The sequence below is a fragment of the Vicia villosa genome, unplaced genomic scaffold (genome assembly GCF_029867415.1).
Source record: "Vicia villosa cultivar HV-30 ecotype Madison, WI unplaced genomic scaffold, Vvil1.0 ctg.000487F_1_1, whole genome shotgun sequence".
NCBI classification, from domain to species: Eukaryota; Viridiplantae; Streptophyta; class Magnoliopsida; order Fabales; family Fabaceae; genus Vicia; species Vicia villosa.
In genome coordinates this window covers 22,332-94,420 of record NW_026705236.1, presented here as the reverse complement: position 1 = coordinate 94,420, position 72,089 = coordinate 22,332, and the positions used below count along the sequence as shown (strand labels likewise).

The window sequence follows — 72,089 nt, the reverse complement described above, 5'->3', positions numbered from 1 at the left end:
ACCAGTCCACCTCATCATTGCCTCAACATTAATGTCAACAGTCCTTCCTGCAGCCATTGTCCTAAGACATCCAACGACCAAACAGACAAAACAGTATCGATCGTGTCAGATACACAAATCTAATACAACGGGATAAAAGACATTAATAACCTTGACCAACTGGTCAACCAGGCTCTGATACCACTAATGTAACACCCCTTTTATACCCCAAAATAAATAAGCATATAATCAGAGAATAAGCATGCATATAATTCAAAAGGGCGTCACATCGACTTTTTCAAAAACTAAAAGCTTTTAAAAAAACCGACAACATTTATTTACAATATATGATACACCTGGTCATTTCAAATAACACATAAACATTTAATTATAATTCCTACAGAATATGCATTTACAGCGGAAAATACAAAAATACTCATGTATTTCATAAAATGATTCATGTCCCATACCATGATCATATCTCAATAATCATCTCAACATAAAATAAATCATATTCGGAATATTTGGCTTGAAAGCCTCTCAAACAACAAGTAGCCAAATAACAAGTTCTCAAGTCATAAACATAATACATAACCAAATCGAAACATGAGTTCAACATGACTAATCTACCCAGTGTTACATGACCAGAGCATCGACTCACAACCTAATCTCTAACAAACACGGAAGAATCTCCGGCTAGATCACACACGAGCTACTAAACTCCAGAACCTGCATGTCGCCAAACGAGGGCAACATTAAAACAGAAGGGTGAGAATACGAATCATTATGAAGAAAGTATAATAAGATACAATGGTTAAATTAACAATTCAAGTAATTAATCACACTATGTATAACCATGTAGATAATAATAATCGATCGATATTTCACATGTTATCAAGTATACAACAAGTATAAAGAGTATAATATTTCAATTCCAATATTATATTCTCAATTACGCACACAACCATAATTATCACATATTCACACATTTAATCAAATATGCATTCAAACATCACTCATATCAATTATCAAGCTCATACACACATCACAACTACATCAACTTCACATAATCAATTATCGCATAATTCTAATGTGACTCAATGCAAGATATGTGACGCTATGCATGTGGTACCGCAATGTGAACCCAATGTTTCACCGCTTTCCGATTCAATATCTAGAATCCAAGCCACGCTTCCGATCCGGACAAGACCAAAGCCCACCAAAATGTAAACATATAGTTTACCGCTTCCGATTCACTCTAGAATCTAAGCCTCGCTTTTGTTTCAAAGCAAACCACCTTTGTTTCAAGGCACACCATGATATGAATGCATGTACAATGTTAATCAAACATATGCAATTAAGATCATCTCTACCATCTTAATATTTAGCATATCACAATAATTCACTCTATGAATTATCCACAATATTGTACACAACATTCTCAACACATACATATCATTCACATATAAGAGGCCAATTAATCGATTATGATTCACACAATCCAATTAACACTAGTAATCATACCATCTCATGTTAATTCTCATTTTTGCCAATTATACATGAACACACACTTTCAACATCAAGCAATTAATCATTAATTTAATACTAACCAACTAACCACAGAGAATCAATACTAGCACAACATCATGGCATATACATATATTATTCTCAACATACATATTCAAGCCAAAACGCAATTACGGACGAATCCTCAAAATACCGTAATTTACCGACAAACCGAATAATTGATCCAACTTCAAGTATATTCCAATCAATTAAACTCATTGCAATTAATTTAACTATTAATTAAATCGACCAATTAATAATTACACTATATTAGTTCCAAGTTTCTAATTCATTTTCTATTCCAAAACCAATATTTAATATAAAAGATATTCAAATCTACACTATTTCGGTCGGTTCGTAATATCACATTTTCAACAAAATGACATCGCCACGTTAATCTACTAATTAAACTTAGCTACCACGTAAATTTTCATTAAATTCCGGACAACTAAATATACCGCTTAATTCGGCCATTTCGATCAAACGGGACTATTTTGTATTTTATTATAACTTTACTATTATTACCAATTCAAGTGATTCTATCTTCTATTAATCAACTACTGGTTATTATAATTATTAGACATCATTTATATTATCCTCATTATATATTTATATATATATTATATGTATGTACTCTAAGTTTTCAAGAAGAAGAATATAATGGAACACCAAGAAAATAAGGTCGTAGGACATACTCTGCTAGTTGGAAAAAGAAAAACAGTAAATCTTAAATAGGATATCTTATTTCCATCACCTATCCCATTATATATATATATATATATATATATATATATACCTTAGTGATATAGTGATAGCATAGAAATGAGAAACAAAACAAGCACATGGAACAAAGTGCACATGATATGAACAGAAATGAAACAAATACATCACACAATTGGAATAGCTGGAAAAACGAAAATGAAAATACAATGGGCTAGCATATGGTTCCGACGTTATTCCACAAGGCTTCCGTGCGGCGCCTCCCAATTGCACCGAAAGACACCTCATACCAACTCCACCTTCTTATCTTCTTATTTTCTGTTTACTAAATCTATTTCATCTATTTCTTGTTCTAATTAACAATAACAACAGTGTGAACACAATTTCATGGCATACAACCCAGCTTGATACAGATTCAAGATAACATAGATAGATTCAATCAACAAAATTAAACCTAATCATGTTAATCTACCCATTGACCCAATCATACAAACCCATAATAATAAGGATTCTCCCCCTTACCTCTTCAATGTCTCCTCCAAACCCTAGCTCCCCTTTGTTCTTCCCCTTTCTCTTTTCCCTTTTTTTCTTCTTCTTGTCTTTCTCTGCCTCTCTCTATCCGAAAATGAAAAGGAAAATGAAAAGGAAAATGAAAGAAAATGTGGCACTCCCTCATTCTAACTCTTACTATCATACCTAATGGGCCTAAATATAACACTCTCTATATACTCCTAACATTAATAAATAAGCCCAATATAATATATACTATTTATTATTTCTATTTTAGTTACTAAATTAAATAACACCAATAATTAAATAGACACAAATATACACCAAGTTAATTAATATATATATATATATATATATATATATATATATATATATCAATTAACACACCAAATTAATTAATATAATAAATTATTATACTATCTAACAATCAATTAATTAATTAACACACCAAACAAGACAAATAAAATAGTAAAATAAATACTGATAAAATCCTCTAATAACTCAATGTCTCATATTTCCGGTCAAATCTTAATTACTCGGAAAATTCCCAAAACGCTAAATATTAACTCATTAATATTTTAAATACTAAAAATATTAAAAATTTTGATTAAATATCGACCCGCTATCCCGAACCGATATCGACTAAATCGTCCCAAAACGCGAAAATCTCAATAAATGTCAGAAATGACTAAATTAAGAAAATAATTATTAAAAACACCAAATAATATAATTAATAAAAATATTAATAAAAATCGGGATGTTACACCCTTAACGTGCGATTATTTGAGTTTTAATGTTGCAGGAAAAAACAGAGAAAATTCGCAGGAAATTTGGCATCAAAAGTCGCAGGTAACGTCGCAGGTAAAGGGAAGAAGAAGATGAACAGTATTTAAGACTTCTTGACCGTGCGTTGTACCGTTCTTATTGGATGGTCAAAATTCCCAACTTCTTTTCCTGCATTTGATTGGTAGCACGCGCCTGTGGTGGGACCCAGGTCTAACCCTTTTGACTTTTCCATTACTCTGGTTTTTTTTCATATATAATATTTCTCATCATCTGGGTTCGATCCCAAGCATAGACCATGCTTTTTTCTTTGTAATTATTGGCTTGCAAATTCAGTGTTGATCTCTCACACGCAGTCACCATGCACCCTCAAAGACTAATGGTTGGATCGTTGCATGGACGGATCAGACGCTTATGAAAGTGCTGCCCACCATGGACCATCAAGACCATACCACACCCAATCGCAGCTAAGTGTTTTTTTATTATTTTTATTTTCTAGTTCAATTCCATAATTCTTTTTATTTTAGTTTTTTCTCTTGTTTTTATTATTTTCTTATTAATTATTTTTCCTACAAAATTCATATTAATTAAATAAATATTTTGTTAATTATTTATTATCGAAAACCCGATTTTTCTTGCAACATTAAAAATAATTTATTTTTAAATTGGTTTTTTAAGCTAATAACTATTTTAGGGTAACAACTTAATTTTAGGCTAAATAAAATTAGTTTATGCCTTAAACCTTGATTTCATCATGATCACTAATCACTGTTATTGGTAGGGGTTGTCCATTAACCTTAGTCTAGGTTTTTTTACGCATTAACTTCTGTCCCTTTCAGGGTTTGTTTTGCCTTACCCTTTTTTTTGCCTCAATTATTACTGTTTGCCACGTTATAATTGTTGAGAACTTCAAATGCACTAACGCATTTCTCTTCTTCATGCCTAGTTTTCAGGGTTACCTCAAGATCCTCCGATTACGCGCCATATCGGATCGAAAGCTAAGTGCTAATCAAGATGATCAGAGTCAATCGAAGGTTCAAGGAGGATCAAGGTTGAAGATGTGTAAATCAATTTTCTGCCTTTATTTTTCTGTTACCCTATGAGGGTTTTATTGTAATAGATTAGGTTTATCTTTCCTCCTTTTAATTTCCCCCATCCCCGCAGGTGTTTATTGTAATAGCGTTGGATTTTAACTGTTTTATTTTCTGCCCTGGTTAGTAATTTAGGGAGTGCAAGCCTGCTAAATAACTTAGATCACTAATTATAAGATAAATATCATCGAAGTTAACCACGTGATTGTGCACCCACACACCTTTAGGGTAATCCCTTTTGTTGCCTTTGTTGCATGTTGCCTTGTTGCCTCTAATTGTACTAAATAGTCAAGTCCCTCGATTCTGAGGATACCTAAAGCAAGGTTGCCTTAAAGAATAAATATCATCTAGTCCCTCGAAGTTGCCTCGGTAAAAGATGATTGTCCCAATTGCTAAGGTATCCTCGCATGATGCCTTAAAAAGACTATTCTACCCTTCCCTTAGACTACCTGCCCTCTTTATGGAAAGGGACAATCTTATGGCGAACGATATCTCGATGACCCTTCAACATCCAATTGAAAGACTTCCTGCCCTCGCATGGTATGGATAGACCCTTTCGCCCGAAAAGCTAAAAGAACAATCTTTCAAAACTTAGGGTAGTTGCTACTAATTGCTTGCTCTAAATTCAAAATCTTTTTCCCACTCTCTTCAAAATCAAAATTCAAAAAGACTACGCTTATTTACAAGCTAAAGTTCTTCTTCAAAAATCTTTTCAAACATTTCAAACAATTCAAAAGTGAGCTAAGCAATTAAGAGCTCATGGATAACCATGGATGCAAAGGGTGCTTTACACCTTCCCTTTGTATAACTTACCCCCCGAACTCAAAATCTTTTAAAAAGGTCTTTTCCTGTTCTTTTAGCCTTTCTTTAAATTGGATAAAATAAAAGTCGGTGGCGACTCATGCTATCCGCAACATTTCGATAAAGTCAGTTCACCGTATTACATAATCCAAACCGGCCCATGTACACCCCTAACTTCTTCATCCCTTGGCCAATTTTTTTGTTCCAAAGCTTATTTTGAAGAGAAAATCAAGATCCGAAACTTTGTCAGGGTGACAATTTTCTCAAAAAGTGAATGGTTTTTAAGTTATAAGCTCATAAAAATTCTTCCAAACACTTTTTCTAAGTCATTTTAACCAAATTTCTTATCAACTTCAAGTCCACTTTTCATGGTGATCCAAGATGAATCAGTCCAAAACTTGAACATGAAAGTTGAAGTACATCATCTAAGATTTCCAAAAAGTCCTAGAACACTCTTTGATTTTACTTGAGCAAGAAGTTATGGATTTTTTAATAAAGCTTCATAAACTAGTTTTCAAGCATAACTAGTTTTGCATTTCACCAATTTTTCACAAGTTCTTCTTCAATTTAGCACATGTTTATGCATTGTCACCAACCAAGAATCAAGTGGAATATTTGGAATCATTTCAAGAGGACACCAAAGTACCAAAATTTTTACTTGCCATGTGAAAATGTAATCATTACAAATGGGAAATTATGAAAATGGTGATTCATCAACAAATATCTTCAAATGCCAAGTTGATCACTCACAAAATCAGAAACCAACTTGTAATTAGGGGAATGAGAAGTTAGAGGATTGAATCCTAACTAAGCCAAAAAAATCATCATTGCAAAATAGAATATTCTTCATAACTTACACACTAAGTTATTCAATCTCCAAGCTCATTTGTTCTCAACACTACCTCATGACCTTTGCCTATAAATAGAGAGCTCTCTCTAATTCAGAATCACACCAAAGCAACTTCAATTCTTGCTTTCTCCAATTTCTCTCCTTTCCTCATTTTTTCAAAGTTTCATGATGTGAAGAAGTGAATTCGTCAAACCCAAGCTTCTCCTTTGAAAGTGAGCATTCAAACACTTCACATACATCATGTAGAAGTGATCTAAGTTCTTGTTAGAGTTATGAAACATCATAATCATCATCTTCATCTTCAACTTGGACCTGCTGCAGTTGAGGCCGGGTAGAGCCATCCAGAAGGTTTAAGTCCAATTGAAGCATCCAAACGCATTCCATAATCATCATAGAAGCTTCCTAGATCATTATCTTACAACTGGAACATCCATATCAAAATTTCGATTTTTTCAACTTTGAAGGTTAGTGTCTCTTTTCTGAACTCTATGATTCATGCACCATAACTACTCAAACAAGTTTCCATCATCTTTCTGCATGCATATAGATCATTAACCCTCACTTAATTGAACAAAATCATAAACACATACGATTTCATATCAAATTTTCAGTTTTAGGGTTCTTAGTGTTCATGCGTAAATTTTTGAGTTACACTTGAAATAAATGGAATTAAACACCACCATCATGTTCTTTGTTGAAAATTGAATGAAATCCATGTTTACATCATTGCATTTGGTTGAGAAACGTGAGAGATAGAATTTCAAATTTTCAAAAGCGTGTGGTTGAAGATGAAGATGGAAGTTGTGCCATTTTTCGAACTCAAAAGGAATTTTGATATATTTTGAGTGGAAGGTATGTTGCTAAACGAATACATCATTTTTCCCTAGTGGCCCAGTGTCCGCTCTTAGTCTCCACTCTTGCCCAAGGTCTGGGGTTTAATCCCCCCTCAGACCTTTTGTTCATTTTATTTTTCAAACACATTTAAAACACTTGCTTTCAAATATTTTTAAACCATGTCACTTCTCTATCACCCATAGCGCGTAGCCCAGTTGGTAGAATTTTGTCTGGTATGCGTGAGGGCGTGTGTTCAACTCCTTGGAGGGCCAAAACATATTTTTTTATCACTATTTTCCTTCAATTTTTTCACAAACTTCATTTAATTAATTAATAATTCAAACTTAATTATTTTCAAATGATTTTTTGCACACTCTTCATTTATCACACATATTTCATGATTACACAAATAAATATTTACTTGATATATTTTTATTAAGTTTAAAAGTGTCCTTTTTTTAGTATATTTAATACTTTTAAAAAATGGATTTTCTTTTGATTTTTCTAAACCTAATCACTTTCAAATAATCATATGAATAAAACACCATATTTTAAGTCTCAATCAAGTATGAATAATACTTTTCATCTTGACTTAGTTGGTTTTGTTAATTAATTTGGTTTCGTTAAACTATCAATTAATTAGACGATTAGGGTTTTCTTTAAATTAAACCTCCAAAACTTTCAAAACATCTTTTCAAAATATCAAATAATTCATTGGGCCTCTGTTACAGTGTAAGTCGCGACCCTATTTTTTTGTTGTAAATAATCAAATATTTTCTTAAACAAATCATGGGCCTCTATTAGAGTGTAAACCCCAAAACTTTTTGTTCATAAATAAAATCACTTTCAATCTTTCAAATAAAAAACTCAATGACAACATTGAAGGATAGAAAAACACTTAGAAAGGGGGGGTTTGAATAAGTGTAGTCTAAAAACTTGAACGATAAAAACAATATGCACAGTTATTTTTATCCTGGTTCGTTGTTAACTAAACTACTCCAGTCCACCCCCACGGAGTGATTTACCTCACCTGAGGATTTAATCCACTAATCGCAACAGATTACAATGGTTTTCCACTTAGTCCGCGACTAAGTCTTCCAGAGTATCCTGATCACAACCTGATCACTCCAGGAACAACTGCTTAGACACAAGCTAAGACTTTCTTAGAGTATCCTGACCACCACGTGATCACTCTAATTACAACTTCTTAGACACAAGCTAAGACTTCCTAGAGTATCCTGATCAACACTTGATCACTCTAGTTACTTACAAATTAATGTAATCAAATAAGAGTTTTACAATGCTTCTTAAAAGCTATAATCACAACAGTGATATTTCTCTTAACGTTTAAGCTTAATCTCACTAATATATTACAACAGCAATGTAGTGAGCTTTGATGAAGATGAAGTTTCTGAGCTTTTAGTTTGAGCAGCGTTTCAGCAAGTTAATTGTTAGCAAATCGTCAACCTTGCTTCTCATCAGAACTTCATATTTATAGGCACTTGAGAAGATGACCGTTGAGCGCATTTAATGCTTTGCGTGTTCCGTACAGCTTTGCATTTAATGTTTCACGCTTTTGTCAACTACCTCGAGCCTTGTTCACGCTGTGTCTACTGACGTTGCCTTTAATAGCTTCCAACGTTCCTTTTGTCAGTCAGCGTAGCCTGCCACCTGTACTTTCTTCTGATCTGATGTTTGAATATAATATTTGAATATCATCAGAGTCAAACAGCTTGGTGCATAGCATCTTCTTGTCTTCTGACCTTGAAGTGCTTCTGAGCGTGATACCATGAGAACTTCAGTGCTTCTGCTTCTGACCTCAAGTTCTTCTGATGCTTCCATAGACCCGTGTTCTGATTCTGCCTTGACCATCTTCTGATGTCTTGCCAGACCATGTTCTGATGTTGCATGCTGAACCTTCTGAGACAAAGCTTCTGAGCGCTGATTTGTGCATACTCTTTATATATTTCCTGAAATGGAAATTGCAATGTATTAGAGTACCACATTATCTCACACAAAATTCATATCCTTGTTATCATCAAAACTAAGAATATTGATCAGAACAAATCTTGTTCTAACAATCTCCCCCTTTTTGATGATGACAAAAACATATATAAATGATATGAATTTGCGATCAGAAAGAGCAGACGGCTAAAGACAAATTACACAGCTATAGCATAAGCATGTGAATATGTCTCCCCCTGAGATTAACAATCTCCCCCTGAGATGAATAATCTCCCCCTGAAATAAATACTCGAAGAACTTTAATAATAAAAGACTTCCCTGATTATTTCGGTAGAGACGATCACATAAGCTTCTTGCTTCTGATAATTCATAGCTTCTGACTTCTGCTTCCATTGGATAGCTTCAGAACTTGAATTTCTTTAGATCCCTAGAACACTCACAGCTTCTGATTCCTGCTTCCATTTAGGACAGCTTCAGAACTTGAATTTCTTTGATCTTCAGAACATTCACAGCTTCTGATTCCTGCTTCCATTTAGGACAGCTTCAGAACTTGAATTTCTTTGATCTTCAGAACATTCACAGCTTCTGATTCATGCTTCCATTTAGGACAACTTCAGAACTTGAGTTTTTTGGATCTTTTAGAACATTCACAGCTTCTGATTTCTGCTTCCCTCGGATAGCTTCAGAGCTTTGAATTTCTTCTTACATCACTTCATGCTAGATTGTATTAGAACATTGTTGAATGTACCAGAGCATCTCTACATCCTGAAATGTTACCAGAGCATCTCTACATCCTGAAATGTTACAGAACAAAACTAAACGACAAAAGTCAGCATGAATGAGTTAGAACATAAGATGTGTATCAGAACACAAAATATGTATCAGAGCCATATAAGCCATATAGAATATATCAGATCCAATAGACAATGTATCAGAGCAAATAGACAATGATTTGGATCATATTCTATTATCAGAATTTCTGATCATTCTTCCTTCTGATTCTGAAGCTTCCTAGCACTCAGCTTGCTTCAAGAATCCAAGAGCTTGATTCTCTAAAGAGTTGCTTCATCATCTCATTGCTCATCTCGTTGCTTCTTATGTTGATCTTGAATCTTCGATTCCTGCAACAACACAACTTAGAAACATATGAAGCTTGCAGCTTCTGTTAGTAAATGTGGGGTTCTTTTTACTCGGTAACTGATAATATTAATCAGATCATTTATCATATATTTTCTCCCCCTTTTTGTCATAACATCAAAAAGCATAAAAGATTCAGATGTAAAGCACGAGACAAAAGGAAAGAAAAAAGATAACTTTTCATTGATTTCAACAAGAAAGATTACACAAGAGGAATGTAGGAAAACAGATGCAACAAGGAAAGAAAACTACAAAGACTTAAGAGCTACAACCCTAGCCTAAGACTCTATCCTACGCAAAGACTGCGCAAACAACTCAAGAACCCTCTGGTCTTCAGTTTGTTCAGCCATGGAAGCTTGAAAACTCTTCATGCCTGTCCAGACTAGAACCTCCACTGTAGGAGAGATCCAAGAGACCAAAGAGGAAGTGAGGGACAGTTCATAGACAGAGAGCTAATGTTGCAAACGGGCTCCAGTGACTCAAGAAGGTCTTCTTCCTTTGGATAAATGTTGATAACAGCATTGAAGAAGAGATCTGTCTTGAAAGAGACTTGGAGAGCCATCCCAAGATATGCTTCACATCCTGTAACTGATTAACCCTTCCATCCGTTCTCATTGAGTTGAAAGGATTCATGATGAACGCTAGGTTAAAGATGAATGAACTAGGGTTTATGCCAAAGAAAAACTTTGTTGGACAAGAGAGAAAAAAAAAAGGAGAAAGAGAGCCAAGACTTATTGAAAAAATGCAACGAAATGACAGAATAAATAGAGGGAAAAAGAAGAGGGAAACGTTCGAGGAATATAAAAAGAAAAGAAGGACAATAAAAGAAATGATGAATGGCATTTAATGTTATTTGACGTGAGGAGAGATAATAATGACAAAAGACGAGATTTGCACAGTTACCTAAGTAGACGTCCCCTCAACTGCACGCACGCTTGTCCAGGAATAGTGAACACGTGTTTACCATCTGGATAACCAGTTACAGCTGTTTTGCTTTTAAAGAGATTCTGAAACAACTTAGACAATGAAACGTTAGTAATAACTGAATCACAATTTCTAATTGATTTCAATCAGAACTTCTTATAAACAAAAATCCAATTTCATTTCAGAAGATACTCATACATAAGATCTTCTCATCTTCTCATTCTGGGCATAAATCCATACTGATATTCTTCAGAATGAACTTAAACCTATCTTCAGCAAGGGGTTTTGTAAAGATATCAGCCCATTGATGGTCTGTATCCACAAAGTTTAAGGATATAACACCCTTCTGAACATAGTCCCTTATGAAATGATGTTTAATCTCAATATGTTTAGCTTTTGAATGTAAAATAGGATTCTTAGATAAACATATAGCAGAAGTATTATCACAGAAAATAGGAATGTTACTCTCATATATCTGATAATCTTCCAGCTGACTTCTCATCCAGAGCATTTGTGTGCTACAACCAGCAGCAGCAACATATTCTGCTTCTGTTGTTGAGAGGGCAATAGTAGCTTGCTTCTTGCTGTACCATGAGATCAGATGACTTCCAAGAAATTGACAACTTCCAGAAGTGCTCTTTCTTTCTATTCTATCTCCAGCATAGTCAGCATCACAGAATCCTACTAAGTTGTAATCTTTAGATCTTCTGTAAACTAAACCAACATTAGTAGTACCTTTCAGATACCTTAGAATTCTCTTAACCGCTGTTAAATGAGATTCTCTTGGATCTGATTGGAATCGAGCACACAAACAAACAATAAAGAGAATGTCAGGTCTAGAAGCAGTTAGATATAGGAGAGATCCAATCATACCTCTGTACAACTTCTGATCTACCTTCTTACTTACCTCATCCTTACCCAGTACACACGTTGGATGCATAGGAGTTTTGGCTTCTTTGCTTTCAGAAAGATTAAACTTCTTCAGAAGTTCTTTCACATACTTCGTTTGATGAACATAGGTTCCATCGGAAGTTTGGTTGATTTGAATCCCAAGGAAATACTTGAGTTCTCCCATCATGCTCATTTCAAATTCAGCCTGCATAGACTCAGCAAACTCCTTTCCAAGTGTAGCATTAGATGTTCCAAGGATAATATCATCAACATATATTTGACAAATTAAAATATCCTTTTTAAATGTTTTACAAAAGAGAGTAGTCTCCACTTTTCCTCTAGTGAAACCATTTTCCAGAAGTAAAGAACTCAAACGTTCATACCAAGCTCTGGGAGCTTGTTTCAATCCGTATAATGATTTCTTTAGTTTGAAAACATGATTTGGAGACATGGAGTCTTCAAAACCAGGAGGTTGGTGAACATAAACTTCTTCATCTATATAACCATTTAAGAAGGCACTCTTAACATCCATCTAATAAAGAGTGATGTTGTGTTGAGTGGCAAAAGAAATTAATAGACGAATAGATTCTAACCTGGCCACTGGTGCAAAGGTTTCTGTGTAGTCAGTTCCTTCTTGCTGACTATAACCTTGAGCAACCAGTCTGGCTTTGTTTCTTACCACTTCTCCTTTCTCACTTAGCTTGTTTCTGAAAACCCACTTAGTACCGATGATGTTAAATCCTTTTGGTCTAGGAACCAAGTCCCATACATCATTCCTTGTAAACTGATTTAGTTCTTCTTGCATGGCAATTATCCAGTCTGGATCTTCTAGAGCTTGATCAACAGAAGTTGGCTCGATCAAAGAAACAAGACCTAATTGACATTCTGCATTGTTCTTAAGGAATGCCCTTGTTCTGATGGGATCATCTTTCTTCCCAAGGATCACATCTTCTGAGTGAGCTGAAGCAAGTCTAGGTGATCTTCTGACTGTAGGTTCTTCAGAAATTCTCAGATTCTCTAAAGATGCAGCAACTTGATCTTCTGATCCATTGCTTCTGAGACTGCCAGCTTCTGCAGCTTTGCTTCTTGATTCTACTGCTTCTGATATATCAATATCAAAATCTGCAAAATTCTCAAACTGCTTTGGTTTTTCAAGACCAAGCTTATCATCAAACCTGATATTGATTGATTCTTCAACAATCAATGTTTCAGTATTGTATACTTTGTAGCCTTTAGAGCGTTCAGAATATCCAAGAAGGAAACACTTTTGTGCTTTAGAATCAAACTTACCAAGATGATCTTTAGTATTCAGAATAAAACATACACATCCAAAAGGATGGAAATATGAAATGTTGGGCTTTCTGTTCTTCCACAATTCATAAGGAGTCTTATTTAGAATAGGTCTGATAGAGATTCTATTCTGAATATAACATGCAGTGTTAATTGCTTCTGCCCAGAAATGCTTAGCCATATTGGTTTCATTGATCATGGTTCTGGCCATTTCTTGTAGAGTCCTATTCTTTCGCTCTACAACTCCATTTTGCTGTGGAGTTCTAGGACAAGAGAAATCATGGGCAATACCATTTTCTTTGAAGAACTCCTCAAAGAATCTGTTCTCAAATTCGCCACCATGATCACTTCTGACCTTTATGATTTTACACTCTTTCTCAGATTGGATCTAAGTTCAGAATTCAAAGAACACTGAATGAGACTCATCCTTGTGTTTCAAGAACTTTACCCACGTCCAGCGGCTATAATCATCAACGATGACTAATCCATATTTCTTTCCTCTGACAGATGCTGTTTTGACTGGGCCAAACAGATCAATGTGCAAGAGTTCTAATGGCCTTGAGGTAGAAACAACATTCTTAGACTTGAATGCAGGTCTGGAGAACTTGCCCTTCTGACATGCTTCACAAAGAGCATCTGATTTGTATTTCAGATTTGGGAGTCCTCTGACTAGATTTAGTTTGTTAATCTGAGAAATCTTTCTCAAACTTGCATGACCTAATCTTTTGTGCCAGACCCATTGCTCTTCAGAAACAGACATAAGACAAGTCACCTTCTGCTTCTCAAGATCAGAAAGATCAATCTTATAAATGTTGTTCTTCCTCTTGCCTGTAAATAGGATTGAGCCATCCTTCTGACTTACAGCCTTGCAAGACTTTTGATTGAAGATTATATCATAACCATTGTCACTTAATTGACTTATGGACAATAAGTTATGCGTTAATCCTTCTACAAGAAGTACATTAGTTATGGAAGGAGAGTTACCAAGACTTATGGTTCCAGAGCCAATGATTTTGCCCTTCTGATCTCCTCCAAACTTGACTTCTCCACCTGGTTTAAGCACCAGGTCTTGGAATGTAGACCTTCTTCCCGTCATGTGTCGCGAGCACCCAGAGTCCAGGTACCATGACATTTTGCTTTCTGTCCTCTTTGCCGCCAAGGATATCTGCAATAGGAATAATCTTTTCCTTAGGTACCCACAATTTCTTGGGTCCTTTCTTGTTAGTTCTCCTCAAGTTCTGATTGAACTTGGGTTTAGCAAAATATTTAGCAGGAGGAACAGCATGATATTTCTTATTCTGAGTTCCATGATATTTCTTAGGTTGTGTCACATGCTTCTTGGTGTGTGTTATGTGAAAACTTTGTGCATGTGATGTGTGCTTAATATCATGGGAGTGGCCAAATTTAAATTGGTTATACAGAGGCTTGTATGATATTTTCATATCATCCACAGATTCAAGCTTGTATGGGATTTCACCCTCATAACCAATGCCAACTCTCTTGTTCCCAGACACAGCATATATCATAGAAGCTAGCTGACTTCTGCCAATACTTCTAGATAAGAACTTCCTGAAACTTAAATCATATTCTTTCAGAATATGATTCAGACTGGGAGTGGATTTTTCTGAATCAGAAGGAGATCCAACATTATTGGATAATTTTAAAACTTTTTCTTTTAATTCAGAATTTTCCAACTCAAGCTTCTTAGTTTCAAATTCAAATTGCTTTTTCAGCTTTTTGTATTTGATACTAAGATGAGCTTTTAATTCAAGAAGCTCTGTTAGACTGGAAACTAACTCTTCTCTAGATAGTTCAGAAAATACCTCTTCAGAATCTGATTCTGATGTAGATTCTGATCCATCATCTTCTGTCGCCATCAGCGCAAAGTTTGCCTGCTCTCCTTCAGAGTCTGATCCTGATTCTGATTCAGAATCATCCCATGTTGCCATAAGACCTTTCTTCTTATGAAACTTCTTCTTGGGATTCTCCTTCTGAAGTTTTGGACACTCGTTCTTGTAATGTCCAGGCTCATTGCACTCATAGCAGACAGCCTTCTTCTTGTCAGATCTTCTGTCACCAGAAGATTCTCCACGTTCAAATCTCTTTGAACTTCTGAAGCCTCTGAACTTCCTTTGCTTGCTCTTCCAAAGTTGGTTCACCCTTCTGGAGATCATGGACAGTTCATCTTCTTCTTCAGATTCTGATTCTTCAGGATCTTCTTCTCTAGCCTGAAAAGCGTTAGTGCATTTTTTAATATTAGATTTTAATGCAACAGACTTACCTTTCTTCTGAGGTTCATTAGCGTCAAGTTCAATCTCATGACTCCTCAGGGCACTGATCAGCTCTTCCAAAGGAACTTCATTCAGATTCTTCGCAATCTTGAATGCAGTCACCATTGGGCCCCATCTTCTGGGCAAACTTCTGATGATCTTCTTCACATGATCAGCCTTGGTGTAGCCTTTGTCGAGAACTCTCAATCCAGCAGTCAGAGTTTGAAATCTTGAAAACATCTTTTCAATGTCTTCATCATCCTCCATCTTGAAGGCTTCATACTTCTGGATTAGTGCGAGAGCTTTGGTCTCCTTGACTTGAGCATTTCCTTCATGAGTCATCTTCAAGGACTCATATATGTCATGGGTCGTTTCCCTGTTAGATATCTTCTCATACTCAGCATGAGAGATAGCATTCAGCAAAACAGTCCTGCATTTGTGATGATTCTTGAAATCTTTCTTTTGATCATCATTCATTTCGCTTCTCGTGAGCCTTACACCAGTAGCTTTAACAGGATGTTTGTAACCATCCAGCAGAAGATCCCATAGATCAGCATCTAGACCAAGAAAGTAACTTTCCAGTTTATCTTTCCAATATTCAAAGTTTTCACCATCGAATATTGGTGGTCTAGTATAACCATTGTATTGCTCAGCAGAGCCAGATGTAGATGCAGCTGGATTTGTTGGAATTTCACCAGCCATCTTTTACTGAAGCGTTTTTCTCTTCCTGAATCTTTTCTAAACACGGTTAAGTGCTTGCACCTTAGAACCGGCGCTCTGATGCCAATTGAAGGATAGAAAAACACTTAGAAAGGGGGGGTTTGAATAAGTGTAGTCTAAAAACTTGAACGATAAAAACAATATGCACAGTTATTTTTATCCTGGTTCGTTGTTAACTAAACTACTCCAGTCCACCCCCACGGAGTGATTTACCTCACCTGAGGATTTAATCCACTAATCGCAACAGATTACAATGGTTTTCCACTTAGTCCGCGACTAAGTCTTCCAGAGTATCCTGATCACAACCTGATCACTCCAGGAACAACTGCTTAGACACAAGCTAAGACTTTCTTAGAGTATCCTGACCACCACGTGATCACTCTAATTACAACTTCTTAGACACAAGCTAAGACTTCCTAGAGTATCCTGATCAACACTTGATCACTCTAGTTACTTACAAATTAATGTAATCAAATAAGAGTTTTACAATGCTTCTTAAAAGCTATAATCACAACAATGATATTTCTCTTAACGTTTAAGCTTAATCTCACTAATATATTACAACAGCAATGTAGTGAGCTTTGATGAAGATGAAGTTTCTGAGCTTTTAGTTTGAGCAGCGTTTCAGCAAGTTAATTGTTAGCAAATCGTCAACCTTGCTTCTCATCAGAACTTCATATTTATAGGCACTTGAGAAGATGACCGTTGAGCGCATTTAATGCTTTGCGTGTTCCGTACAGCTTTGCATTTAATGTTTCACGCTTTTGTCAACTACCTCGAGCCTTGTTCACGCTGTGTCTACTGACGTTGCCTTTAATAGCTTCCAACGTTCCTTTTGTCAGTCAGCGTAGCCTGCCACCTGTACTTTCTTCTGATCTGATGTTTGAATATAATATTTGAATATCATCAGAGTCAAACAGCTTGGTGCATAGCATCTTCTTGTCTTCTGACCTTGAAGTGCTTCTGAGCGTGATACCATGAGAACTTCAGTGCTTCTGCTTCTGACCTCAAGTTCTTCTGATGCTTCCATAGACCCGTGTTCTGATTCTGCCTTGACCATCTTCTGATGTCTTGCCAGACCATGTTCTGATGTTGCATGCTGAACCTTCTGAGACAAAGCTTCTGAGCGCTGATTTGTGCATACTCTTTATATATTTCCTGAAATGGAAATTGCAATGTATTAGAGTACCACATTATCTCACACAAAATTCATATCCTTGTTATCATCAAAACTAAGAATATTGATCAGAACAAATCTTGTTCTAACAATCTCCCCCTTTTTGATGATGACAAAAACATATATAAATGATATGAATTTGCGATCAGAAAGAGCAGACGGCTAAAGACAAATTACACAGCTATAGCATAAGCATGTGAATATGTCTCCCCCTGAGATTAACAATCTCCCCCTGAGATGAATAATCTCCCCCTGAAATAAATACTCGAAGAACTTTAATAATAAAAGACTTCCCTGATTATTTCGGTAGAGACGATCACATAAGCTTCTTGCTTCTGATAATTCATAGCTTCTGACTTCTGCTTCCATTGGACAGCTTCAGAACTTGAATTTCTTTAGATCCCCAGAACACTCACAGCTTCTGATTCCTGCTTCCATTTAGGACAGCTTCAGAACTTGAATTTCTTTGATCTTCAGAACATTCACAGCTTCTGATTCCTGCTTCCATTTAGGACAGCTTCAGAACTTGAATTTCTTTGATCTTCAGAACATTCACAGCTTCTGATTCATGCTTCCATTTAGGACAGCTTCAGAACTTGAGTTTTCTGGATCTTTTAGAACATTCACAGCTTCTGATTTCTGCTTCCCTCGGATAGCTTCAGAGCTTTGAATTTCTTCTTACATCACTTCATGCTAGATTGTATCAGAACATTGTTGAATGTACCAGAGCATCTCTACATCCTGAAATGTTACCAGAGCATCTCTACATCCTGAAATGTTACAGAACAAAACTAAACGACAAAAGTCAGCATGAATGAGTTAGAACATAAGATGTGTATCAGAACACAAAATATGTATCAGAGCCAGACCATGTTCTGATGTTGCATGCTGAACCTTCTGAGACAAAGCTTCTGAGCGCTGATTTGTGCATACTCTTTATATATTTCCTGAAATGGAAATTGCAATGTATTAGAGTACCACATTATCTCACACAAAATTCATATCCTTGTTATCATCAAAACTAAGAATATTGATCAGAACAAATCTTGTTCTAACAATCTCCCCCTTTTTGATGATGACAAAAACATATATAAATGATATGAATTTGCGATCAGAAAGAGCAGACGGCTAAAGACAAATTACACAGCTATAACATAAGCATGTGAATATGTCTCCCCCTGAGATTAACAATCTCCCCCTGAGATGAATAATCTTCCCCTGAAATAAATACTCGAAGAACTTTAATAATAAAAGACTTCCCTGATTATTTCGGTAGAGACGATCACATAAGCTTCTTGCTTCTGATAATTCATAGCTTCTGACTTCTGCTTCCATTGGACAGCTTCAGAACTTGAATTTCTTTAGATCCCTAGAACACTCACAGCTTCTGATTCCTGCTTCCATTTAGGACAGCTTCAGAACTTGAATTTCTTTGATCTTCAGAACATTCACAGCTTCTGATTCCTGCTTCCATTTAGGACAGCTTCAGAACTTGAATTTCTTTGATCTTCAGAACATTCACAGCTTCTGATTCATGCTTCCATTTAGGACAGCTTCAGAACTTGAGTTTTCTGGATCTTTTAGAACATTCACAGCTTCTGATTTCTGCTTCCCTCGGATAGCTTCAGAGATTTGAATTTCTTCTTACATCACTTCATGCTAGATTGTATCAGAACATTGTTGAATGTACCAGAGCATCTCTACATCCTGAAATGTTACCAGAGCATCTCTACATCCTGAAATGTTACAGAACAAAACTAAACGACAAAAGTCAGCATGAATGAGTTAGAACATAAGATGTGTATCAGAACACAAAATATGTATCAGAGCCAGACCATGTTCTGATGTCTTGCCAGACCATGTTCTGATGTTGCATGCTGAACCTTCTGAGACAAAGCTTCTGAGCGCTGATTTGTGCATACTCTTTATATATTTCCTGAAATGGAAATTGCAATGTATTAGAGTACCACATTATCTCACACAAAATTCATATCCTTGTTATCATCAAAACTAAGAATATTGATCAGAACAAATCTTGTTCTAACAAACATCTTTCAATAATTTATTGGGCTTCTCCTTGATTTGTAAGTCTCAAATCTTTCATTCATTGGACTTCTCCTTAAGCTATAAGTCCTAACATTTTTACCTTCTGTAAATAATTCATGGGCCTCAATCAGAGTGTAAGACCTAACACATTTTCATCTGTTTTAATAAACAGTATTCCTGGGCCTCAATTAGAGTGTAAGACCCGACACCTTTTTATTCTTCATTCACACACACACACACACACACACACACACACACACACACACACACACACACACACACACACACATATATATATATATATATATATATATATATATATATGACCAGGATTGAGGATTACATCCCGGTGAAGCCTCTCATACTTAGAAAATCATAGTCTTTCATCCTCAAAAGAGGAATTATTCTCGGTGAAACCTCTTAAACCCCTTAGATTAATCAATAGGGCACATCCTCCTGAAGAGGATTACTACCCGGTGAAACCTCTTACCCTTTTGCTTAGAGCCAAATCGAGAAAACCAGTATAGCTTTCTCTTGAGCTAAAATAAGGACCCTTGATTAGCCTCCACTTGAGCTCAGAATACAAGGACCCACAGGCTTCTTAGAAGTTTCCTCATCTTTCTCTTGAGCTTTTATTACAAGGACCATCAGGCTTCCTAAAAGCATAGGACATGTCTTAGTCACCTTTAGTCAATCCCTGTGAAAAATTTAAATCTTCAAATTGTACAATCACAATCATTCAAGTATTTAGGATTCTCTCCTAACCCCCTAATACTGAGTCAATTCCTCAAGAACAAGAGATATGGAAAATCTCAAATTCATCCTCATTTGAGTCAACCTTAATCTCATGCTTCGTATGAGACAGAAATATGACCCCTCAATAGATTAAGTCTCAAATAAAAAAATCAATTCAATCACACTCGGAAGTTTCTTTGCCCAACCAAAGTCAGCCTCAATCTCATGCTTTGTATGAGACAGAAATTTACAATTCCCTTCAGAGTCACCCTCAAGTCCGGGCTTAGTACAGAATAGATAAAACTCCCCCAGTCAAATAAATTCTAATGGAGTAATCCTCAATAGAGTCAATTTTCAAACTCTCTTTAAAGCCTCAATCTTGGGCCTTGTACAAGACACTCAAAATTCAAATTTCTTCCACAGAGGTGAGACATGATTCATCTCTATGGAAGAGACTTTTCCTCTTTTACACCACATTCAAAATTACAAACATTATCAAACATTTCCTATTTAGGTGATGTAAACGGCATACTCTGTTGATTCAAAATCCAGCCTGTTACTTTCAAAATTGATTGTGGTGAAATAGGCGAGATATCTCTCCGTTAAGATGACAACTTGTTTCTTTCTCTTATCAAAAATCAAACTCTTAGCTTCAATCTTGAGCTTTGAACAAGACACCAAAAATTCAATCATTTGTCTACTAGTTCCCCGAACTACAGTTGCTCTAACTTCCTCTAGGGATATGTAGGCTTGAGATTCACAAGAGTCTTTGCGAGCAAACAAAACCAAAAAAACCTATTTAGGTCTCCCATATTTTCAAACAATCATCACTCTCTCTCCTTACACAGGAGAAACTTTCCCAATAAACAGCAAGTAGCACAACTCAAATAGCACAAGCAAAAATAAATTAGAAAGGCTCGCGTAAAATATTACGGATACTTAGGGTGCTAATACCTTGCCTCTGTATAACCGACCTCCCAATCCTTCGATCTCAGATTCTCCCCACACCTACCTCAACCTAGGGTTAATTTAGATTTTTGCCCTTCCTCCCCGCAGGATAGATTAAAAGTTCCCTGTAACGCGTTCCCTTCCCCAATTAGATGGACAAACCCCTGTTTCTCCTGTAAAGCTTTTTCAGCGTGAGGGGTTCACTTTTCGCGCACCACAATGTCTATTAATGGGGAATAGGAAGATGAAAAACAAGAAGAAGGATGGACATTCACTATTATAAATATTCATAACACTTCCCTTTGGATGTCCATTGAGGATATGTCTCGTTAAAACCTTACTAGAAAAAACCCAGTGGAAAAAAATTTAGTGAAGGAAAAAGAGTACAATATCCTTTCATTTCTCCTCCTTAGTTGAACAGTCATTTCTTCGATGAAGACGAATCTTTTGTACTAGTTAATTAAAAATTCTACTTGGGAGTGACTTTATGAAAAGTCTGCAAGGTTATCACATGAACATATTTGTTGGATGCTTATATCACCATTCTTTTGAAGATCATGAGTAAAAAAGAACTTTGGGGAAATGTGTTTTGTCTGATCTCCTTTAATGTAACCATATTTTAATTGAGCGATGCATGCAGTATTATCTTCGTATATGGTCGTTGTATTAAATTTTTCAAAAGAGAAACCACAAGTATTTTGGATGTGTTGAATTAAGAATCTCAACCAAACGCATTCTCGACTTGCCTCATGTAATGTGTCGCCCTCGATTTTTTACCATACCTCTCGCAGAGAGATACGCGAACTGACTCTATTCTTTCTGCTTTTGTGTTTTTGAAAATCAGAGAGTCGCCACCGACTTTTATTTTATCCAATTAAGGAAAGGTTTATAAAAGAAACAGAAAAAGACCTTTAAGAAATTCTGGGTAAGGGGGTAGGTTATACAAAGGGAAGGTGTTAGCACCCTTTGTATCCATGGTTATCCATGGGCTCTTTAATTTGCTTAGCTCACTTGTTTTCAATCACTTTTCTATTGCCTTGAAATGCTTGTATGTGGTTTCAAATACCTTTTTAAATTGACTTTGTAATGATCCTTGTGCGGATGTATACAAAGTGTTTTTATCTTTCAAAATATGTTTTTGAAAAAAGAACGTTAACTTCATAATGATCCTCGTTTGGATATATACAAAGTATTGTCTTTTTGAAAGTTTTATTTTGAAAAACAATGATATATGAGAAATTTGTTTGTTTTGATTTGAGCAAGCAAATTAGGAGGCCTACCCTAAGTTATAAGGTCTTTTTCCTATTTCCTTTAGAAAATTCTCCTTTTATCAAATATAAACAAAAGTTCGATTTTGTACTTGAAACAGTAGAACTTGATTTTGATTTTGAAGAGAGTGAAAGAGGGATTACCCTAAGAGGTGCAAATGTGGTTGTGTTTTGATTCAGATATTTTATCTTTGAAGTTAGTGATCTAACGATTCAATTTTTATCTTTGACATACACGCAGTTTTATATATGCTGGAATTTAAAATGCGGAAATGTAAAATGCGGAAAGTAAATCTACGCTATTACATCGATTGTGCAGGAAATGTAAACTACGCTATTTACATGAATTTGACAACCTATACACTTGATCTATGAATTTAAATTGCAAGAAAATAAAAGAAATATTTTTGAATTTTTGATGATTGATTTTAATTATAATTAATGCATGATTAATTTAATTAAAATGAGGAAAAAGATGGAAATAAAATTTAAACCTAAAAATTAAGTTTAAAATATGTTCAAAATGTTTGTCAATTAATTTTAAGATAAAACTATTTTTTTTTTTGGAATTTTTGAAATTTGTTTTGAAATTATTAAGTTAATTAATACATAATTATACAAATAATTACAAATAATTAAAAATTAAATGAGAAAATTATTCTAAATATGAACAAAGTTAGCCTATAATATATAAACTATATTTAATATAAAGAACAAAAATTTTTATGATTTTTTTTTATTGGTTAAAATAATTAAAAAGCAAATATATAAATATATACTAATTAATTATGCAAAATATTTAAATTATTAAGAAAAATAAAATATTTTTATATCAGAAAATAAAATATTATTTTATCAGCTTAAAAATATTTTGTGTATTTTTTGTATTTTTAAAACTATTTAAATTAATTTTAGAAGTTAAATTAAAATAAAATAGAAAATATAAAAAGATATGAGCATGTGTGGTTGATTATGATGGATTATGGTGTGGCTGCAAATTTTGATGCGTTGGATGAAAAGTTGAGAGGATCCAAGGGCTCAGATTATGATTGCATGGTGCACGTGGATAAAGACATAACATGTGATCATGCAGACTTTGAGAGTCCAACGTGGGACCCACGTGCAGTTGACTAGCGAATGGGGTGGAGCGAAATGGCCACGCGTGCGGTCAAAATTTCCACCTCACTATTCATCATCTTCTTCCTTGGTACGTGCGGAATTTCCTGCAAACTTACCAGCGGATTTTGCTTTCAATTCTTTAACCTTTTGAATGACCTACAAAATGAAAATGAAAAAGAACAAGGGCCACCCAGATCACCTAAATGGACCCTTCTGAGCATGATGGCGTCGTTAGTTTTTTCATTTGGAGCTTGTATCATGGAGAACGAAAGCTTCACATGTTTGAAGCTCAAAAATGGTAGAGCTTCAAAACCACGTTAAAGCTTGCATGTGATCACTCAAACCTACTCTATATCATGCCATGAGTCCATGCAAGTGGTTAGTTTTCATTTTAGTCAAGCATGCATACGAAAACGAAAGCTACATGTGTATGTTCATGGAAAACATCATACGTATGTTATGACTCTCATGGGACCAAATAAAGAGTTTATTCTTACTATATATTACTTTAGGAGATGATTGGAAGTGTTTATTTGTATTGATAATGATTGGAATATGGAAAACGAAAATTTACAAAGTTATGGAATTTTTGAGAATTTTGTGAAGTTTCTTGCTATGCCCCCCTTGCTATTTTCGTGTGTCCTATTTGTAGAGAATGCTGCTTCATTTATAAGCCAAGAGGTGCTTAAAATCTAAGCTAGAAGCATTGATGAGCTTTGTTGAAACTTTGATTTTTAAATATTAAAAATCTTTGAAACTTTGACTAAGTCTTGCTCTTCTTCACTTCTCTTGCCTTGTACTTCCTTTTGCTGCAGAAAATTGAAGATTCTTTGATGAGTCATGCTTAGAAACAAAGCTATGCATTATCCTTCCATTTTCCTTTTTCAATTTAATCTTAAATGTGATAAAATTAAACCAAAAATGGAACAAAAATGATGTGGGCTTTGTCTTGGTCGTGGGAGGCCCTTTACATCATGGTAAACATGTTTGGATTATGAAAACTTGGCCCCATTTGGAAAAAATACATTTTTTATCAATGTTGGTTTCATGCATTTTCCCAAAATTTAGCCAACTTCAACAAGGTGTAAATCCCTCAATTTTTGTCATATGAAGGAGTTCTTTCACTTTTTGGAAACCTCAAAGAGTCCTATAACCAATGTCTTTGGTCTCATGTCAAAATGATTTTCCATGCTCCTTGTGTGTCCTTTTGAAAAAAGTGACTTTTTGTTGACTTTGAAAATGACCTGTAATGTCTTGATTCATATTTTTCAAATGGTGAATCTAATGACCATGGGACCAATTGCATTTGAAAGATAATTGAATTTCCTTCAAAAAAAGCTTTGGTTTGAATTTTTTGGATGAAGGATGAGAGAGTTATGACCAGTCAAAGTTCAGTTGACTTTTTAGGAGAAAACCCTAATTTTGAAACTTAGGGTTTTGTTGATTTTTGATCTTTCCTTGATGAATTATGATCATCCAATGATCAAATGATGAATCCTTTGACAAAATATGGACTTTGACAAAAAAATCATTTTTGACTGTCTGTTGACTTTTTTGGTCAAACGGGTCGTTTGTTGACTGTTTGAGCTGCTGACGGTGCGTCTGAGCGAATTGAAGTTTGAAAGTTTGTATGATGGTACTTTGAGATATATGGAGGTCCATGAAATCCATTTGAGGTCTCAAAAACTTGTTCTCCTGAAAAAAACAAGAAACCCTAGTTAGGGACTGTTGTGTAGGAGACAATTAAGCGTACCTGATTTTTGTGCAGTGTTGAGTCTCTGCTAATCATGTGATATTCAGAAGACTTCTAGAACAAAAATCTTGGAATTTTGAAATGCAAAAGTTTGATTTGATTGATGGTACAAAACACGGAGAATTGCACTGTCAGCGGTTTGACTGTCAACTGACTGTTTAGAGTGAAAATTCAACAGTCAAAGTTAATATTTTTTTTTGTTTTTGTTTTGTTTTGTTTTTTTTGTTTTTGTTTTGTTTTTTTTTTTTTTGTGTTAATGGTGAAAATTTATTTACATGAGTGGTTAGTAAAACACAGACGTAGTAAATAAATAATAAATACTGCATGCGAGCAAAATTACCGATAATGACCCTGAAAATCATTTAATGCACAGAAAAATAAATATTTAACTGGCAGAAAACACACAAAATATTATCTGGATAATTAAGCAACAATATGACAAATAATACGACATTTAATACTGACAGTATAAATATTACATACTACAACGAACAGTACAACGAGTAAACGGTACATTAAGAAATAAGAGATACGGCAAACTTTTAAGAATGACGATTAATAACCCATGCTACAAACAGTAACATGTAGATGATTGGGAGTGTCAACATCCCAGGTCCACATTTTTCAGGGCTATGCAGACAGAAGAAAGACATGATTACCACCACGACGGTGATGATCATAAGAAAACACGTCTCTATCCGCTTTGCCATTTTTGCCGGGGGAAGAAGAGAGAATGAATATGAAGTAGAAATTTGAGAGATGAGTTAGAATTTGATGTGAGATTTTATGGAAAAAATGAGAGGTATTTATAGAATGAAAAGAAGGATAGAGACGTTGGGGAATGAAGTGATTCCGTACAAAAGGAAAATTTGAGTGGAAGTGAGATTTGAAAGAAAGTGTATGATAGTGTTGAAAAAAGAGAGATGTATAGAATAAAGTTAGGATTTGATTTTGAAAGAAGAGATTTGAAAAGAAAGGAAAAGATTTTGAAAATAATGGAATATAGTACAAAAATTAGTGGGAAACAAATAATTTACTTGTTACCAGTACAGTCTGAATCCCCGGACTATGCGCCTGCAAAAGATTTAACTCTGTACCAATTGCGTCAGTACTATTTATCTGTAAATAAATATCAAATAAATAGCGTGTGTGAAGTAATAAACAGTAATTGGCGTTTGCGTAAGAATAAATTCAACAGCGAGAAAATACCGTATAAGAAAAATTCTAAAAACCAAGTATTCATAAATCAGGATATGAAAATCCAAGATTATATGAAACTCTTAATTTTTAGATTGAAGTTTTCTTGAAAAAAGATGCGGGCAAATTTTGGGGTATAGCAGTTGCCCCTATTCAATCTTCTTAAACCTGAAGAAATTGTTTGAAATCTGAAGGTAGAAGATGATTGAATATTATATATGCCCTGAAAATTTGCACTTACCTTGCCCGGAAGTGATGTTGGAATTTGTCTTTGAATGTTGTCTGAGAAATGTTATTGGCAGATTGAAACATTACCTGAGATGGGCTTTCAGATGCCATCTGGGAGATGTATTTGATGGTTTGTTCACCAGAATGAATCCATTGATTATATCTTGATGAAGGATTTGAAAACCTCTGCGTTGACTGTTTCGGAACCGTCCAAGGTTACCGCTTTAAGTCTTGGAGGATGATCGTTACGGAACTGTCCAAAGTTTTTCCGCTTTAGATTTTGAAAATTGATCGTTGTGGAACCGTCTGAGGTATCAGCTTTATATCTTCGATGGTAGATCGTTCTAGAACCGTCTGAGGTATCAACTTTAGATCTTTAATGGTAGATCGTTCTGGAACCGTCTGAGGTATCAGCTTTAGATCTTCGATGGTAGATCGTTCTGGAACCGTCTGAGGTATCAGCTTAGATCTGTGTTGGTATGTTTTGAGTTGATAGGTGATTTGTAAAGAGAGATCTCTTCAGAATGAATCTTCGGCTTGATTATATCTGAGAGGACTGCTTATCTGAATAGAGTTCAAGGGGAACATTGCATGTGATTGAGAACATCTTTGCTGAAGACATCCGTCGGCCTGAAAAAATCAAGTTAGTGATATGCAATGTTTATGATGTATGTAATGTATGAGATTCTCGAACTAAAGGAGAAATATGCATGTTATGTTGTGTATGAATATGTATGATGTATGATGTATGATGTATGATGTATGATGTGTGATGTATTGAGCATATCAAGCTTCTGATTGGGAAAATAAATCCCTGCTAGCCATCTGGAAATGAAGGCATTGTGATTGTTGATGATTTTTGTCGTCTTGTTTGAGTACCCTCGGCTGGGAACCTTTTTTGAGAACCATGGTGCTCTGTTGAAGAATTTTTGATTACCGCTCGGGGATGAAAAGTAATTTGAAAGTTCTGATTTTGATGCCCTTTAAAGTGGGAATGAGGAAGATGCATAATCCTCCGATGCACTATTTGACCAAGTCCTGGTGTGGAGATCACACCTTCTGGGGATAGCAATCTGGAACAGCCCTGCTGGGGAATAAGATTTCTCGAATCACTTTGTTGGAGAGAAAAATCTCATTGAGGAATTTGTTGAGAAATGCATTTCTGTTGGGGATTTCTCTTCTGATGCTGGTTTCAGGATGATGTCCAAATGATTGGGACATTACTTGAATGCTATTCCTGTTTTTCCTGGTAAACATCAATCATATTCAAATGCACATGTTCATTCAAAATTATCATTGGGACGTTTACGTATTCAAAACAGAAAAAGTGAAAATGTTGATTTTGAGCATAAGATGTATTGATTTTTTGAAAAAGAGCCAAGATAGGCTGATTAGTACAAGGAGACAAAAATCCTAGTAGTAGGAAATTGTCATAAAGTTTTGAAAAGTATTTATAAAGAGAAATAGCTATGTGAAAACAATCCAGTCGAGTTTCAATTCTGCTATTGCCAATCTGTCTTCGAGCATCTCATCCCTCACTTGTTGGAAGAAAGTAATTGGACTGATCGGTGTCTTTGACGTATTGAATCTTGAAGGTGAGTAGGTAAATAAACGGAACATAGTTGTACGCTTTATTCCCTAACTTTTGCCTAGGCTGCCCTTTCAGGTTTTCAGCCTACCAGGATAATTTTATTTAGCCTCTAATTTTTGCCTGGACCGCCCTTTCGGGTTTTCAATCCACCGAGACGCTCATTTTTTGCCTAAGTTGCCCTTTCAGGTTTTCAACTTAGCGAGCTTTTCTTTAAGCGAAGTACTTTTTGACTATGTCCGCATTCACAGGGTGTGGGAAATCCTCGCCATCCATGGTGGTAAGCAACATGGCTCCGCCGGAGAATATTTTCTTGATTACAAACGGTCCCTCATAAGTGGGAGTCCACTTGCCCCTGGGGTCACCTTGTGGTAGGATGATGCGTTTGACAACCAAGCCACCAGTTTGGTATGCCTGACTTTTGACTTTCTTGTTGAAGGCTTTGATCATACGCTTTTGGTACAACTGGCCATGACAAATAGCTGCGAGCCTCTTCTCATCAATTAAGTTTATCTGGTCCAATCGAGTCTGAATCCAATCGTCTTCGTCTAGATCGGCTTCTTTCATAATCCTTAGGGAAGGAATCTGAATTTCAATTGGAAGAACTGCCTCCATACCGTAGACTAAGGAGAATGGAGTTGCCCCTGTTGAAGTACGCGCAGATGTGCGATAACCATGAAGAGCAAAAGGTAACATCTCATGCCAGTCTTTGTAGGTTACTGTCATCTTTTGTATGATTTTCTTGATGTTCTTATTGGCAGCTTCCACCGCACCATTCATCTTTGGTCGATATGGAGAGGAATTATGATGTTTGATCTGGAACTGTGTGCAGAGTTCAGTAATCATTCTGTTGTTTAAATTTGTGCCATTGTCTGTGATGATCCTTTCAGGGATGCCATACCGAAAAATGAGATTGTGCTTGATAAACCGGGCCACAACATTCTTGGTGACAGAAGCAAATGAAGCTGCTTCTACCCACTTTGTGAAGTAATCAATAGCGACCAGGATAAAGCGATGTCCGTTGGAGGCAGTAGGCTTGATTTCTCCAATCATATCAATACCCCACATTGCAAAAGGCCAAGGAGCCGTCAGGACGTTTAGCGGGACTGGAGGTACATGTACTTTGTCAGCATATATCTGGCATTTGTGACAGGTTCTGGAGTGACGATGGCAGTCTGTCTCCATAGTAGACCAGTAATAACCTGCTCTTAGGATCTTTTTAGCCATTGTATGTCCACTTGAATGAGTACCAAAGGCACCATCGTGTATGTCTTCCATAATCTGTTCTGCTTCCTTCTGGTTTACACAACAAAGTAAAGTCGAGTCATGGTTGCGTTTGTATAGGGTTCCATTACTTAGGAAGAATTTGGCAGCAAATCTTCTTAGAAACTTTCTATCGTTAATGGATGCCCCTTCAGGGTACTCCTGAGCTTCGAGATACCTTTTTATTTCATGGAACCATGGTTTGTCTTCCGTTCCTTCGGCATTGATCTTATTGCAATAGGCTGGTTCGTCTTGTCTGTAAATGGTGATCATTGGCGCCTCGTTGTCCCACCTGACTTTGAACATGGATGACATGGTAGCTAAGGCATCAGCTAGTTGATTTTCTTCGCGCGGGATGTGTTCAAAAGTGATCTCTTCAAAGTAAGGAATCAAACTCAGCACATATTCTTTGTATGGAATTAGGTTCGGGTGCTTCGTGTCCCATTCCTCTTTGACTTGATAAATCACAAGCGCCGAGTCTCCGTAGACCTCCAGGAACTTGATTCTTAGATCAATTGCAGCTTTGAGACCCAGAATACATGCTTCGTACTCGGCTATATTGTTAGTGCGGTTGAAACATAATCTGGCAGTGAATGGTGTATAACTTCCTGCAGGGGAAATGATCACAGCTCCGATGCCATTGCCAAGTGCATTAGAAGCTCCATCAAAAACCATAGTCCATCGGGATCCTGGCTCGGGTCCTTCTTCCGGTCCTGGTTGTTTGTAGTCAGTGACTAGCATAATGTCTTCATCTGGGAAGTCAAAGTTTAATGCTTGATAATCATCCACTGCTTGATGAGCCAGATGATCAGCTACCACACTTCCTTTGATTGCTTTTTGCGAAGTGTACTGGATGTCATATTCTGTTAAGATCATTTGCCATCGTGCTTGTTATACCCCAAAATTTGCCCACTTCTTTTTTCAGGAAAGTTTCAATATGAAAATTAAGAGTCTCATATAAACATGGATTTTTTCAAAATATCCTGACATATGAAGAACTTGGTTTTCAGAATTTTTCTTACACAGTAACTTGGCTTACAGTGGAATTTATTCTTACGCAAACGCCAAATACTGTTCTTTACTTCACAAATACTATTTATTTATTTTACAGATAAATAGTACTAACACAGTTCATGCAGGGTTAAATCTTTTTGCAGGCGCAAAAGCAGGAAACTCACACTGTACTGGTAACAATTGTTTTTGTTTTCCCACTAACTTTTGTGCTATATTCCATTATTTTCAAAATCTTTTCAAATCTATCCTTTCAAATTCAAATCTCAACTTTATTCTATCCATCTCTCTTTTCCCAACAATACCTTACACTTTCTTTCAAATCTCACTACCACTCAAATTTCCTTTTGTACGGAATCACATCATTCCCCAACGTCTCTATCATCTTTCCATTCTATAAATACCTCTCATTCTTCCCACAAATCTCACATCAAATTCTAAATCATCTTTCAAATTCCTACCTCATAATCCATCATTTCTTCTTCCCTAGCAAAAATAGCAAAATGGATAGAAACACTGCTTCTTACAGTCGTCACCATTGCTACGGTGATCACAACTTTCTTCTGCCTGCATAGTCCTGAGGAGTGTGGACCTGCAATGGTTATGCTCCCAATCATCTACATGTTATTGTTCATAGCATGGGTCATTAATCGTCATTCTTAAAATTTGCCGTATTTCTTATTTCTTAAATGTACCGTTTATTCGTCGTACTGTTCAATATAGTATGTGATATTTGTACTGTCAGTATTAAATGTTGTACTATTTGTCATAATATTGCTTAGTTACTAAGATAATATTTTGTGTGTTTTCTGCCAGTCAAATATTCCTATTTCTGTGCATTAAATGATTTTCAGGGTTATTATCGGTAATTTTGCCCGCATACCGTAAATATTAGTTATTTATTATGTCTGTGTTTTTCTAACAAGTCATGTAAATAAACTTTCATTTTTCACATAAAACAAAAACAAAAAACAACAAAAAAAAGAAAATTAACTTTGACTGTTGATTTTTCACTCTAACTGCTGCATCAATACCTGGACAGTCAGTTGACAGCCAAACTGCTGGCAGTACAATTCTCAGTGTTTTGTACCATCAATCAAATCAATCTTTCACAATTCAAAATTCCAAGATTTTTGTTTTAGAAGTCTTCTGAATATCACGCGATTAGCAGAGACTCAACACTGCACAAAAATCAGGTACGCTTAACTGCCTCCTATACAGACAGTCCCTAATCAGGGTTTTTCTTGTTTTAACAGGAGCAACAAGTTTTGAGAGCTCAAATGGATTTCATATACATCCATACATCTCAAAGTACCATCATACAAATTTTCAAACTTCAATTCACTCAGACGCACCGTCAGCAGCTCAAACAGTCAACAGACGACCCGTTTGACCAAAAAAGTCAACTGACAGTCAAAAATGAAATTTTTTGTCAAAATCCATATTTTGTCAAAGGATTCAACATTTGATCATTGGATGATCACAATTCATCAAGGAAAGATCAAAAATCAACAAAACCCTAAGATTCAAAATTAGGGTTTTTGCCTGAAAAGTCAACTCAACTTTGACTGATCATAACTCTCTCATCCTTCATCCAAAAAATGTCAACCAAAGCTCATTTTGAAGGAAATTCAATTATCTTTCAAATGCAATTGATCCCATGGTCATTGCATTCACCATTTGAAAAATATGGCCAAAGACATTACAGGTCATTTTCAAAGTCAACAAAAAGACACTTTTTTCAAAAGGATACACAAGGAGAACCAAAAATCATTTTGACATGAAACCAAAGACATTGGTTAGAGGACTCTTTGAGGTTTCCAAAAAGTGCAAGATCTCCTTCATATGACAAAAATTGAAGGATTTACACCTTGTTGAAGTTGGCTAAATTTTGGGAAAATGCATGAAATCAACATTGCTCAAAAATGTTTTTTTTCCAAAAGATGCCAAGTTTTTGTGGTCCAAACATCTTTGCCATGTTACTATGGGCCTCCCACGACCAAGACAAAGCCCACATCTATATTATCCATTTTTGACATAATTTTATCTTATTTTAAGATTAAAATTAAAGGAAATTGCATGGATAATTGATGGCTTGATCTCCAAGTATGACACACCTCCAAAGTCTTCATTTTTCTGCAGAAAATTGATGCCCAAGGCAAGAGCATTGAATGGAGTCAAGGATTGGTCAAAAATTCAAGGTTTTTAATATTTTAAAAACCAAACTTTCAACAAAGACAACAAAGCTTCTTAGCTTGAGTTCCAAGCAACTTTGGGCTATAAAAGAAGCATCATACTTCAGCAAAAAAGGACACACGAATTAGAACAAGAGCATAGCCATCTTTATCATAAAATTCTCCAAAAAATACATACACTTTGTAATTTTCCAATTCTATATTTCAATCAATATTAATACAAACAAAGCTTTCCAATCATCTTCTCAAACAACATAGAGTAAGATTGAACTCATAATATAGTCCCATGAGAGTCGTATAGTGCACATAAAGTTCTTCATGTACATATGCCCTTTACTTTCGTTTTCTTATATGCAATCAATTTCCATGTAAACTAACCATCTTAATATGTTCATGAGGTCCTATATGAGTGATCTGGGCTTTAACATGAGAGTTCCCACGTGAGAATCACCCCATACCATTAACACGAGCTCATGAGTGTTCATACTTGAATCTCTTCGAATCCATGGCTACAGACCTCAAATTGCAAAACTAATACCACCATCGTGTTCAGGAGGTGATTTTAAGGGATCTGGGTCACTTTCATTCATTGCTAACGCTTGTTTTTTGCAGGTTCAGAAGTTATCAAAAACTGCATATTTTATCGTTCAAATAAGGGAGGTTAAAAACCCCCGCTATTTGAGTCCAAAAACCACACTTCTGGAGGTTGAAGACGACCACGCGTCCCAGCGTGGTTCGTCAGCCCCAGCTTTGACTTTTCAGCGTGCCTGCGTGGCCCTTTCCACGTTTCTCATTCGCTGGTCAACCAGCATGGGTCCCAGTCAGAGAATCTGAATTCTCCTTGAATTCAGTACATGCTCCCCACACTCATATCATGCGCCTCCAAATCTGAACCACATGATCAATCAAGCCAGCTCATCCAATGATCATAACACACAGCCTATACCATGGACCCTCAATCTTACCACACAGGATCAGTATCCTTTCATATTTTCTATTTTTATTTTATTTTTATTGCAAAATTATTTAAAAATAGTTTAAAAAATCAAAAAATTCCACAAAAATATTTTAGACTTCTAAAAATATATATTATTTTCTGAAATAAAAATATTTTATTTTTCTTCATAATTCCAATATTTTACATAATTAATTAGTTTATATTTATATATTTACTTTTTAATTATTCTAACCAATCAAAAAATCATAAAAAAAATTGTTCTTTGTGTTAAATATTGTTTATATATCATAAACTAATTTTGTACATATTTAGGATAGTTTTCTCTTTAAGTTTTAATTATTTGTGTAATTATTTAAATAATTATGTTTTAATTAACTTAAAAAATCCAAAAACAATTTCAAAAATTCCAAAAAAATTAGTTTTGCTTTAAAATTAATTAACAAACATTTTGTACATATTTTTAAACTTATTTGCTAGGTTTAATCATATTTCCATCTTTTCTTTATTTTAAATTAATTAATAATGCATTAATTATATTTAAAATAAATCACAAAAATACAAAAATATGCCTTTTATTTCTTGCAATTTAAAATTCCTAGGTAAATGTATAGGATGTCAAATTCATGTAAATAGGCTAGTTTACATTTCCCGCACAATCGATGTAATAGCGTAGATTTACTTTCTGCACTTTACATTTCCGCATTTTAATTTCCAGCACCCATATAAACTGCGTGTATGTCAAAGATAAAACTGAACCGTCAGATCACTAACTTCAAAGATAAATATCTGAATTCAATCACAATCACATTTGCACCTCCTAGGGTAACCCCTTTTCACTCTTTTCAAAATCAAAGTTACATTTCTACTGTTTCGAGTACAAAATCGAACCTTTTGTTTATATCCGACGAATGGATAGATTTTTAAAGGGAACAAGGATAAAGACCTCCTAACTCAGGGTAGACCTCCTAGGTTGCTTGCTCAAAATCAAAACAAACAAAATTCTCATACACTGTTGTTTTTTTTTTAAAACGAATTTTCCAAAAGACAATATTTTGTATACATCCAAACACGGATCATTACAAAATTAACGATCTTTTCAAAACATCTTTCGAAAGATAAACAAGCATTTGTATATATCCGCACAAGGATCATTACAAATTCTATTTGCAAAGGTATTTCAAAAACACAGGTAAAGCATTCCGAATCAATTGAAAAGTAAAGCAAATGAGCTAAGCAAACTAAAGAGCCCATGGATAACCATGGATACAAAGGGTGCTAACACCTTCCCTTTGTATAACCTACCCCCTTACCCAAAATCTCTCAAAGGTCTTTTTTCTGTTTCTTTTATAAACCTTTCCTTCATTGGATAAAATAAAAGGTCGGTGGCGACTCTGTAAACTTTTTCAAAAGTGACGCGAAAGCGTCCGATCGACAAAAAAGAGTCAGTTCACGTATCCCACCCACGGAGGGGTATGGCCCGAAAGGACGGTCCACAGCATGACTATTTGAATGATGTTGAAAACATGTACATACTTATTCGGTGATGTGGTGATGATATGAGTTGTTCATCGTGATTCGGTGTGTTTTAAGTATGTTATATGTGTTTCATTCATTCATATGCATTGATGTTGGATCCCGGTGATGTTTGGATCGTTGGTGGACATATTTCCCATTGTGTGGAAATTGTGTCGGTGGGCCGTATCTCGATGAGGCGTAGATCGGTTAGGTGGATTGATTCCACGGTTTATTGGTACCACATGCATAGTGTCAGTTGTGTCATATGCATTCTGTCATAATATGATTGTATGGATTTCTGTAGTGTGTGTTGTAATCTATTATTGTGTGAATTAATAATGGATGTGAATCTGAATATGTATAATTGGGTGAACGGTATATTATGATGCTTGTTGCTTATGAATTGCATAATATTTACTAATTGAGAATGAGACTCACCCTTACATGTTGTCATTTTCAGATTGAGGAGTAGCGGCATTAGTGCTTGGTGAGGATGACTCGTAGAGTTTATCCGTTTATGTTGGGTCGTGTCGGTCATGCTCTGATCTGTAACACTGGGGAACGATAGTTATAGAGTTTTTATGAAACTATCCATTTTATTTGGTGTTGAATTATGATTGCATTTGGTTGTATTTGATGATGTTTAGTATTCCGCTGTGATAAACATGATTATGTTTTGGTGAACCGTTTCCTAATGAAGCATGACTTTGACCATGATTGGTTTATTTATTTTGAATAATTGTGGCACCCTTGTGCATATGTTTTTACTCTGATTAATTATTAAAAATTGCCGCGGGGTTTAGAAGGGTGTTACACCTGTGGCCTAGCCTTTTTAGCTAAATAGGCTTATAAAAAAGCCTAGGCCTTTTCTATTTATGTAAAAAGCCTGGCCTGGCCTTGGCCTATGTAGGCTGGGCCGTAGGCCCCTGTTAGTCGCGGCCTGGCCTATTCCCACCCCTAATAAGAATCATAGTTGTATTGGTTCCATAAAAATAAGTGTAATTCAGCCAATTTATCGATTAAAATAGATATTAATAAATTTTTTAATTGACATATTTATTTTTTAACTAGTCATTAACATAAATTAAAAATAAATAAATAAATTTCTTTTCACTCAGTCTCTCTCTCTTATTTATAATTTTTTTTTTTGAAATCCCATTGAATTATTATAATTTATTTTGAGTTAGTGTTCTTGTTTCTTATTTTAAAGTTATTTTATAATTGCGTTATATTTTATGTAAGATTTTTATTTAATTCATTTGTTTGAATAATTTTATAAAAAAAATATTTTATAGTATAAATTTATGTGAAAAATTTAATTTAATAAATATTTTTATCATAAATTTGTATACATTACAAATTGGGTTAACATTCATAAAAGACCAATAATTCAATAATTTTATAATTTTACTAATTCTTTATAATTTGACCAAATCAATGGCCGGTGTATGTATTTATAATATAAAATACGGTGTATGTATTTATAAAAAAATAAAGTGTATGTATTAAAAAAATATTATTAAATTGAGATAAAATATTATTAAAAAAATAAAGTGTATGTATTTATAATATAAAATACGGTGTAAGTATAAAAAATAAGTGTCAATTTAATTTTTTTAATAAAATTTTATCTCAATTTAAAATCTGTGCCAAGCTAAATTTTTAGCCTATGTAAATTTATATGGTGTAGAAATTGAATGTCAACATGACATAGCTCTTTTAAGAACATTAAAAGTTTGAAACAACATATATATATATATATATATATATATATATATATATATATATATATATATATATATATATATATATATATATATATATATATATATATATATATATATATATATATATATATATATATATATATATATATATATACTATACTTTCATTCAGTAACTAGCTAGCTTCAAAACATTCATGGCATCCATTGTTCATCCATTTTCTTTAAAACCCAAATCTCCTCAACAAATCCACGACGTCTTCCTCAGCTTTAGAGGCGAGGATACTCGTAATAATTTCACGAGCCATCTATATGCCGCCTTAACCCGACATAAAATCAGAACTTACATTGACAAAGAGATTGAAAGAGGTGATGAAATATCACCCTCACTTGTCAATGCAAAATTATCAATAATTGTCTTCTCTGAAAACTATGCTTCTTCTAGATGGTGTTTGGAAGAGCTTGTGAAAATCTTGGAATGTAAGAAAAATGGTGGTCAAATTATAGTGCCTATTTTCTACCATATACACCCGGCACATGTGAGGAATCAGAGGGGTAGCTATGGAGTTGCTTTGGCAGAGCATGAAAAACGTTTGGATGTGGAGAAGGTTCAAACATGGCGGCTAGCTTTGACAGAAGCAGCCAATGTTTCTGGCTGGGATTGCTTGGGCACAAGGTAATTAATAATAAATTTTGCACTAACACCAAATACTTATTTGAATTGTTTTAATAATAATAAAGTTCATGAGTTAGAGTATGAAGATAAAAAATTGAGGGAAAATTTAAGGTGGTGGGACAGTGTTTAGTTCAAAATAGAGAAAACTTTAGAAGTCAAAAAAGGATATGGATCCATTTTATCTATATTTCTCTCAATCTTCCACAATCTTAAATTTTAACCATGATAAGAAAAGTATATTGAAATAAAATATTTTTTTAAAAAAAAAATCTTTATATACAAAATAATTGATTAAAAAAATTAGTTTTTTTTTCAATTAATAAAACATACAAAATAATTTATTTATTTTTCCGTTTAATACTATCAATAATTAAGTATATTAATTGACAAAAAATTGATTTCGTTTCAATATCTAAAAATACAAAATAATATTATTGTTCTTTAATGGTTTGTTTGGATCAGTGTTTTAAAAACCGGACCGGACCGGCCGGTCGGACCGGTCGAACCGGGAACCGGCCAGGTAACCGGTCTGGTTCAATAGTCAGATCGGGTATGTCATCAAACCGGTGGGAACCGGTGAAAACCGGGAAAACCAGTGGTTTAATTGCTTTTTTTTTTTATTTTTTTTTAAACTTTTTTTTAAACTTTTTTTTAAAACTTTTTTTAAAACTTTTTTTTTTATTTTTTTTAAACTTTTTTTTTTAACATTTCTTTTAAACTTTTTTTTAACTTTTTTTTTAATATATTTAGTAGTGTATTACTTAAATAGCATTCTCACATAGTTTTTTTCGTTAGTGACAAATTAAAAACTTTATTGTCTATTTGTTATCTTTGCTAATAAATTTTCTTAAATAGCATAAACATATTGAATTTTATTTGATTTTCTTTTTAGGAGGATCCTATTTTGAATTAAATTTGGTATATATTGGAGTTATTTTGTTATAAACTATTCAATTAGATTATGTTGTAATTAGACTTTGTTTAGATTATGTTGTAATTAGACTTTGTTTGCAATTATACTTTGTAATTTTTTACTATTTTGTTATGTGTGATACCTTTGTTTAAAATTTGAATTTAAGTTATGAAATTGTGAATTTATAATATGATATTTTTAAAAAATTTAAAAGCTAGTTATATTTTTTTAGAGACTGAATCATCCGGTTCGACCGGTTTTATACTTATATAATGACAGGTCTATTCAACCGAGTTATCCGGTTTAATCCGGTTTGGTCGTGCGGTTTGACCAGTGACCCAGTGGTAAGACCGATAAACCAGTGACCCAGTACCCTCACCGGTTCGATGACCGGTCCGGTTTTTAAAACACTGGTTTGGATGATAAAAGAAAGAAGAAGAAAAGAAAATAAGAGGAAAGAATGTTAAAGGAATGAAAGTAAATGGAAAGTGAAAAGAAAGTGAGATGATTGTTTGATTGTTTGGTTGGAATGAAAGTGATGGAAAGAAAGAGAATTTTTTTGGACTATCAATTATATTTGAGAATTTCTTTACCCACCTCCCTATCTTCTTGGTCACCTCTGTTGAAAAACCCAAAATACCCTCACTTAGGAAATGCACTTCCGAAACGCTTTTTTTTTTTTTCAAAATTTGTCTTATTTCAGAAATGCACTTCCAAAAACACGAAAAAAGGTGTTTTCGGAGATGCATTTTCGAAAACACCCCTTTTTTGAGTTTTCGGAGATGCATTTCCAAAAACACCTTTTTTTTGGGAGGGGTGTCTTCGGAGATGCGTATCCGAAATATTCCAAGACCAAATTGGTCTTGGAATATTTCGGATATACACTTCCGAAAGAATTCAATAATTATTAAAAAATTAAAATCAAGGTGAATCAATACAATTAATAGGTATAAAATCAAGGTGAATCAATAAAATGAAGGTGAATCAATAAAATCAAGGTGAATCAAAATTTCCTAAACAATTTTAAAGTTAAAAATTATTTTATTAACTTATATAAATCAAAAACATTTTAATTCCATAAGTAAATTTTGAATTATATAGAATTAAATATAAAATTTATTCATTAAATAAAATTAAAAAAAAATCTTTTTTTAATTTTTTTAAACTAAATAAAAAATTATAACTCATTTTTAATTATGAATCAGAATAGAAATATATAAATATATAATAATAATTATTAATTTTGTAAGTGAAATATATAAATATATAATATATAAATATATAATAATTAATATATAAATATATAATAATTATTATAAATTAAAACACTCATTTTTATAATTTTTATAATTATTATATAAATATATAAATATATTTATAATTAATATATAATAATTATTATATAAATATATAAATATATAATAATTTTTATAAATATATAATAATTATTATAATTATTATATAAATATATAAATATATAAATTAAAACACTCATTTTTTAATTTTTTTTGTAAATACATAATAATTATTATAAATATATAAATAAAAATTATAACTCATTTTGTAAGTGAAATTATTTTAGTTTTTTTAATTAAAATTATTTTAAATTTTAAAATATGAATCAGAATAGAAATATATAATAATTATTATTCATAACTCATAAATTATATCAAAATATATAATTATTATTATTTATTACTCATAAATTATATCAAATTTATGATATATGAATTAATTAATATCCTAAAATTAATTTTTGGGATTTTTAGATTTTTTTTTTGTTTTTTCGGAGATGCATCTCCGAATTAATCAAAATCCCAATTTTTGGGATTTTTTCGGAAATGCACTTCCGAAATCTGGAAAAATTTAGAAAAAAAAATATTTCGGAAATGCATTTTCGAAGCAGGGGTAAAGTGGGGTTTTTGCTGGGGTGACCCCTATAGGGAGGTGGGTAAAGAAATTTTCTTATATTTAGTAAATTACATGAATAGTCCATTAATAAAAACTATATTTTATATTTAGTACTATGACGTACTCACTATATTTTTGTATATTAATTGTTGATGGATAATTTTTGGTTGTATGCTCGAATCTATCACTCTATTACTTCAATTCTATTATTTGACAATATTTTATTATTAGTTATTTAAAAATACAAGCATTTTTATATTATTATAAATAAAGAGTTATTTTGATTTTTCCTAACAAATGAGGTGCTTCTCTAGGGGAGCAGATCCCCTAACTTCCTAGCTTCTAACTTTCCTTAACTTTAGTCAATTTTTATAAGAGAGAAGTGAGAAATGGATTAAAAAAGGGAGGGAAATAAGACGAGAGAGATTGTGTTGTTAGAGAGAGATAGAAAGAAAGTTAGGGTGCATTTCCCTCCACAAAGTTAGAGAATCCACACCCCTTCTCTAGTTTTTCTCTCTATTTTGAGGGGAATCACTTTTTGACATGGGTCCACAAAAATTATTCTTTCCTTCACTATTCATAAGGCATCCAAACTAAGGAAGCACAAAATTCAACAAACTTTCATCGCTTCCTTCTTTCTTTCCTTAATCTTTCTGTATGTGTAAAAGATAATGAACAATACTTATTAATTAAAATTTTATTTTTATAATATATAAAGCATTTTCAAAAATCTATTTTTCTCTAAAATACAATTAAGTATATTAATTAAATTAAAATTTTTTTAGGCTTTATATATTGAAAAAAAATCAAATTTTCAACCAATTACTGTAATTAGTTTGTTCATTGTATTTCAGAAAAAAATTACATTATTTTGTATGATTCATATATTAAAAACAAAATTTTAATCAATTAGTATACTTAATTGGTTATTCAATGTGAAGGAAATCCTCTTTCTCCTCTTCTTTTCTGCCTTGCCGAAGAAGTGCTTAGCAGAAAGATTTTAAATTTGGTGAATTTTGGCTCTCTCGATTTGATCACGGGCCCAAGGAAGGTTAGAGTGCCATCTCACATTCTCTATGCGGACAATGTTTTTATTTTCTACAAAGGCAGTATTTCTAATATCAAGGCTCTTGTTTCTATTTTCAAATATTATTCTTTAACTTCTGGATAAGTAACTAATTATTTGAAGTCTTCTATGGAAAGGCCATGTCGTCGTCTCGCCTTAATATTTTGTCGGCTCTTTCAAAGTTCAACACAGGTGTCACTCCTTTTAATTATCTTGGGGTTCCTATCTTCAAAGATAACCCGAAGGCTAAATTTCTTCAAGTGATAGTTGATAAAGTCAATCTCAAGCTTGCATCTTGGAAAGACTGTCTTTTATCTTTTGGAGGAAGAGTCGAGTTGGTTAAATCTATTATTCAAGGCATGCTTATCCATTCCATGTCAATCTATGTGTGGTCGGTTTCTCTTCTAAGAGATTTAGAGCGTGTTGCATGAACTTTACTTGGAGTGGTGACTTGTCTAAAAGTAAGTGTGTTACAGTGGCTTGGAAAAATGTAGACCTTTTTCGGAATGTGGTTTAAGGATCAGGTCTTTGGTTGCTCTTAAGGAGGCCATAAATCGTAAGCTTGGATGGGACCTTCTCAATTCCGAAGAACCTGGGGCTAATTTTCTTAGGCTTCAAGTTTTGAGAAAAAACAATTCCATTAAGCATCACATTTTCTCTTCGATTTGGTCTAGCGTCTAGAATGAGATTCAATTATTTCGTGACAACTTTACTTGGATCCTAGGTAATGGAAATTTTATTAGATTTTGGTATAATCAATAGTGTGGTGACCCTCGGATCCTGGATATGGGGAACCAGTCCATGGCTGATGATTTGCTAGTAAGCTCCTTCATCATTGATCGAAACTGGAATTTCTCGAGTTGTAATTGTAACATTCTGGTTTCTCTTAAAATCAGAATTTGTAATTGTCATATTCCTTTTGACCTTCGTCTGGATAAAAGGATTTGGAAGCATTCTAATTTGCGGGAGATATCTCTCAAATCTGTCTACTACTTTAAGCAGACTCCGGGAGTCCGGAAAGATAGGTGGCGTTGGGTTTGGTTGAAAACCATTCCGCCTTCAAAATCCTTTGTAGTTTAGAGGTTGATTCTCAATAAATTACCGACAGACGACCAATTAAAAAAGATGAATGTTTCTTTTCCTTCCAAATGCAGCTTATGTTTTGTTGCTTAAGAAACTTTTTCTCACCTTTTCTTTGATTGTAACTTTGCTGCTCATCTTTGGAGATGGTTAACCCAAGCTTTGAACATTAACACTCAGATCAAGGATTAGGAAGATGTATGGAGAATTTGCAAATAGATCCTTCTCTGATCATTGTAAGTTAATTATTAATGTTGTTGTTATTCACTTGTTCAATGTTATTTGGATTGCTCGAAATAATATCAGATTCAAAGAGAAAATTATCACCACTTCTTTTATTTCTGTTATTGTCTCGACTTGTTCTCTAGCTGGGAACAATTACAAAGCTTCATGTTTTATCAGTATTCAAGAATTTGAGATATTGAAATTCTTCAAAGTAAGCATTCAGCCTCCTTGTACTCCCCAAATTTTGGAAGTTATTTAGAATCTGCCAACATGTAACTGGATCAAATTCAACTGTGATGGAGCGTCTTTAGGTAATCTGGGTCCTTCTAATTACAGAGGTATTTCCAGAGATTATGATGGTCGATTTCTTAGAGCTTTTGGTCATTTTTTGGGCGTCTCGAATTCTCTCATTGTTGAATTCTCTGGTGCTATGTCAGCAATTGAGTTTGCTTATGAGAAGGGTTGGTATAATCTTTGGTTTGAAACAAATTCTATAGTTGTGATTCAAACTTTCAAGCCTCCTTTCAAAGTGTCTTGGCAGATTCAATCCAAATGGGTTAATTGTGTAAATATCATTTCTAATATTTCTTTTGTAGCTTCTAACATCTAAAGAGAAGGGAATAGTTGCGTTGATTCTCTTGCTATCATAGGTCTTACGGCGAAAAAATCTATTTATATTAATTCGATATCTATATTCTTGAGGGCAGATTTTGTAAAGAATAGGCTTGATTTGCCTTTCTTTAGGTTCGTTTCTTCTAGAGGATTTTGGTATAGTCTCATCTTTATTTTATACTAATTTTATTTTTAATATATATTATCTTATTCAAAAAAAAATGTGAAGCATTCCTTATTCAATGGGAGATCTAACATTGTTCATTTTTTTCATCAATTGAACTGCTTAAGCTAAGAGTTGACTATGAAGCCTTTTAAGATACCATGAATTTGTTCTGCCGCACCTTTATCTTCACAACAAGACATCAACACCCCTAAAACGATTCCAAAAACTACAGCCATAAAAATCTTGTGGTGCTCCTAAATATCTCAAATTTTGTTTTTAGTTTCTCAAAATATTTTCTTCAAAAAATGATCCTTCTAAAATTTTTCATCCACACTTTTGGTTCCTCCTACAACTTAGCGACGATTTTTACAACTTAGCCAAAGAATTAACAACATTTTTAATGACATTTTATTATTGTTACTAAATTAGTGATAGTTTTAACGACAATTTTAATATTATAGACCAAATTCAAGACATAATAACGATTTTGTTATATTCTATCATAAAATATATAAACAATAAAGTAGAATATTTATTCAATTTCATCCTATTTCACGCATTCTATTTTTATGTTCATTCTAAAATATTCAAAAAATAGCCTAACATATGTTTAGACTAACCTAAATATATTATGAAAATAGATAAATATAAAAATATACCGATTTGTTGAAAGAAAGAAAAAAGTGGTTTAACTAAGGTTACGCTTTGTTTGGTAAAATTAGCAGGCAGCTAATGGGTGGTAGCTTATAACTGGTAGTTGGTAGATGATAGTTTATAGCTGATGACTCATAGCTGATAAGCTAACATGGATGTTTGGTAAATTATCTGTTTCATTAGGTGATAGTTACAAAATGATATAAAAGATCATTTTAATTAATAAGGATAATAATATTTTGTTTAAATAATAAATGTATAAATGAAAAAAAATCACAAGCTAAAAGCTACAAGCTCAAAATCTACTTCAAATAGCTTTTGAAAAAAAAGCTAAAAACTAGTAAAAAAAATTATAAGCTAAAAGCTAAAACAACGTTATCAAACAGAGCTTTTTCATTAATGTGAGCTGAAAAAGCTGAAAGCTAAAAGCTAAAAGCGAAAATCTCTTTTTTGGGTCTTACCAAACAGACCCTACGTCTCATTTGCAAAAGATAAGCCCTTATTGAGAGTGAATATGATAAACAACATCTGATAGTGATAGAATATATAGGCTTAAATATGCTTTTCATTATTTATCTTTTACTAAATTTTCTTTTTCATTTAAATTTTTCTTAAATGTTTAACACTAAATCCTTCTATTATCTAAATGTAGATATCAAAGTCTTAAGTTTTAGGTTTTAAATATATAGAAGAACTAATGTTGAAACATTTACAAAAATAAAAGGCTAAAATGAATACAAGAATAAAAAAAATAAGATTGAGGAGTATGAGTGTTGCATATAAACTATCCGTAAGCTTAATTCCCAAGTAATATGGGATTATTTTGGTCAGTTCAGAACCGTTGACAATGTTTTGGTTGGCCTTAAGTCAATGTCATTGTGGTTACGAGGTATTGTCCACATTTGGCGTGAAAACTTTTACAATTTTTGTTAGGTGTGAATATGGCAATAGAAAATAGTCTAGAGAGGGTTGAATAGACTTAAAAACAAAATTCAACCGGTTCTTCAAATAAAAACAACAAGAAGTTTTTTAGTGTTTGCACGCAGAAGTTTGTAGAGTGAAAATGTGAAATTATACACAATGGACAATTATTAGGTAGCAACCCAAATCACTTTACAAACAGTGTAATGATTAGATAAGGAAACACAACATATGCATTTGAATCAATTGAATAAGTCATGAGATGTAGTTACGCAATTTATCAATAAGTCAAATTCTAAAAGCACGACGTTTCTCAGATTTTAATCACCACTAAAACCCTTAATAGTTTTCCAATTCCAACAAAACCTAAGCTTTTCAAATTAAATTGTTATTACCAAAATATAAACCTAAGCGTGCATGTTCTACGAAATGAAAATTTAAGAGTAAGAGAGAGCGATGACACGGTGATTTAAAGTGTTTCGACTCTTTCTTCCTCACGCTAGTCTACATGCACTGTTGAAAGTACTTGCGTAATTCCATTAGTTTTGAGAAACATACAAAGAGTTCCGAAATAATGCTGAAGACAGTAAAACTTTGACTACGGATCTTCACTTGTATATATGGCCAACTGTCAAACCTTTCTGCGAAATCTTCACTTGATTAACGCTTCCAATCTTCCAATATCACAAATCTTGCTCCAAGCCTTCGTATGTAGCAATCAACCCCTTGATCCTACCAATTCCTTGAGCGGTGAAATTGTTCGAAGATGTAAAAAGAACTCTACCTTATCTATAGCCTTCCACATAGTCACCACTAAGGTAGATCTGGAGAGAATACCTTCTTCTTTTTACTGGAATTTGTTAGCACTTGTGAAAACAAGCCCAATCTTGCAAGAACCTAGAAATAGTTAACAAATCTCCAAGAACGATTATTTTCAAGACAACATCTCTCCAAATCAATTAACATCCACTCATGATTATGATGTGAAAAATAAATGAGGTTGAAGATGAGAGATTTATGATGCAAGAGTTTCAAAAAGGTGGTTTGATTTTTACAGAAAATTCACAAACATATATGAACATTTTCACAAATGATTATGACTACTTTTCATGAAAAGGTTTACTAAATGCTTATATATGTGCTTGAGATGAAGCACTCAAAATATTGAAAAAATGTTTGTTAGATTCGAATCAAGGTCAAGGCCTATAATGAGTCAAATGAGCAAGTGAATGGAATAAAAGAAATTCATAATTTTTTTGACCCATTTGTAGTTGGTTCGAATCAAGTGCAATATGTGATTCAAATCATAGGCAAGGTGATTCAAATCATGTGCAATATTTGATTCGAATCAATTGCTCTAGAGACTTTTGAAAAACCAAAAAAGTTGCATGATTCGAATCATGTGCAAAGCGTGATTCGAATCATGTGCAAGGCATGATTCGAATCATTGACTCTAGAAACTTTTGAAAAATTAGAAAACTTGCACGATTCGAATTATGTGTAAACCCTGATTCGACTCAGATGGTTTTCAAAATATTTTGGAAGTCTTTGTTTGAATTGATTTGAATCAAAACACATGTGCAAATGAATGATTTGAATCAAAGACTTCAAAATCTGATTTTTCCATGTTTTAAAGCTTTTCTTTGCACGTATTTTGAAAAGAGTACGCAGGGCTTTTATTCCACAAACTCATACACTTGAATAATAACATTTTGATCAAGTTCGAACATAACCAAAAGGTTTATGCATGCTAAAAGATATAAATAATGTGTAAGCAATCTATGAGGGAGACTCAACAAACATAAAATACAAAAGTGATAAAACAAGCAATTAAAACATAACTGTGTCGGGATTTTCCCCCTGCATATGATAAGGATGTGCAACAACATCTCCCCAAAGGATATGCAGCTACAATTTTGTCCTTTGGAAAAGGCACCGTATAGGATTGAGGAGTGTGAATGTTGTATATAAACTACTCTTCGTCTCGATTACCAAGTAATGTAAAATTATTTTGGCCAACCTAAAAAATTATTTAAACGTAGAATATTATATTAAGTTGATAATATTTTTAACTTTGAATATTTCAGGTGTAATAGATAAATTGTGATTGAGGAGCGAGATAGTGACATAATATAATATAATATAATATAATATAAATTAGAGTTTAATTGAAGTTTCTAAATGGCAATACATTTTAAGGTGTGAACAATATATCCTATGTAGTGCTCACAGACCTTATCGAAACTCAAAAATTCCCTTCGTAGTATATGGAGATTGAAATCTAAATGCACTCATTTTAAAACAAAATTACTACAATAGACAAACACTCCATCTTTGCCAAAAAAACAAACTAGATTTCAATCTACGAATATACCCATATTAAAATTTTGATTTCTATCTTTGGATAAACCCCACACATTGTAATAGAGTAGAAGTTGTGAGAAAGATTGAAAAATCTTAGAACAAGAATAAACATTGGTGAGTTGTGTTTCATTCATTCAGATTTGATAAAATGAAAGAGAAGGAAGAGGTAAAGGTATGAGCACAAATACTTAAATGAAGACGTTTAAATTTCAATCTCCGTAAGGTCAAATCAAAATTTGAAATCCGAACTTTTTTAAAATTTTGTTACCCGTTGGTTCTGAGATGGTTTTGGGTGGTGTGTTGAGGTTCTTTCAAATTTCAAAAGTCAATTTTTTTTTTTAAAAATTTGACTTGGCTTGATTTAGGGTGGTGTTTGTTTTGTATTTGGTGTGTCCAAGGATTGAAATCCGAATTCTAAAGTAAATTTTAAAATTTTGTTAGAGTCTGTAAGAAAGACATTTAGTGTAATGAGTAACCCCTTACATTTTTCTCCTGTTTACATATCATGCTCATGATGTAAAAAATACATCCAATATAGATTTCCAATTAGGGTTTGCTCCAATAGTTCTGTAGTGTTATATTTAAGTGTCCTAAACAAGGGTTCCCTCACCCAATAATGGTGTCACCTAGTAGATATCATCAAGGCCCGCCCTTGGCACTAATGACGTGTATAATGTCATTATTCAAAGGAGAGGGAGCCCATCATTATCCCTTGAAGATCAGGCGTTCTACAACTTTTATTGATCATGAGGGAGAGGTTGTTGCCCCTAAGGGTTACCAAAACCCTTGACCCAAAAAGGGCTATATAAATACCAATCCCAAAAGGGGAGAAGAACATATCTCAACTCATACATATCACACCCTACATACACTTATACCTAAGCACACCATTCTCATTTAGAGCTTCTCACCTCACTTGAGAAGTTCCTCTAAACCACCATAAAACACCATCATACAGGGCTTTTGGCTATCCTGGGTAAGTCATAACCGTAATACAACGTGAAATACCAACTAAGGCCTTTGAGTGTCCATGCCCTTTGCAGGGGCAACACACATACACACATGAACTTTTTTACCATTACAATGGCGCTCATTATGGGACTCTAGTAAAACTAACTTTTGTCACACCTTCTTCATTACCATCAACCTACTTGCTGTTACCTTTCATTGCTACACCTAGCCACTTTCAGCCATGGTTAAAATGAGAGCTCCAACCCCTATTCTAGAAGGTACCATTGATAATAGTGATATCGACACCCTAGCGGAGATGCGTGTCACCAAAGACAAATTAAGTCTCCATAACCAGACACTGGAAGACAATATCCACAACACTAGACAATGCTAAGAGGAGTCCCATCCCTTGAAGGATATGTAATTGTTGGATCCCGAGCCACTCTCAGACAAGATATAGGGGCGCCTATCCCCGAGAGAATCAAGCCTCCCTCATTGGCCAAGTCTGTTGGGGGTACGATCCCTACAAGCACGTCGCCTCCATCAATACACCGATGGAAATCTTAGGAGTGTCTGACTTCCTGAAGTGCAAGATGCTATTTGGCACTTTCAAGGCACCTCCCTTCGATGGTATATAGGTTTACTTCGTGCCTCAATCTCCAACTATCAAGAGCTGGTAAAGAAGCTTGTGCACCAGTTTGCTACAAGCTGTCATAGGAAAATGTCCACCAATAACTTGTTTAACATATGTTAGACTTAGAGGTGGAAAACTAGCATGCTTGCCCAATATAGACTTGTCCCACAAAAGCCCGCAAAAAACAGGGGAGGGGGCATAATTGAGGATGCGAGCCTAAAACCTTGGCTCGCCTCGCACTAAAAGTGAGGACGAGGCGGGGCAAACTTTTAGGAGCTACTCTTTTTAGGCCTAAAAATACAAAAATTTATGTAAGTGCATGTGCCTGCAAAAGCCTACAAAAAAACGGGGGCGGGCAGAATGGAAATATCAGAGAGTGCGGGCTTAAGACCTTGGCGCCCTCCGTATTAAAGTGGAGGCAAAATGGGTAATCTCAATGGGTCGGATCCATTTTTCCACTCCTAACCAGGGTCCATCAGAGTCGTTGAGGAACTGTCCTGCCCAATTTAATGAAGCCACCAACAGGGTCATTCCACAAAACTAAGAGATGTTTGTGGAGAGATCCAAAACTGACTCAAGGTGGGACACTTTAATGAGTCTCTCGCCCAGAAGTCAGCGCTCTCGTTGGCGAAAGTGTTCACCAGAGTATAACTCTACATAAATGGTGAGGAAAGCAACACTGAAAAGAAGGCGCACGATGTCAAAGAGCGTGTTCCCAATGTTAAGGGTTCACATTAGTAGAGGAAGATAAATTATACCTCTTCCATAAAGGACAAGACCATGATTAAGAGGGTAGGCAAGGCGACGAAGAACTTCATGCCTCTGAACAAACACTATGAGCAGGTCTGGCACGAGGTTCTTCACCTGCACAACAGCCCTACATCATCCTCACCAAAGGAGGATGTAATTGGTCCTAAACCAGGAAGATGGTGCAAGTTCTATAGAATCAAGGGACACCACACTGAAAATTGCTACCATCTCAAAAAAGGAATCAAGAGACTAATACAGGAAGGACACCTCAAGAAATATGTGAAGGGAGACTCATCCCATGCTTCATAAAAATATAACTTGTGATAGAGAGATGATGTAGCAAGCCCCAAGTCCAACAAAACAAAAGAAGTATCGTAAGGTTATGGTAGTAAATTTGTACGCCACATCTCAACACCATAGTAAGAGGTTTAGCTGGGGGCGGGGAAATTAGATCTGCCCATAAAAGGTACACCTCCTAGATCTTGAGTATAGAAGACCTCCTTGAAGTTCAGACTAGAGGTGAATCCCAAGCGTCAAAATTCACGATCGCCTTCTCCAAGAAAGATTCAGCCTCATAATGATGACCCTATGGTCATCACTGTCAAATGCAACAAATAGGAGATTAGAAGAGTTCTTGTTGACCAAGGGAGTTCTACAGACATCCTGTAATATGCAGTGTTTGAAACACTTCATATCGACCTAAAAGACTTGAAGCCTTTCAAAGGATCATTGGTTATATTCTCTAGAGAATATGTACAAGTAAAGGGATACATCACCTTAAAGATCACCTTTGGAGAAAAGGATCAAGAAAAAGAAATAAAGGTTAGATATTAGGTTATTAATGCCACCTCTTCCTATAATTTGATTATATGGCAATCACCTTTTAACCACCTGGGAATCGTGTAATGCCCCAAACTGCTTTCAGGATTACCGACCAACTAGCCTCACAAACCAATACGGATCTTTTCAGCATACTTTTTCTTTACTTACACGCTTTTTGGGAAACTTCCTAGAAAGGTCACCCATCCAAATATTACTCCAAGTCAAGCATGCTTAACTATGGATTTTTTATCTGTTAGGCTTCCGAAAAGAATATGCATCTTGTTTTTATAGGTAATACCATTCAATCCTTATAATACTTCCTTCAACCATGCATTCTTATCCCCACACAGCCTCAGGATCCCTCTCATTTCAATGTGAATTCGGTGGACACTCCTCGCCCCCTTCGTCCTCAGGTGTTACATGCTCATCACCCTCTTCGGCCACAGGTGTTGCATGTTCCTCGCCCTCTTCGTCCTCGGGTGTTACACGCCCCATTGTCCACTATGTATTTACGCATCAAGTACCCACTCTCGAATGGGCGTGTGGGAGTTATCCAAGGAGATAAGGAGATTTCCGTGAAATGTTATGTAGAGAGCCTCAAGTTGAAAAGTGTCCATGTTATAGGCGAGAGAGCAAGGAGAATGGGCTCAAAAGTAAAACCACCTGAAGAAACTTATGATGGAGGGGGGGTTTCCCCTCCAACTGTTGAGGAGATTGAATATTAAAGGTCCAAAAGGGATACCCTTTGGAGTTAGCTGCATAGTTGCCGTTTATTTATTTTCCTTTATTACTGTTTGTTGTTATCAATTTTTATAGGCGAGTATTGCATCTCTTCCGATTGTAAAGGATAAGTTACTCCATAGGGTGCATCCTTTTCTCTTTGCGTTGATTTATAGGGCGAGGTTTTTTAATGAGGCACCTCTTTATTTGAATAATTCATATTTGTTTTCTCTTCCTTTCTTTGTAGGAAACCTGAAAGCTCAAGAGTAGATCGCCCGTAGTGGCGATCAAAATAGTCGGATCCTTACGTGGTATCCTTGCCGCCCATAGAGGTGATCAAAACTGTTAGATCCATATGTGGGATTCTTACCGCTCATAGAGGCGATCAAAATCCATAGATCCTTATGTGAGATCCTTGTTGCCCGTAGAGGAAATCAACATCGTTGGATCCTTTTGTGGGATCCTTTCCGCCCATAGAGCGACCTAAATCATGGGATTCTTATGTGGGATCCTTGGCGCCCATAGAGGCGACCGAATTCACTGGCTCCTTAAGTGGGATCCTTTCCTCCCATAGAGGCGATCAAAATTGTTAGATCCTTACCGCCCATAGAGGCTATCAAAATCGCTAGATTCTTATGTGGTATCCTTTCCTCCCATAGAGGTGACCAAAATCGTTGGATCCTTAAGTGGGATCAATGCTACCCCTAAAGGAAACCAAAATTCCAAATCCCTAAAACACGATCCTTATTAAGTCCTCTTGCAAGCTATCAAATTATTGCAAGGGGAAAGATGATAATTGATGCCCTCCGCCAGACGCTAAAGGGTTAATCGCCCAAAGATAACTACGGAAGAGGATAACAATAAAAGCAATTAAAATAAAAGGCACCCTCAAGGGGCGCCACTATTTGATACAATTAAAAAAAGCCCTCAAAGAGGAAAGTAAATACAACAAAAAGGTTAAAACAAGAGGAACTATTCATCATCCACTAGACAACCGTCCCGAACCTCCTAAAAGAGATCCATCGGACTTAAATCTGTATTAGGATAAAGGAATGTGGCATGTCTTCTAGCCCTCTCAAAGTGATAGATAGAGGTCACCACAACTTCATCCTTGAGTAGAGAGATTCTCTCCTCCAAACTATATAAGGTGTTGGGAGCCCTCTTAAGTGATTTCTTCTGATGCCCCACCTTTTCAAACTGTGCGAGAGCCTCAATTTCCATTTCTTAGGTAACCGACTTCACAATGTCTTGCTTCTCCCTCGGCAACCTTATCGTTGTCCCACATTCATGAATACTCCTATTTACACGGATAACCTTGAAGTGTAGTCATCAAATGGTGCAAGAATATGTCTCCGTCTACACTTTCTCCACTAAAAGTCATCTCAAAAGATGGACTTCCAGCAGATCAGACAGCCTGGTAGAATACATGTCAAGGAGCGAATGATAGTCACTTGGAAAATTCTCCAGGAAGGAAAAGTGGTGATAAAAAGTCCACTGCATTAAAGGCATGGTTGTTCCACAAATAGGGTTCAAGATGGATATTTCACTTCTAATTTCTCCTCTTCTTGTCCTTCCTCACGCCTCCTAGATGGCCTAGAGGGCCCCTCCTTTCTCTGTAGAGCCTTGGCAGAGCAGGCCTAGGAAGATCCTGAATTTTTACACTACCTTACACCCATCTGTCACCTTCCATGTCTTGGGGGAAATTTGGAGGAAGTCTTCCCCGTTGCTCAGCCATCTGAATATTCACCAAGCACTCTCTTCTCTCATCAAGGGGGCCTTCGACATGTCCCATGCAGAGAGAAACACTGTTAGGATGCAAAAATAATAAATACAATATTGGTTCAAAAACATCTCAAAATAAGATATTGTATTCTAGAGAACAAAAACATCTCAAAATCAGGATTACTTCACGATCAAAGGGAGAAAGAACACTTGGTTCTGTCATTTGGGTCATCTGTGGATACAAAGTCAAGGATAGAGGGAAAATTGGTCACCCCTCGCTCGCAAAATTGTGTATCTAGTCCTCATAAGGGTTTGCGAGGAGCATTAGCAAACAACCTACTAGCAAAGGATGCAACGTCAACAAGTTGTTATTAGGGAGAATCTTCAGTCTAAATAAATAAAGGAACACCCCCACAACGTGAGACACACCCAGGATACAACAAAGTATCTGAAAATCTCTAAGTATGCCCTACACATTTGGAGTAATATGAGAAGGGCCAAAGTTTATACCAATAAAGAAATCTACTTTGAAAGAAGTGAATGGAATCAAAACCCTCAACTCATGAATAATGGGAATCGTCGTTGGTGTCCATGTCGGCTCTCTCCTCTTTTGATCACATCCTCCTCATAACCTGTGTTGGAAAATTTAATGCCATGACGAAACTTTTTGATCGTATCCAGAGTAGAATACAAGGACACAATGTCTCAAACATGAACAAGTTTAGCTTTCTTTCCCATGGCCGCTTAAGGTAGAGAAACAAGTGACAATTGATTTCACCATCCCCACCGGTATCCTAGACTAGTTTATTTTTCTTGAAAACAAGATAGGAGAAAGGAGAAGAAAAGAAAGGGTTTTCCAGGAACAATATATGGGAAACCCAATGGCACAAGCATTACATTCACCTAATGAGGTACCTACCACGTGAAGCGGGAAACTCTCTCCACTTGGAAGACGCGTGTGTAAAAGAGGATAAACTGATTTTCCCAAAGAACACCATCATGAGGTGCATTAAATGCCACCACTCTTTTTCCCACTAAAACACTCAAATTTTCAATAGTGATTGACGTTTTGACATCTCAAAGTATAACAAAAAGAAATAGGACAAATCCCACTATCTTCTAGTTATCTAAGAGGCGTTCACATAAGAATAAATAGTCGCATTCAACTGAGGGACTCGCCCCAATATGAAGGATTCTCCCTTTAATAAATAGCCTCCTTTAGTTGAGGAACTTGCCCAGACTGAGGGACTCGCCCTTTAATTAATATTTGTCTTTAGCTGAGGGACTCATCCTTTAATAAATAGTCGTATTCAGCTAAGGTACTTGACCCTTAATAAATAGTCGCCATCACTAAGGGACTCACCAAAAGAACGAGGAGTGTACCTCACAAATGAAAAAGGTCTTAAAAATAATTATCCCTTAACAAATCCGTCGTGATTTTGGGAATATATCGTGTTACATTTAAGTTTTCTAAACAAGGGTGCCCTCGCCCAAGAATGGTGACACCTAGGTGATATCCTTAGGTCTCGCCCTTGGCACTGACAACATGTATAATATTGTTAGTCAAAGGAGAGGGAGTCCACCACTACCCCCTTAACATCTGGGGGTCAACAACTTCTCCAAATCATGTAGGGGTAGTTGCTACCCATAAGGTTACCCATACCCTAGGCCAAAAAAGTACTTTATAAATATCTCTCCTCCAATGGGAGGAGGACAAATCTTAACTCATACATATCACATGATACAGAGTCTCTCACCTCGTATGATCAGGTCCTCAAAACCACCACAAAACACCATTATACGCGACTTCTCCCTGCTGTGGGCATGCCCTAACCACCATATAATGCAATTTACCTACTAAGGCCTCTGAATGTTCATGCCCTTCAGATGGGCAACACACACACACACACACACACACCTATACTTTTTGACCAGTATAAGTTCCAACATAAATTTTCTAGATTTTTGCTTGAAGTGTAAACTCAAGAAAGGAAACATAACCAGATTTAATCGAGTAAGTATCATCCTCATCTTGGAACCACGCCAACAATCTTCGTATAAGAAAGGGTGGTTCCTTGGATTATGGGTGGCAAAGTAGGCTCGGCCTGTTGGGCATGTCTTTTTTGCTCAAACTTTTTTGCGGTGTGAGATAAGGTTTTAGGCATGCACCCTCTAATATGCCCCCTGCCTCATTTATTTTGTTGTGGACTTTTGTGAGTGTAGACATTAACATAAATTTTTGAAATTTTTTAACTTTGAAGGTACAGTGCATGTGGGTCCTCCTCACCCGCCTTCAATTTTTTGCGAGATTAGACTAAGGGTTTAGACCCGCACCCTCAATTATGCCCATCTCTTCAAGATTAACCCTCTCTCAGAATCGTTTTATAAAGAAGTGAGATAACCATTACTCACCTTCCTAGACACTCCTTTCACAAACCAATTATATATGAAAATTAGGTATGAGATGAGAAGGAAATCCCTTTCCACGCAATAGAAGATGACCTAAAATTAGTAGATATTTCCTCACTAAAGAAAGGTGTGACCTCAATCTCATATCTCGCTGAACGAGTGCCTTTCCACAAGCTAGTGACGCCTAAGATTAACATTCACAACAAATTTTTTAAGAAAGGTCAAATTAATTAGATAGAGACCATTGACATTGAACCCTCATTTTCTTTTATGCTTACCAATTCTAAAGAATTTTTTATGTTATTTATTCTTTTACAACCCTATGTGTAAATTAATTATAGTATAACTATTAATGAATAACATGATTTTATTTCATATATTAAATAGGAACGAGGCTGAACTAGTAGAGCAAATTGCAATGGATATATTACCAAAGTTGGAGTTTCTAACAAGTGGGGTATTAGAAAGACGCATCAACACATACAATCAAATTTCACAACAAAAACTCCAGAAATTACTTTGTACAAGTAATCTTGCTGACATGGAAGAACTGATCACAACATTATACGAACTAGCAGAACTAAAATTGGAAAAGGCCACACGTTCAAACAATTCAAGTGTTTTAGGTGATGGTGATGTTATGGCTTCGTATGGGTGTGTATCGTGCGGCTTAAAAGGGACAAATAGATGCCTACATTTAAAGCAAAAGAATCGAAGGGCTTAAAAGTTACAATAGTTGCAATCCAATCGTAGTGATGGGGTATATAGATTTATAGATATATAGATGCAAGTGCAGGAGCAACAACATAGATCACTCCCTCTTTAACATTGTTTTTACTAATCATGGGTACCCAAATTAAAATAAAATGTAAAACATATCATGCTCTTTTCGGTATTTAAATCATTTTTAATATTTTAAGAGTTTAATGGTTATGCACTGACAGTGTAAAAAAGTTTTACACTGTCATTCAATTAGAATATAACGTTCTGCCATGTCATACAAGTTTTTTTAAATTTTCAGTCTGGCTTGTCCTGATTCATGATCGTCATTGGTTGACAGTGTAAAACTATTTTACACTGTCAGTGCATGTCCTTTTTTTCATACTTTAATTACACGTTTTATAACTATTATCTAAATATTAGTACAAAGATTTTAAATAACGATCTTGGTCACGTAAACACTTTCGGGATTTTGACTAGTACATGTGTTGTGTTATAAATTGTGGTTGCCGGTAGTATAAATTAATCACATCATTGCAAAATAAAATTTATAACAACGTTTTGGAAGCGTAACAATGTTTCACCCCGTAACAAGATTATGTCGCAGTGGTAATGACTTTTTATTTGTAATATTTTTCTCTCCCAACCATATAAGAAAATAATATGTTTTGAAAAAGTCCAAAACACCCTTTTCTAGAAAAGTCCTAATAATCATTATTTTGTACAACTATTAATTGTGTTATTTGTTTCCAAGATAAATGGATTGATTTCCTAAGCAGTATTGACCTAACTCTCATTTTTTCTCTCTTTCTTCTCTATAGAAATGGATTTGCTTTTTTTTCTTCCTCTACATCTTCCTTCTTCCTCTCTCTCTTTCGTATTCTCTTCTTCCTTTTATTTATTATTCTTCCTTCTTCTCTCTATCAATCTAAAGATTCTGTTGTTTCATACATATCACCATTCACCACCAAATCAAATATTATTTTTTTCTATGATAATATAATGTATAAGAATTGAATAAGTTGGTAAGATTTTTTGTAAATTTTGTTTTCTTTTCTCAACTTGCTGAGTTCGAGATTTTAGATTTTTTTTATTTGTGTTGTCGTAGATTCATCTGGTTTTTTAATATAGGTGTTTGTATATAATGAATCTGATTAAACAAAAATGGATGTTATGTGCTTAAAGTCTAAGGGTCTGTTTGGTTGGAGGTAAATGGAGTGGAGGGGAGGGGAGGGTATTTTTAATAGTTTATGTGTTTGCTTCAAATTTTAAAAGGGGAGGAGAGGTAGATGGAGGGGACCAAATTCCCTCTTGAGCCACTTTTTGCTTTCCCCCGATTTGAGGGATTCAGAGGGGAGGGGTGGTGATTCATATTAATTATAATTATATTTACATATTTACCCTTGTTATAATTATAATTATATTTTTTATTTTATTTTATATATTTTTATGTTACTTTTTAACTATTGCAATATTTTTGTTTCAAATATTTTTGTTAAATTTTATTGTATTCAATAATTTTTTTAAACTATATATTATAACTATTACGTTTTTATAATTTTTTTTGATGTTATCCAATTGAATACTTATAAATAGTAAATATCGTGGATCTTATAGTAAAATTACAAGGTTAAAAATGTAAATTAGTTTTAAAATACCTCCCCTCCCCTTGTGAACCAAACATATTTGTAAATAAAATTTCTCCCCCTCCCCCTTCATATTTTGAACCAAACATATATGTAATTAAAATCCTTCCCCGCACCTTCCCACAAAGGTCAACAAAATAAGTGAGATCTCAAGGGAAGAAAATTCAATAACCTTCTAACAATGTTTTGTTTTTTTAACGGTTTCAGCAACATAAACAAATAATTGCTTACCCTTGTGTTCTTTTTTTTTGCAGCTTAATTTGTACAAATGAGAATCATGTCCTGGTGTACCATTTATTGAAGAGTAATTCAATATTCAGACGATGCACATAAGAAGTTCTGATGTGGGCTAATCTTCTGATGGTTACTCAGAAGATAGTGTTGACCAGAAGTTCTACCTTCTGGGTCCTGATAGCGTAGCTGTTTAGTTAGTAAGGGTACTTTAGTATTTTGTAGTACTGTACTGTTTGTACCTAAACTTGTTCACTAAGTTTAGTCTGTTAGGGCTTAGGTGGCAAAATTTTCTTTTGTATAAATAGCCTTGTAGTAGCTATCATTTATTATAAACGCAAGTAGAATATACAATATTATTCTCTCTCATTAATCTTTGCACCGTTATTCTCTTTGTCATCATCTTTATTAATTGTACACCAACAATTGGTATCTAGAGCTCCGGTTCCAAACACAGGGAAACACGAGTGAACGTGAGTTTGTGTGACTGTGTGATTGATTTGTTTCTGGGAAACAAAGTTGTGTTGAATCATATTTTCTCTTGGCTGTTTGTGGGTTGGGAAACACTGTGTGAGTGTGAGTGAAATCTGTTTTTGTCTGCACAAGTTTAAAGATGAGTGGAAGCAACTTGAATAACAAACTTCCAGTTCTTGATGGTAAAAACTGAAATAGATAGATGATTCAAATGCGTGTATTATTTGGTGCTCAAGATGTTCTAGATCTTGTCACTGGAGGATATGTTCCGGTTACAGCGGATGCAACAGAAGAACAAAGAGAAGCACAGAGAGAGACGAAGAAGAGAGATCAAAAGGCGTTGTTCTTCATCCATCAGTGTGTGGATGTGAATGTGTTTGAGAAGATTGCTGATTCTATGACGTCAAAGGAGGCGTGGGATATACTGGTCAGGTGTTACGGTGGTGACGTATCAATGAAGAAGGTGAAGCTTCAATCCCTGAGAAAGAAATATGAGAATCTCAACATGAAGAACAATGAGAACATCTCTGAGTATATCTCTAGAGTGATTTTGATCACTAATGAGATGAAGGCTTGTGGAGAAACCCTTTCTGAACAAGTAATCATAGAGAAGATATTGAGGTCACTTACTCCTCAATTTGATTATATTGTTGTATCTATTGAACATTCTAAAGATCTGGAAACCATGAGAATAGAAGAGTTGCAAAGCAGTTTAGAAGCACAAGAGTTGCGTCTGACTGAAAGAACTTCTGAGAGAGAAGTTGAGCAAGCTCTGAAGGCTTCTTTTGTCAAGAAGGACCAGAAGCATAGACGTGGTGATAGATTCCAGAAGGAAGCCTCAACTTTTGATGAGAAGAGATATCAGAAGGGAAAGGATAAGAAGAAAGTTCAATGTTACTGTTGCAAACAGTTTGGCCATTTTGCTAGAGACTGTTTGGCAAACAAAGGAAGGAGATTAGAAGAAGAAAATATAGCGAGAGGAGGTTCAGATGTTGAACCTGTGCTATTAATGGCTTCAGAGTCTGACGAAAGATGTTCGTCAGAGTGGTGGTATATGGACACTGGGTGTTCAAATCACTTGAATGGAAACAAACAATGGCTGATAGATTTTGACTCTGAAAGGAGGACAAAAATCAGATGTGCTGATGACAAGTACCTTTATGCAGAAGGTATGGGAAATGTCAAAGTCAGAGTGAAGAATGGGAAGAATGTTCTGTCAAAGATGTTTGGTATGTTCCTAGAATCAAAAGCAATCTGATGAGTATGGATCAGCTCATTGAAAAAGGTTTCTCAGTTGTTATGAAGAACAATCTCTTGAAGTTGTATGATTCCAATCAGAAGTTGATTATGCAATCTGAACAGGGAAGCAACAGAACATTCAAGGTTAATGTAGAAACAGCTGAAACAGAGTGTCTGAGTGCTGAAGGCTCAGAAGGTGACAGTAAGCTGTGGCACAAGAGGTTGGGACATTTGAACTATAGAAGTCTGGGACATCTAAGTTCTAAGAAGCTCGTATGTGGCATTCCTAAGATTGTAAAGCCTGAGAAGTCATGTGAGGTATGCATGAAAGGCAAACAACCCAGATTGACATTTGTATCAGAAGTTGCTCCAAGAGCAAAGCATGCTCTGGGAGTAGTGCACTCTGATGTATGTGGACCATTTCCAGAACCTTCACTTGGAGGAAATAGGTATTTTGTGTCTTTTGTGGATGAGTTCACAAGAATGACGTGGGTAACACTTATCAAGTTTAAGACTGAGGTGTTCACAGAATTCCAGAAGTTCAAGGTGAAGGCTGAGAAGCAGAGTGGTCAGAAGATAAAGATTCTCAGAACGGATGGTGGAGGCGAGTATAACTCTACAGAATTCCAGAAGTTATGTGATGATAATGTATTTGAGCACGAGGTTACTGCTCCTTATACTCCTCAACACAATGGTCTTGCTGAATGTAGAAACCGTACTTTGCTTGATATGACGAGAAGTATGCTAAAAGAGAAGAAGATTCCTCATAATCTATGGGGAGAAGTTGTTGTTACTGCAACATATGTGCTCAACAGGTGTCCAACGAAGAGGCTGAAGGAAATTGTTCCTTTAGAGAAGTGGACTAAGGAGAAGCAAAGTGTTAGTCATCTGAAGGTTTTTGGTTTTGTGTGTTACAAACACGTTCCAGAAGCTAGAAGGAAGAAGCTGGATGATAGGAGCAAAGTGATGTTATTGGTGGGGTACCACATTACAGGTGCATACAAGCTCTATTGTCCAGAGACTAACAAAGTTGAAGTCAGTAGAGACGTCATTGTGAAAGAATCAGAAGTTTGGGATTGGAGAGAGTCTCAACCAACTTCTGATGTAGAGATAACTTTTGAAGAAGAGTTAGAGTCAGAAGATGAAGAATCTTCTAAAGATGAGTCAAATGGTGAATCTGATTCTGATCCAGATTCTGATGATGATCCAGAGTCTGGTGGTAGTCATGATTCTGGAAGGGAAAACTCTGAAGACGTAGAGTCTGGAGGACAAGCTTCTGGAGATGATCATGAAGGTAGTGACTCTGGAGTAGCTGACTCTGAAGTAGCTCAAAGGCCACAAAGAGTCAGAACTATACCAAGAAGGTTTGTAGATTTTGACATGTTGCAAGACACAGAAGTTGACTCAGAAGGAGAGGTCATTCAGTGTGCCATGTTAGTAGATTCTGAACCAGTGGGCATTGAAGAGGCACTCAAGAAGAAAGTCTGGCTGAATGCCATGAAAGAAGAACTTGAGGCTATAGAAAGAAACAAGACTTGGAAGCTGACAGAACTTCCAAAGAAGAAGAAAGCCATCAGCGTCAGATGGGTTTTGAAGGTAAAGCTGAAGCCAGATGGATCAGTTGGTAAACACAAAGCGAGGCTAGTGGCAAGAGGTTTTCTTCAGAAACCTGGGCTAGATTACTTTGAGGTGTTTGCTCCTGTAGCTAGACATGAAACAATCATACTGGTGATTGCGTTAGCTGCAAACAGAGGTTGGTCCTTGATGCATCTGGATGTAAAGTCTGCATTTCTGAATGGTCCATTACAAGAGGAGGTATACGTATCACAACCCCCTGGCTTTGTGAAAAAGAATCAGGACGAAATGGTGTACAAATTACACAAAGCTCTGTATGAATTGAAGCAAGCACCCAGAGCTTAGATTTGAAAATTGATTCATTTTTTAAGAAGCAAGGGTTTCAGAAGTGTGAGATGGAATATGGAGTTTATGTGCAACATTCTGGAAGCAATATGATTCTGTTGTGTCTGTATGTTGATGACATATTGCTTACATGGAGTTGTCCAGAAGATCTGATGAAGTTCAAGAAGGTGCTGATGGATGAGTTTGAGATTACAGACCTTGGGGAAATGTCATATTTTCTAGGGATGGAGATTCTGTACTTAGAAGATGGTATCATTCTGCATCAGCTGAAGTATGAGTTAGAACTTTTGAAGAAATTCAAGCTGGAGAATTGCAAAGCTGCTGTTACACCGTCATAAATGAATCAGAAGTTGGACTCTGACTCTGACGGTGAAGATGTTGATGCTACGATCTTCAAACACCTGGTGGGTTCTCTGAGGTATTTGTGTAATACCAGGCCTGATATATGCTATGCTTGGATTGGTTAGTAGGTTCATGAGTAAACCTAACTGGTCCCATTACCAAGCTGCTGTCAGAATCTTGAGGTATATCAAGGGAACTCTGAAGTTTGGCATATTGTTTCCTTCTGGGAGAAAGGAAGAATCGGAGTTATTGAGTTACTCTGACTCTGATTGGTGTGGAGACAGAGTTGATAGAAGGAGTACTTCTGGATATTTGTTTATGTTTCTGGGAGGTCCCATTTCTTGGAGTTCCAAGAAGCAAGTTGTTGTTGCTCTATCAACCTGTGAAGCTGAGTTCATCGCAGGCGCTGTAGCTGCATGTCAAGCTGTGTGGCTTCTGAACTTATTAGAAGATCTGAAGATTAAAGTGAAGAAGCCTCTGAAGCTGATGATTGATAACAAGTCTGCAATCAATCTTGCTAAGAATCCGGTGTTACACGGAAGAAGCAAGCATATTGAGACTAAGTATCATTTCTTGAGAAGCCAAGTCCAGAATGGAACATTAGAAGTTGTGCACTGTAGCACCCAGAAGCAAATGGCAGATATTCTGACGAAGGCGATCAAGACGGATCAATTTTTTCTCTTAAGGGATGGAATTGGCGTTGTCAGCTTTGATTGAAGAATATGAATTAAGGGATGGTATTGAAGAGTAATTCAATATTCAGAAGATGAACATCAGAACTTCTGATGTGGGCTGATCTTCTGATGGTTACTCAGAAGATAGTGTTGAGCAGAAGTTCTACCTTCTGGGTCCTGATAGCGTAGCTGTTTAGTTAGTAAGGGTACTTTAGTATTTGGTAGTACTGTACTGTTTGTACCTAAACTTGATCACTAAGTTTAGTCTGTTAGGGCTTAGGTGGCAAAATTTTCTTTTGTATAAATAGCCTTGTAGTAGCTATCATTTATTATAAACGCAAGTAGAATATACAATATTATTCTCTCTCATTAATCTTTGCGCAGTTATTCTCTTTGTCATCATCTTTATTAATTGTGCACCAACACCATTGAGTCTGATTCTGTATAATTAACTTATTCGGCAAATACAAGTGAAACGAGTACAAGTAATAATTTTGCTGAATATTTGACATTTTTTTAAAAAAAATTTCATCATAGTTTTTAGCTTGTGTGATGGAGTGTTTTATTTTTGTTTCCTCTTTATGATATTGAATTGGTTTGGTATGCGCTAAACCCGTTAACCCAATAGCTTTAGGTAAAGTGTACTTCTCAATCTTTCTTGAACTTTAATAATGGTTATAATTGTGATATTTAATTAGTGAATATTTGTCTGCCCTTTATATGGGGATTCCATACTCAATTGCAGGCCTGTATATGGATTGGTTTTTCTTTTCAAAGGGCGTCCAAGAGAAAAGAATGAACTTGCTCCCTCAATAATAGGGTTTAGCATTACAACTTTTGATTTATGATTTAACGTGATTGTAACTTCTAATTTTTGATTTATTGTGATAGAAACTCTTGATTTCTTAGTAATAATAGTCCAAGCAATGTGGTATCTACTTTGGAACCTGAAACTCATATAACTCCTATTAATTTTTAATTAGGTATACTTTTTCAAATTGGTAAAGAAATATATAACAAGTGTTATCAATCAAAAAAAGATGAAGAATTCAATTGTTTAGTCAATTTTCATTAAAAAAAATTAGTTTATTTGGCTTTCAATTTGAAATTCATGTTATATTTCATATTAATTATTTATTTTTCAATTTTGTAATGACCAGTAATAAGTTTAATTTTGGAATGATTCAGAATTGTTGTAGGATAAAGATTGAGAATTATTTATTTTTCAATTTGGTAATGCTCATTAAAAAGTTTAATTTTGGAACGATTCTGAATTGTTTGTAGGATGATTTAGAATTGTTTGTACGATGTTAATATGATTTATGAGCTTCATGCTCTGGTGCTTGATATAGACCTATTTCAAATTGTCATAATATTAACAGTCTAATTACTTAATAAAAAAATATTGATAAGGATTATATATATATATATATATATATATATATATATATATATATATATATATATATATATATATATATAATCAAAATAAAAGGATTACAAGAGACACAAGAGGGGGACCAAGACAAAATCTCTCAAGAACAAAGCCTAAGTCTAGGGGTTCGCGCTTTATCTAATAAGTAATCCGATAAAATGTCCATATGCACAACATTAAACCAGGAGAAAGATTTGCTCTTTAAGCTGATGTTAGCTAATATGTCCACATAAAAATTGGCTTCGCAAAAGATATGAGTGACTCTGAAATCAATGGAAATCATATACGCCCAACACTTAAGCCAACGAGATTTAATTTTCTACGGCACCAAGGTAGGATCAGAAAAGGCCTTAACAACCAATATACAGTCTGTTTCCAGCCACAACTTAGACCAATGCATATCCTTAGCTTTTTCATTTGCCAAAACTGCCGCCATGAATTCCGCCAACACAGGAGATCCCTCACCCAGAAAAATACAAAAACTGATGATATGGTTTGCTTGATTATCACGGAAAATTCCCCCACCGACTGTGAGTAAGAGAGAACCGGCAGCCGTTCCGTCTATGTTACACCTAATCCAATCATTAATAGGAGGGCACCATATGATATCAATTGACACCATAGGCTTACGAGGATGAATATTGATATCAAATTTCTTCAGAAAAGAGAAGCTGTTGACTGAGTTATCAACTTTTTTTGAAGTTAGCTTTCCCACTAATTTTTCTCTAGCCATTACCATAGAGATGCAACTCTTCCAATGCACATGCTTGTCTTCAAACCTGGATGAATTCCGAGCATGCCATATCTGATAGCAAATGCAAACAATATTGGCCTTGAGGACTGCCAAGGCTTGGGGATTCCAATCACCTTTAAACAATTGAATATAGTCAGACAAGGAGCTGAAAGTCAGAGGAATCTGCAGCAGACTACTAAACCAATTCCAAATGCTTGCTGCAAAAGAACAGTCGAAAAAAAGATGCTTAGAGTTTTCCTCTTTACAACCACGGAGCGTACACTTCGAGGGATAGGAGAATCCTCTCAGAGTTAGATTTTCATCAGTAGGGATTTTGTTGTTCATTAGCCTCCAAACCAACATTGAATGAGCCGGGGCTGAATCAGAGTCCCAAGGGAAAGCTGCCCAATTCTTCGAACTATCAGTTTTTTTATCAAGTTGTAAGCAATCTTAATGGATATCGTACCATTTTCCACATTTCTCCACGCGAGAGTATCTTCAAGCTCCATATCAGTAATGAAGAAAGAACTGATAATGTCCATAAGAGAAGGCAATGCTGTGAGAATGTTATCATGTATGGACCAAGCATTGGAACTCCAACAGTCTGCCACTTTTGTAATGAGCTTGGCATGGAAAAATTATGGAATATTGTATTTGAAAGCCAAACTTCCCCTGTCCAATTGTCAAGCTAAAAGTTAATCTTCTTGCCATTCCCTAAGATCCAAACACTATTATCAATAACAGTGTCATGCCACTGTTTCAGCCCTTTCCAAAGAGAAAATTTTATTGAGTAATTGATGATTCTTCCATTCCTAAAAACCCTTACAACCAAGAGAGTTGCCCAAGGCTGGATTTTGTTGAGGAGCTGCCAACACATGTACAAATTAGTAGCTTTGTTGTAATGACTTAGAGAGATTAAACCAAGACCACCCTCAGCTGTTTTAGCACAACACTTTTTCCAAGCAACAGTCACCAACTTTCTTTTCTCAATATTTCCACTCCATATGAAGTTTTTTTTCCAAGTATCAATACTCTTGATAATGCTTGAAGGTCAGTCATAGATGGTGATGTTACGCACCATCATACTTTCAATAACAGTTTTAACTAAGAGGACCCTTCCTGCCATTGGTAAAATATTAGCCTTCCATCTAGCAAGCTTTAGCTTGATTTTTCCTGCAAGAGATAGAAAATGAACAGCCTTAGGTTTACCTACAAAAATGGGAACACCTAGATGAACAAAAGGAGGAGATGCTATGGAGAAGCCTATAATCTCTGCAAGATTGTTGTGTCTATCTCTGGACAATCCTCCATCATAGATGAGGGATTTAGAACCATTGCAGATATGGCTAGAATTGATAGCATATTCTTTTAAAAGATTGGAAATGGATTTAAGGGACTTGCTATCCCCTCTGCAGAAAATCATTACATCATCCGCAAATAAAGTGTGGGATGGCACAATGCAAGTTTTATTAGCCCTAGGGATATTTATCTGGTTGTTTGAAACTAAATGAAGGATACCTTTGTTGAGTGCCTCCTCAGCCAGAAAAAAAAGCAGGGGTGAGAGAGGATCACCTTGTCTCATCCCATCAGAACACTTAAAATACCCTACCATTTTACCATTCACACCAATTGAGAGGGTAGCAGAATTCAGGATAGTTTGTATCCAGCTACAGAACTTACTATTGAAACCAAAGCCTTCTATAGTTTTTATTATGAACTCTCAGTTAAGAGTATCAAAAGCCTTAGTAATATCAATTTTAAGGGTCACATTACCATTATAACTTTTGTTTCCTAGAATGTTAATATCCTCAGAAGTGAGGCAGATACCATCCTTATGTTCCTACCTTTTATGAAACCTTTTTGCTCACAAGATATAAGAGAGGAAAAAATTGTACTTAACCTGTCTGCCAGAATTTTGAAGATGATTTTAAATTTGAAATTGGCCATGGTAATTGGTCTAAATTGATCAATATTATTAGCTTCTATAGTCTTAGGAATAAGAACAATTGTACTGGCATTATAGTTTGGTAAAATCCAATCCTGCAAGAAAAACTGAATAACAACATTTATGACATCTATTTTCACAATATCCCAATAATGGACATAGAAGATGGCTCCAAATCCATCAGGACCAGGGGCAGATTCAATGTTAAAGTTAAATACAACATTATGAATTTCATTAGCATTAAGAATCCTAGTAAGCAATTCATTAGCATGCTCATTAACAAGATTGGGAATAACATTTTGAATAAGGCCAGTATCCTGTCTCACAAAATCAGAGTTGAAAACCTTAGAAAAGTGAGATTCAATGTGTATCTCAAGCTTGTTTAAATTTGTCTCAATTTTACCATCAACAAGTAAAGAGGAAATCAGTCTAGTTTTTCTCTTAATTTTGGCATAGGTCTGAAAGAACCTAGTGTTTTTATCCCCTTGTAAATGCCAGTTAATTCTAGACTTTTCTTTCCACAACTCCTCTTCCATATTAAGGGCCATATCCAAATCATGTTGAGCCTTGATCTCCTTATCTTACAAAACATCATTGTAACCATAATCCTCAATATCCTTTTGAACCTCTTTCAAATAATGCTCAGCCAAAATGGTTTTCTCATGAACATTACCAAAATTTCTTTTATTCCAAACTTTAAGCCTATTTTTAAGAATCTTAAGTTTTTGGTCTAGCACAAACATAGGGCATCCATGAATTTTCACACTCCAAGTATCTTTAACTAGCCTATTGCAATCCTCATCTAAAGTCCACATTTTCTGAAACTTAAACTGGCTTCTAAAGGTAACATTGTCAAGCTTAATGGTCAACAGAATTGGGAAACGATCAGATTTAGATTTATTCAGGGTATTACAGCCAACAGAATGACATTTATCAATCATGTCTAAATTACATATTACTCTATCCAACATCTTTTCAGTTCTGCTTCTACCTCTTCTACCATTACACCAAGTGAACGCACTGCCTAAAGTAGGGATAAGAAAGAGATGGCTCACATCAGTCCAATTAAGAAAATCTTGCATGGGAGTTTTAGCAGGAATGTGACTACCTCTATATTCAGAAGCACTAACTATGGCATTAAAATCCCCAAGGAAAGTCCAAGGGGTATTAGCAGGAATATTATTAAGAGAATTCCAAAGATTTCTTCTTTGGATATAATTAGTGGAAGCATAAATCACAGAGAAACCATAGGTTACATTATGAAGATTTATAGTAAAGTCAATGTGTTGATCATCAATGAGCAAAATCAAGACTGAAAGAAGACTTACATAAACATCAAAGATTAGGGAGGAGAGTATCTCTATTATTGACAGCAAAAAGCTTTAAATCAAACCTGGCAAGCCATCTTTGAGGGAAATTGGCCAGGTTCATCCAAGGCTCAGCTATGAAGACAAAATCTAGAGAGTTCTTTGAAATCAGATTTTTAAGGGCCAGCCTAGAGGCATTGTTAGCTATCCCTCTTATATTCCAAAAGAGGCAATTCATGATGATAATTTGTTGGGACTAGACCTGAACCTAGTGTTGGTTAAAGAAAGTGCTTTCTTGTTTCTTCTTTTTTTTTGTTAAAACTAGTTGAAAGTCTTTGTCAGGAAAGAGGTATACACCATTATCATTATCTTTCTCATTTTCTGCCATGTTTGCCCAAGAATCAAGGAAAAAGTTTGTTACATGTGCTTTATGGGCCGAATCAATTTGTGTTTCCGGGACAAATTCAACCACTTGAGTAGCATCAACATATTCACTATCTTATTTGCTGTCTTCTTCATTGGACGTGTCACTCTTAGAACTAACCACAATTATCCCTTCCTCTATATTGACTGTCCATTTATTCACCACCTGGTGGGAACTTGAGGGCTCACCTTCTGTCTGGCCGTTAAGCAAAGGACTTGTCCCAACAGCATTGTTGATATTTGATTCCACTTTCTTATCAGCTTCTGGAGACTTTGTGACCACTGGAACTAAAGTTTATTTGAAGTTCCTTTTTTCTGTTTCTTTGCCTAAGTCTTTTTTCACCTCCTTTCTTTTGCAGTTGTTGATGGAATGTCCAATGCAAGAACAATAGTTACAAAATTCTGGCAATTTTTCATACTCTATATCGACAAAGAAGGCAAAGCCAATTCTCTTCACTAGAATTTTATAGCTGAGTTCTTTTGTCATATCCAAGTCCACAAGCACTCGAACAAAGTGACCAAATAGCCTCTCAAATGCTGATTTGTTAGAGGCTGAGTCTATACATATTGGTGTACCAATACTACTTGCAATAACAAATAGGATTCTGGGTCTCCAGTATTCTTGTGAAAGCCCATGTATTCAAATCCAAACCTGGGATGATGTTTGCTTCAGAGTTGTTGGTGTGAAATTCTTTGTCCAAGGGAACAATTTGAGTATGCCTTGTGGTAAGCTCCAAGTACTAACCGATCGAACCCGCTGCACATCTGCAAGAGAAGAGAAGGAAAATTTGAAAAAACCTTTTCCCAAAGAAGCTATTCCCCATTTTCCAATTGAAGGCCACAAAGTCATTAGCTTCGACTTCTAATTGACTACAGTTAAGATGATGTTTACAGGCTTCAACACCCAACTTATATTCCTCCTCCGGAATCGTGATAGCCATCCTGTCACCCTTAGCACATGCTTGAGGAAATTAACTGAGGGGTATATCACACACGTTATTAGAGACAATGTTAGCAAAGGTTTTGGGGACAATAGGAACCTTTTTTGTAACCGGTGTTGAAGAGTTATTGACTGAGGGAAGCCCCTCTGGAAAAAGCAAAGCAACATCCATTACAGCAGGGATAGAGAACAAGGAGTAGAGGAGGAAGGAAGGTTGGGGGAGGAAGCTCAGACGGAGATAGCCGTTATCAGCGAAGAACTAGCCGTTACCGTTCATAGCTTAGTTAATAAAAATATTTTCAATTTTTGAGTGGATCAACATACACATACATCTGAATATTTTCATTTTTGAGTAAACGAAACAATACAAAATATTATTTGGTTCAACTATAAAAAAATATTTCATTAACCCAGAGAGTTACTCTATTTTACTGATCTTACGGAGAAAATAACTAAAACGAACAAAAATATTAAATATCATTAATTAAATCAATTACCTTAATAATATTTCCTTCTATTTAAAAATATAAATAACATTAAATAATTTAATAAATTCTAATCAATTATATTATTTAGAAATTTTAAATTTTAATTTATTATGTTAAATTTTATTTTGTGAGTTAAAATATTTCATAAACATAGAGAGTCAGTCTAATCTATGTTGATAAATTTTTTTTTTACAATAATACTGAAAAAATACATGTTTCTTATAAATTAATTTAAGATAAAGAGTGAATCTTAATTTTTTTTAATTTATCATCACCGGTATAGTCCTGTTCGGGGGTCAGTTCTTGCATTAAGTAGTTTTGTTTGGGGGTCAGTTCTGGCATCAAGTGGTTCCATAGTCCGATTTGGGGGTCAGTTCTGATATTAAATAGTCTTGTTCGGGGGTCAGTTCTGTCATCAAGTGGTTCCAGCCCCCTCCCGATCGCAGTTGCGGGGGATCGAACAGTGGTCCTTCCTACCAAGTTCAGCGTCAATCACCACTGAACCAACTAACGATTGGTAGTGAATCTTAATTTTAATTTAAATGAAAACGCGTTTTTTATACAAAACATTTTTATAAATAATCTCAAAATTAATATAATATTACAAACTAGAAAATATACCCTTCATTCAAATATTTTCATATAATGAAAAATATATTTATGATCCAAATTTAAATAATAAAAGATTGAAATAGTATAAAAACATATTAACCAAAAAAAATTAAAAATATAGTTAATTTAAAAAATGTTGATGACTTTAGATTGATTCTTAATAAATATGTTAACATAAATGGTATGATTTTCGTTTTAATAATTTCAGGGGCGCTCATTTTAGTATTAAAAAATAATAAAGTTGGATCATTTAGTTTATATAAAGAAATTATTAAATGGAGTTGGATCATTTAATTTATATAAAAAAATGTTAAATATGTTATATTCCAAAATTTTACCTCCTATCTTTTTTAATTGGCTTAGGCTTTGCATTTGACCATATGCATGCATACCTCTCATTGGCTCTCTGATTACAGGATCAAGGTTCCACTCTTTCAAAAGCTACATCAGAAACGATGTTCTGTCAATTGATACACCGAATAAAGAATTCAGGTTTCTTGAAGTGCGGTGCGGCCCGCGAATTTTCTCAAGTTCTCTCATCAGGGACCAATCAAATCCCTGTCATAACAAGTATCCTCGCACTCCGGTGTGCTTTGGATCGAGATTTTCCATGGTTTTGAGACCAATTTGGTGCAGAAGTCAATGTTCACAGCGCAAGGGAAAAATTCACAACTCTTGACTGGAAGGTTGTATGAGCTTAGTTCCCGCAAAACCGAGACTATTTTGCCATTCTCTACATTTGTTGTGTTTGTCCCGGAAGCCAATTCATTAAGGAAAGTGGTGGAAATTAATTGTTTATGATATTTTGGTTTTACCGTTCCACTGTCTTCCGGAGGTTCAAAAATTCATAACTTCTGTCCGTTAAATCAGTTTGAGGCGAGCCATATGCCAAAAGTTTCGTCTTGATGTCTATTACATTTCACGTGTTTGAGCCAAGAATTAATTCTATGAGGAAGATATCCGAATATGCAAATTACCTGAAGAAATACGGTGAGAAATTATGCCGAACTGCTGTTTTCCGGAAGCTAAAAAATTCATAACTCTCGCACCGTTTAGCGGATTTGGATGAAATATGACATGAGTTCCATCTTGATGTCCCCGACATTTCGTATGTTCGGCTCGAAGACTAATTCTGCACCAACGATCCCATAAAAGTTCAAGAGCGTCGAGATTTATTTGCCGAAATGCATTTTCGGGCATTGTCTGACAAGATTCAAAATGGCATAACTTCTTCAATTTTTATCCGATTGAGCCCATTCCGGCGGCATTCCTTTCGAAATTTTGTTGGCTTCGATTTATTTTTAGACC

General features: G+C 35.0%; 1 protein-coding gene across 1 annotated transcript; it reads left to right on the top strand.

The window, feature by feature from the left end:
* The first annotated feature begins 37,232 nt into the window (after positions 1-37,232).
* LOC131628874 (disease resistance protein RPV1-like) lies at positions 37,233-56,456 on the top strand. Its single transcript, XM_058899681.1, has 2 exons — positions 37,233-37,732; positions 56,040-56,456. The coding sequence occupies exons 1-2, from the start codon at positions 37,254-37,256 to the stop codon at positions 56,374-56,376; spliced, it is 816 nt and encodes a 271-aa protein (XP_058755664.1). The 5' UTR covers positions 37,233-37,253; the 3' UTR covers positions 56,377-56,456.
* The last annotated feature ends 15,633 nt before the right edge of the window (positions 56,457-72,089 follow it).

Bases quoted from the DNA above. Each gene is read 5' to 3' on its own strand.
- LOC131628874 (XM_058899681.1), top strand. From the start codon at position 37,254: ATGGCATCCATTGTTCATCCATTTTCTTTAAAACCCAAATCTCCTCAA. The intron at 37,733-56,039 runs GTAATTAATAAT...TATATTAAATAG, and splicing joins TGGGATTGCTTGGGCACAAG to GAACGAGGCTGAACTAGTAG.